At 41.4% G+C, this 71,757-nt stretch overlaps 3 protein-coding genes across 4 annotated transcripts in view; 2 read left to right on the top strand and 1 right to left on the bottom strand.

Moving 5' to 3' along the window:
- LOC113903406 (dihydrodiol dehydrogenase 3-like) overlaps window positions 1-8,175 on the top strand; it is a 22,559-nt gene extending 14,384 nt beyond the window's left edge. Inside the window, exons 7-10 of one of the 2 annotated variants that reach the window (XM_027559488.1) lie at window positions 3,748-3,857; window positions 4,795-4,960; window positions 5,153-5,235; window positions 7,893-8,175. In XM_027559488.1, coding sequence (XP_027415289.1) covers window positions 3,748-3,857; window positions 4,795-4,960; window positions 5,153-5,235; window positions 7,893-7,935 — 402 coding nt within the window. In that variant the 3' untranslated portion in view covers window positions 7,936-8,175. The remainder of the gene's footprint in view (window positions 1-3,747; window positions 3,858-4,794; window positions 4,961-5,152; window positions 5,236-7,892) is intronic. The other variant, XR_003514100.1, reaches the window with a different exon arrangement.
- Window positions 8,176-19,774: 11,599 nt separating this feature from the next.
- LOC113903408 (ATP synthase F(0) complex subunit C3, mitochondrial) lies at window positions 19,775-20,481 on the bottom strand. Its single transcript, XM_027559492.1, has one exon. The coding sequence runs from the start codon at window positions 20,359-20,361 to the stop codon at window positions 19,936-19,938; it is 426 nt and encodes a 141-aa protein (XP_027415293.1). The 5' UTR covers window positions 20,362-20,481; the 3' UTR covers window positions 19,775-19,935.
- Window positions 20,482-31,692: 11,211 nt separating this feature from the next.
- LOC113903404 (dihydrodiol dehydrogenase 3-like) lies at window positions 31,693-55,413 on the top strand. The gene is made up of 9 exons (XM_027559484.1): window positions 31,693-31,842; window positions 34,866-35,033; window positions 36,112-36,228; window positions 38,398-38,475; window positions 38,893-39,015; window positions 50,983-51,092; window positions 52,029-52,194; window positions 52,387-52,469; window positions 55,130-55,413. Exons 1-9 carry the CDS (start codon window positions 31,750-31,752, stop codon window positions 55,170-55,172), a joined length of 981 nt encoding a protein of 326 aa, XP_027415285.1. The 5' UTR covers window positions 31,693-31,749; the 3' UTR covers window positions 55,173-55,413.
- The last annotated feature ends 16,344 nt before the right edge of the window (window positions 55,414-71,757 follow it).

The following is a 71,757-nucleotide window of genomic DNA, read 5'->3' as shown; positions in this document are numbered from 1 at the left end:
CAGGATTATAGTTGTTAGGGGCATGGTAAGGCAAGAGAAGGAGTTGAGCAATTTGTTGAGCTTGAGGAATGACATGGAATTAAAGGGAGAGAGCCATTACTTTAATTTCTCCTGAATAGTCTGGGTCAGTAAGGCCAGGAAGAATTTGGAGGCCCTTAAGGGTAAGGCCACTTCTGCCCAGAATGAGTCTTATGGTCCCTGGTGGCATGGGACCTTGGATCTCAGTAGGGATTGCTATTGGGTGGTGGTGGGGGGTGGGAATCCAATTCATTAATTGAGACAGTTACTCAGGGTGGGAGGTCCAACCCAGCACTTCCACTGGTAGAGACTGAGAGGCTGGAGATAGACTGAAGGGTGTGCTGGAGGTCCTCACAGTGTATGCCCCCACTGTTTGTGGGGCCTAGGGCTGGCCCTGATGGCAATTTCCGGGCTGCAAAGGGGACCCATTCCTATGGAATTTTGATCTGCATTGATTAGCCCAGTGATTGCCTTTTTGGTACCTAGGATACAGTCCTGATGTTTTATTTTCACCAGTAGACGGAGGTATTGTAACATCTGTTTTGGGCCCAGAACAGCAAGCCTTTTTCATATGTCTGGGTTTTCCACATTGAAAGCATTTGACATGGGAAGAGCTAAAATTGTTTTTAAAGGCAGCACAAATTGCTTGGGCTAGCTTGGCTTGTTTGTGAGCCTGTGTACCAACATTTTGACACCTTCGAACAAAATCACCAAGGCTGCCATTTTGACAAATAGTGTTAAGGGCAGCCTTGCAATCTTTATTGGCATTTTCATAGGATAATTGTTTTAATAAAATGTCCTCCACTGTAGGACTATTAATTTGATGGTGGAGAGCAGATGAGATCCAGTCTACAAATTCAGTGAAGTCTTTTTTGGGTCTCTGTAATATTTTAACAAATGAACCAGTAGGCTTGCTGAGTTCTCATACTGTCTGCCCCTGCTTCAGCAGCATTTTGCAATCTGTACATATGCTCCCACCAGTATATCTTCATAAGTCAATTGCGCTATTAAACTGGTATATTGCCCTGTGCCTATGAACATTTCAAAAGTAAGATTATCTCCATTGGCCAAATTAATACAGGCTAGCTATTGACACAATTCAGTATAAGAGGCAAAAATCTGTAAATTTGGGGGACCACTTAAAGCTGTTTTGGCTAGCATTTTAACATTGTAAGGAGAGCATCTCCCATGCAAGCAAATTTCCAACAGCTCCCATGTATGTATATGGAGAATTGACCCCAATCAGTCTAACACTAGAATTAGTTCCTTTAAAACCTGATGTCAAAAGTTTCATGGGTTACAATAACACGAGTGGGATTATTGGGGTTGGGCCTGTAATCATTGGGAAAGGGAGATGGTCCCTAATGTCTAAAGCACCCATAGGAAGGGCAGAGGCCATGCCCGCTGAAACCAGGTCAGCGGCTTATCCTCCCGAGACATTTCTGGACCCAGTGGAGGTGGCGGTGGTGGAAAATTGTCCTTGAGCTTGGGTGGCAAAGGGGTCGAAGGGTTAACAAGACGTTTGAGGACACCGTCTTCTCACATTATTTCTGTCTGTATAGGGTATAGGACCAATTGCACTAGCCCCCAGGTGACAAATACCATCACAGGTATGCAATCCCCTCTCCTGTGTGCTGTTTTCAAATTTTCTCCCACTGGATCCCAATTTTCAATATCTAGAGTGCCTTCCTCCGGAAACCAAAGATTATATTTAACCACCTCTCTTGGCAATTGTGTCAATGGCTCCTCTTTCACCTGTGCCCCTGCAGTCTGGGGAAGGTGCCTCAAAAGCTGGAGATGATGTTTCTCAGCTTTACTCAAATCCTTCCCCATTGACACCATGTCTTGGACAACAAGGGACTTCCCACCCTTACAGTTTGAGGGCCTGGTCACGATCCATGTGTCTCACCTACAGCCCAATGTCTTCACTTTCAGTTTCTTCCCTCGGAGGAATCCTTCCTGACTTCAGGTCTCTGTTCAGGGGCCACCTGCCATGTCCAGCACAGAGGGTGAGAAAGACCTGAACCAGGGGCGAGTGCCTAATGAAAAGACAGACACATCTAATTTGCAAGTGGGGGATCAGTAGGCCCTCCTGCTCTCCATGGCAGGAAGCCAAGACATCTCCTTTCAGCCCGCACTTTTATGGGCAGAAGTCATGAGATCACTAGGAAAGAGCTATACTGGGGAGTTTGATCAGCGCTCCATAAAGAGGAAGTAAAGTTGAGGCTCTGCTGTTGATCAGGAACATTTGTTTTGTTTCCACAGGGATGGACGCAGGGGCCAGCAGTGAAGCAGAGCAGAGAGCATGCCCAGCCCCAAGTCTGTCCATTCATCATGCTTACTAGCACAATCATGAGGGCACAGTTTGCCACACCCTTGAGCCATGGGGCAGGTTCTGGTTTCTGCTCTGCCAGGCTGCAACAATATTTTGCTGACCTGGGTCTGATTGTGGTTCACATGTAATTTTGAGTCATTTTAAGCTCTTTTAATGTAAAATGGTCACTCAGTCTTTGTGTTACCAAGATATCCAGGCAAGGTTTGGACAAATACACTGTCTTTATCATTGTTATTTTTTGATGCTAATTAACTTGTTCCTGTAATCCTAGATTATGTAAATTAGTACTTAAATCTGAACTCCTTGCTACATTAAGGTTAAATATTTTGACAAGAAAATGATAGTTGCATGCTTTGTCCCTAAATGAACCCCGGTAGGAAGTGCAAGGTGACAAGTTGTCCCACTGTGAGTGACAGTACTTTTGTTCTTCTGGTAAAGCTATTAGTAGCTGGATATTTTATTTGGAAATGTGTATTTTCCCTCTTGAAATTATCTAGTCATCTGTTGAATGATAACCATCATCAGGGGAAGTTTGATTTCCCCCAAGTTTTCATGTAATGGTTGAGAATCCATTGATGACTTTCCACTGAATTAATTATTTCATTGGAACGTTTTTCATTATTTTCCATTTTAAATGCTCTTTTTAATCTTCTGACCTGACATTTTATTGTAAAAGTAAAATTCCCTCATTATTCAGAGTAAAATACATCTATTCTTATAAGACAGGGGAAAACACTGCACTCTTTCACATTAACTGTCAGTTTCTGAGAAAAGATTTAGTATTCTTGCCTGGAAAATCCCATGGACGGAGAAGCCTGGTAGGCTACAATCCACGGGGTCGCAAAGAGTCGTACACGACTGAGCAACTTCACTTACTTACTTACTTGTGGAGAGAAGCATTTTTGCTCTTTCTTCCTCTCTCAGGGATTTTTATTGTTTCTGTTTGGTACATTTGCTTTCACTGGAGGTTTCCTTTGATGCTCAAATCTACTGAAATGTCACCAATGGGAATTCATCAAACTGGTTCTTTTGTCCTTCAGACATTTCTTCATAAGACTGTGCAATTTCTTTCTTTCTGGCATAGTTTGGTGTCCAAAGCTTAGACAGCTCTTTTCCTGTCCCACATCTGGAATTAGGCACATGTCTTGTTCTGTTCAGTCATGTTCAGCAACCAAGATCTGTTCGGTAGAATTACTTATTCTCAGTAATGTCATTATTTTTTACCTTTTCAGGGGACAAAAATATAATTTAAAAAAATTCTTTCCTTGATATTTCCAGTTGTAATTTGATGTGACACAGTTTTTCTTTAGCATATATAATTCTTACTTTTAAGCTTTCTCTGGTGTATTACCTTTTCATATAATCTGACACTCTTTTCTGTTGGTGTTCTACAGGTGGAATGTCACCCTTATCTCAACCAGAGCAAGCTGCTGGAGTTCTGCAAGTCACACGATATTGTCCTGGTTGCCTATGGTGCTCTGGGAGCCCAGCGGACATTACAATGGTAATGAGCAGTACTGATGGTCACAAGGAGTTTATCTAAAACTCCTTTTTTGATGAAAATATTATTGTTCCATACTCAGTGCTTTGGAGACAACTCTCAAAGGGTAGAGGGGAGAGAAGACAGATGGGAGAAATCCTCTTTTGTCTTTCATCACCCAGCTAGATATCTTACATTGCATGTGTCTTGTATATACATTTTAACACAAGTTTCTGCATGAAAATCTCTATATAATCCCCCAGTTGATAACTAAGACATAAGCTTTGTCATAATTTACTTATTTATGGACTAATGAGCACATTACTATAATAGACTTACCAAGCCTCCCTCACTGTATGTCTAAAATCAGGATAATAATACATAATTTCCAGGTTTATCATGATTGAAAAATAAGTACAAATTGAATCATTTTTGTAAACATTTGTAGAGGAACTACACAATGTAAATAATTATGAAATACATTGTCTTCATTTTCAGACTACTCTGCTTTTATCAACAGCTGAGACAAGTGAAAATTAGAAAAGAATGAAAAACAAAATATTTCCCAATATTTCGCATCATATTCTCCTTTCATACCATTGTCTTTACTTTTGAGCATTGATTGGAAAAGAAAAATAACCACAGAGAAGTAATAAAGAAACAAACTCCATGAGTTCGGCAGTCCTGGTCTCAACTCAATAATGCATCTGAATCACCCACAGAGATCTGTAATCACAGAATAGGAGGTGACATATTTGAGGTTCTGTATCAGTTTGTCTTCAGCTAAGCCATGGAATTTTGTGTTTCTAACAAGATCCCAGGTGATGCTGATGATGCTGGTTCATGAACCACACTTTGAGAAGCCCTGGTCTAGAGGTGACATACCTGATATGTTTGGGAAGCCTCTTCATAAACTGAGCACTTAGTCTTAGCTACTCGCCATTTCTGAATTTCCTTTCAGGGTGAACCCAAACCTCCCCTTTCTCTTGGAGGACCCAGTTCTCTCTGCCATTGCCAAAAACCACAAGCAAACCCCAGCTCTGGTTGCCCTTCGCTACCAGATACAACGTGGGGTTGTGGTTCTGGCCAAGAGTTACAACAAAAAGCGGATCAAAGAGAACATACAGGTGATGAGTGGGGCTGTGGTCAGAGGGCTTCTAAAGAATATGCTTCACGAGGGGCATTCTTTGTCTAACTGAGGACAGACATGGCTTCCCTTTCCCCTGTAGTTGTCCCCATCCAGCTGGAAATTCCTCCAGTCCCCAGGGGGAGGCTGGCTCCTTGGGGGAAAGATTAATGTGATTCTTCCTTCTTTTCAGGTGTTTGACTTTGAACTGACTCTGGAAGACATGAAAGCAATTGATGGCCTCAACAGCAATATAAGATACTATGATTTTCAACAGTAAGTGACTTGTATATGTTCCACATGTACTGTTTTCTCTAGCATATAGATCAGCAGAGGAATAAGCTTTCTTAAAGCTTAATTTCAGGGAGACAGCCCTGGTTTCCAGTGTAGGAGTATACCAGGGGCTTCCTTCAGACCTCAGATCAGAGGTTTCCTCTAGGGTTCTGTCTCTGATCAACAGAAATGTGACTGGGACCCAGGACAGACAATCAGTAAAATCCCCAGTGTTGACATTGTGGTGAATTCACTACGTTGTGCCTAATCCCTGTGCTTGGTGTTCCTCCTCTCAGGGCCCAGAGACCCAGAAAACACAGAGGGCACAGTGCCTGTAGCCCATTCTTCTTTCAGAAAGTGATAGTGTTAGTTGCTCAGTCTTGTCTGACTCTATGGACCCCATCAACTGTAGCCTACCAGGCTCCTTCTTTCAAGGACTGATGCAAATCTTTCATCTTTAACTCTTTGTAGAATCAGGAGGAAATGATACATAATGACTATATAGTAAGGAATCCATCCTGAATTACATTTCTGCTTATCCTAACACAATTGTAAATGCATTGTTGATATTTCTGGAGGAGGGGCCTATGAAGGCCAACATGCTTCAGTGTGAGAAGTCACAGTGAGCCTGGCTCCACTTCTTCTCCTAAGTGTCTGGTGGATTTTCTCCCTGATGGACTTTTCTTTACCAAGACACCATCTATTTATTCCAAATTTATCTCTTTATTGATCTTTTCCCTAACACATCTCCCATTTCCTCACCCTTAAAATGTCACCTAATGAATTTTGAGTATATCATGGACTGACCTTCCAGAGAGAGACTTCTGTCCTTAGCTGGACACACCTGATAAGATCATCTGGGTCTCTCTGGTTTCTTGAGTCAAGACTCATCCTAGTGTAGACTTTGACCATCAGGGATCCATCCACTGGGAGCTCCTACCTTCTTGACTTTACTTAGTTAGTACCATGGAATTCCAGCTGCTTAATTACTGCAGGAGGATGTCAGGACTGAAGAGACAGAAGAGTAATCACACAGAGAGATGTTTGGAGAGAGTTTAGAGAAAAGGGAACACACATTAGTGATAAAATGAAGATTTAGTTTCAAATGAAAGATCTCAAAACTCCCCTTGTTTGTAGTGTTCAGTCACTTCAGTTGTGTCTGACTTTGCAACCCTATGGACTATAGCCCGCAACGCTCCTCTGCCCATGAGATTCTCCAGGCAAGAATACTTGAGTGGGTTGCCATGACCATCTTGAGGGGATTGTCCCAACCTGGGGATTGAATCCATGTCTCCTGTGTCTCCTGCATTTCAGGCAGATTCTTTACCCACTGCGACACTGGGAAGCCTCCTTGTTTGTAAAGAAGATATATATATTTATATGTACATTTACATATGGGCTTTCTAGTTGGCACTAATGGTGAGAAAGTCATCTGCCAATGCAGGAGACCTAAGAGGTGCAGGATGGATCTATGGGTTGCAAAGATCCCCTGGAGAAGGAAATGGCAACCCACTCCAGTATTTGCCTGGAGAATCCCATGGACAGAGGAACCTGGTGGGCTACAGCCCATGGAGATGCAAAGAGTCAGACACAACTCAAGTGACTTAGCACACAGTACACATGCACATATATATGGGCTCCCTAGGGGGCGGTAGTGGTAAAGAAGCCACCTGCCAATGCAGGAGACATAAGAGATGCAGGTTTGAACCCTGTGTGGGAAGATCCCCTAGAGGAATGCAGGCAACTCACTCCAGTATTCTTGCCTAGAGAATCCATGGACAGAGAAGCCTGTGGGCTATAGTCCATAGGGTCTTGAAGACTTGGACACAACTGAGCGACTTAGTATGCCTGCATACTTATGTATATGTATATTATGATTCTGAAAAAAGACATGATGAAAAATGAGAAAAGATAGCAAGTTACTTTTCTGTCCTCAAAAGCGTTATGTATATTCTGTGCTCTCCTTCATTATTCTGTGAATGCCTAGACTTACTCATCCTTGTAGGTTTATGTTGATAGCACAGCTCCTGGCACATGGAATGGCTCAGGATGCACTCTTTAATGAATTGAGTTGAAAACAACAAATTTAGAAAGAAAAATCAGGCTATAAAGAAGGAAAACAACAGTAATATTAATTAATAATGAGTGTAGTTATGTAATACAAATTAAGAAAGCAGTAATCACCTTTTATAAGTAAGACTGTTTAGGTGTATGTGGTATTTCTTCAATTTAATAGTAAAACCTTAATGAAAGCACCCTGTATTTGAGGGGTGCTCAATATTTTTTTTTTCTGTTGAATGGATTTATGAAAAACAGCAAAGAATTCCTTGACTGTGATCCTTCTCACCACTTAGGGTCAAAAGTTCCACCTGTGTCTGAAATGACCTCCACAGTTACCCCTAGGTCTGTGCCCTCTTATAAATTGTAACCTGAGTCAAACTACCTGTCATTATGGGGTGAATATTACACGTGAAGGTTGGGATTGGATATGCAGGTGCCGTGTGTACATGGAGCAGACACCTGATGTGTGCTTGTTGGGGGAGAAAATGGATGTGTTTATAGATTTAGAGTTTTAGCCCATCCTGACTGCATCCACAGACTAATGATCTCTGTAACAATATGACAGATTTAATAAATTATTTCCCCTCTTTCTCTTTTAGGGCAGTTGATCACCCTGAGTATCCATATTCTGAAGAATATTGACTGTGAGCTGTCCACCATGCATTCTACCAGAACTTCTTTTCCAGGGTTGTGAAGAACATTTCTGTCCTTGGTGGAGATGTTTAAAAGAAGTGTATGAACTTTTGAAGCTTGTTTATCATTAAAAATTTTTTTATGAAATAAAGAAGACTTAAAATATGAATTCTAGTTTTTTGTGATAACAAAATAATTTGGAAAGCAAAAGAGAAAGGATAGAAAATAAAGATAACCTCCTGGTGCCTTTTCCTTTGTCAAAAATGAATTAGTTGATCTATCGAGAACCCTGTATGTGAGACCACAAAAGAGACACAGGTGTATAGAACAGTCTTTTGGACTCTGTGGGAGAAGGCGAGGGTGGGATGATTTGGGAGAATGGCATTGAGAAATGTATAATATCATATGTGAAACAGAAAAAAAAGAAAAAGAAAAAAATAAAAGAAAGAAATGGAAAATTGTATTCGAGTCAGATTTGAGAACTATAACCCAGGAAGAGCATCTCAGAAAGCCTGAGAACTGTTATGTCCTCTAGAAGTCAAGGCACGGGGATGTAAGTTTTGGAGACAGAGGGCTCTGCGTGAAAAGACGTATTATTGACAGTGTACATAATCCAGATCTAAGCATCATCAAGGTGGGTCATGTGACCCCTTACAAGGTTAAGAAGGAATTTATCTTTTAAGGAGCTGTCTTACTGATGCTAGGAGTTTGTTGCTCTTCAATGTCGAGCAGGTCTTCCCTCTGATGTGGGAGGTCTGGTCCACGCATGTGTCATGCACACAACTTACAGTGAGGAAGAGGAGTACAAAGGTAGAGAAAAGTTTTTCATGTTTAAATTTTTCTTGCCATAAAATATAAATTTAATTTCATACTTTCATGACTCTCCTATATAAATGTATTCGCATGTTTATTTACAATTTGAAATGATCTTCAATATACAGGTTTTACACTTTTTTTTTAACTTGGTGTAAGTATTTTTGTAAGCTATCAATTATTATCTGATGGTTTCCAAGGAGGAAGGGCTTGGGAAAGAGTTGGACTGGGAGGTTGGGGTTAGCAGATGCATACTATTATATACAAATTGGATTAACACAAAATCCAACTGTACAGCACAGGGGACTATATTCAATATTTTATGACAAACCATAATAGAAGAGCATATGAAAAAGTATATATATATATATAACTGAGTCATTTTGCTGTACTGCAGTAATTAACACAACATTGTAATTCAACTATATCTCAATACAAATGAAATAAAATAGTTCCAGTGTTATATTTTGTTTCTTACAATGATTCCCAGGTGGCTCAGTGGTAGGAATTCTAAAGAATGAAAGAGACTCCGGTTCAATCCCTGGATTGGGGACATCTCTTGGAGAAGGGAATGGCAAACTACTCCAGTATTTTTGCCTGGGAAGTCCCATGGATGGAGGCACCTGGTAGGGTGCAGTCCATGGGGTCGCGAAGAGTCGGACACAACTGAGCGACTTCACTTTCCCTTTTCACTTTCATGCATTGGAGAAGGAAATGGCAACCCACTCCAGTGTTCTTACCTGGAGAATCCCAAGGACGGTGGAGCCTACAGTCCATGGTCACGAGAGTTGGACACAACTTAGACACTGAACATGCATGCATATTACAAAGCAGTGCATCTTACCGATTAAATTTTTTAAAACTGTTAGATCAGATCAGATCAGATGAGATCAGTCACTCAGTCATGTCCGACTCTTTGCAACCCCATGAATTGCAGCACGCCAGGCCTCCCTGTCCATCACCATCTCCCAGAGTTCACCCAGACTCACGTCCATCGAGTCAGTGATGCCATCCAGCCATCTCATCCTCTGTCGTCCCCTTCTCCTCCTGCCCCCAATCCCTCCCAGCATCAGAGTCTTTTCCAATGAGTCAGCTCTTCGCATGAGGTGGCCAAAGTACTGGAGTTTCAGCTTTACCATCATTCCTTCCAAAGAACACACAGGGCTGATCTCCTTTAGAATGGACTGGTTGGATCTCCTTGCAATCCAAGGGACTCTCAAGAGTCTTCTCCAACACCACAGTTCAAAAGCATCAATTCTTCGGCACTCAGCTTTCTTCACAGTCCAACTCTCACATCCATACATGACCACTGGAAAAACCATAGCCTTGACTAGATGGACCGTTTTTGGCAAAGTAATGTCTCTGCTTTTCAATGGGCTATCTAGGTTGGTCATAACTTTTCTTCCAAGGAGTTAACTATTGAAATGGATAAGTGCCAGTAGGAGATATTTCTACAAAATCTCTCCCATTTCTGTACATCTGTTAGGCAGAGGCACCAACTACCATCCCTCCCACACAAGTATTTGTCTGTACAAAAAACACCCTTGCAACACAGAGACAGTGGCTCCTTGCAGAGACATGGAGGGCATGTTTGCTGTGCAGTAAAGAAAACATCTCCCTCCTGAGAAAGTGACCCTACTGACATTGATCCGGAATCCTTAGACTCAAGGTTTTTCTCCTATTACTCTACCCCCTGAATATTCCTGGGTTGATATGAGTTCAAATCTTATCAATTAAGAAAATGTTACTATAGTTTGGGGCTGTAGAGGTTGAATAAGTGTGCTTTGCTTAATAGGTGCAGGCTTTGTGTCTTTGACTTTGGAACCCAACAAGTGTTGCAAAATCAGCTTTCTATTAGTTTGCTCAAAGCCGAGTCTGTGTATATGTGACAGTAAATCTGGTGTTTGCTGGTTGGTGAAGAAGGAATGAGCTGTCTCACTGAGATCCTGCTAGAGGGGTTGTGTACCTTAGATGTGCTGTGTATCCAAGAGGTCAGGGTTCTTCCCCAAAAGGGAGACCTAAAGATGTTTTAGAGATGAGGAAGACAGTCTTGATTGAAAACAACTTCAAAAGTTTGGGACGAGTTGAGGAGGAAGCATTGACATATATACACTATCTATTATACATGTGTAAAGCAGATAGATAGTGGGAAGCTGCTGTATAGCACAGGGAGCTCAGCTCTGTGCTCTGTGAGGACCTAGAGGCGTGGGTGGGGGAGAGGGTGGGAGAGAGGCTCAAGGGGGAGGGGGACTATGTATAATTATGGCTGATTCTCAATGTTGTACAGCAGAAACCAACACAACATTGTAAAGTAATTATCCTCCAACTGAAACAAAATAAAACCCCAAAAAAGTTTGTGATTAAATAATAAGATAGTTCAGTTCAGTTCAGTTCGGTCGCTCAGTCATGCCTGACTCTTTGCGACCCCATGAACTGCAGCACGCCAGGCCTCCCTGTCCATCACCAGCTCCCAGAGTTCACCCAGACTCATGTCCATCGAGTCAGTGATGCCATCCAGCCATCTCATCCTCTGTCATCCCCTTCTCCTCCTGCCCCCAATCCCTCCCAGCATCAGAGTCTTTTCCAGTGAGTCAACTCTTCGCATGAGGTGGCCAAAGTACTGGAGTTTCAGCTTTAGCATCATTCCTTCCAAAGAAACCCCAGGGCTGATCTCCTTCAGAATGGACTGGTTGGACCTCCTTCCAGTCCAAGTGACTCTCAAGAGTCTTCTCCAACACCACAGTTCAAAAGCATCAATTCTTTGGCGCTCAGCTTTCTTCACAGTCCAACTCTCACATCCATACATGACCACAGGAAAAACCATAGCCTTGACTAGACAGACCTTTGTTGGCAAAGTAATGTCTCTGCTTTTGAATATGCTATCTAGGTTGGTCATAACTTTCCTTCCAAGGAGTAAGCGTCTTTTAATTTCATGGCTGCAGTCACCATCTGCACTGATTTTGGAGCCCCCAAAAATAAAGTCTGACACTGTTTCCACTGTTTCCCCATCTATTTCCCATAAAGTGATGGGATCAGATGGCATGATCTTCGTTTTCTGAATGTTGAGCTTTAAGCCAACTTTTTCACTCTCCACTTTCACTTTCAGCAAGAGGCTTTTGAGTTCCTCTTCACTTTCTGCCATAAGGGTGGTGTCATCTGCATATCTGAGGTTATTGATATTTCTCTTGGCAATCTTGATTCCAGCTTGTGCTTCTTCCAGTCCAGCGTTTCTCATGATGTACTCTGCATATAAGTTAAATAAGCAGGGTGACAATATATAGCCTTGACGTACTCCTTTTCCTATTTAGAACCAGTCTGTTGTTCCATGTCCAATTCTAACTATTGCTTCCTGACCTGCATAAAGATTTCTCAAGAGGCAGGTCAGGTGGTCTGGTATTCCCATCTCTTTCAGAATTTTCCACAGTTTATTGTGATCCAGATGAAAGGTTGTTGTTGAATCACACGAAGACACTGGGATTCTTGGCCCCCGGAGGAGAAGAATTCAATCTGGAGCCAGAAACGAGGCTTGATAGCTCAGAGCTGTTGTGTAATAAAGTTTTATTAAAGTATAAAGGAGATAGAGAAAGCTTCTGACATAGGCATCAGAAGGGGGCAGAAAGAGTACCCGCTTGCTAGTGTTAACAATGAAGTTATATAATCCAAAGAATGTCTGGAGGTTGTCAAGACCTCATCAAACCTACTCTCATAATTTCCATTTTAAGATAACACTGTCCTCAGGCAGGATACATCCTTGTAAAGACCAGGTCTACTCCCATAATTTACATTTTAAAATAACAGAAGGTTTAATCCAGAGACTGTCCTTAGGCAGGATACATTATTGTTATATAATCTTTAGGAATGTAGAGAAGGAAAAAGTTTGTCCTTTCTTCCTCCTTGAGAATTCCAGACCCCTTTCTCCTTGGGGACCCCTAGACTCCTTATCAACCTGCCTAGGAAATGACTCTCTCACACTCAGTCAAAAGCTTTGGCGTAGTCAATAAAGCAGAAATAGATGCTTTTCCGGAACTCTCTTGATTTTTCCATGATCCAGCAGATGCTGGCAATTTGATCTCTGGTTCCTCTGCCTTTTCTAAAACCAGCTTGAACATCTGGAAGTTCACGGTTCACATATTGCTGAAGCCTGGCTTGGAGAATTTTGACCATTACTTTACTAGCATGTGAGATGAGTGCACTTGTGCAGTAGTTTGAGCATTCTTTGGCATTGCTTTTCTTTGGGATTGGAAGGAAAACTGACTTTTTCCAGTCCTGTGGCCACTGCTGAGTTTTCCAAATTTGCTGGCATATTGAGTGCAGCACTTTCACAGCATCATCTTTCAGAATTTCAAATAGCTCAACTGGAATTCCACCACCTCCGTTAGCTTTGTTCATAGTGATGCTTTCTAAGGCCCACTTGACTTCACATTCCAGGATGTCTGGCTCTAGGTCAGTGATCACATCATCGTGATTATCTTGGTCATGAAGCTCTTTTTTGTCCAGTTCTTCTGTGTATTTTTGCCACCTCTTCTTTATATCTTGTGCTTCTGTTAGGTCCATACCATTTCTGACCTTTATTGAGCCCATCTTTGCATGAAATGTTCCCTTGGTATCTCTCATCTTCTTGAAGAGATCGCTAGTCTTTCCCATTCTGTTGTTTTCCTCTATTTCTTTGCATTGATCGCTGAAGAAGGCTTTCTTATCTCTCCTTGCTATTCTTTGGAACTCTGCATTCAGATGCTTATATCTTTCCTTTTCTCCTTTGCTTTTCACTTCTCTTCTTTTCATAGCTATTTGTAAGGCCTCCTCAGACAGTCATTTTGCTTTTTTGCATTTCTTTTCCATGGGGATGGTCTTGATCCCTGTCTCCTGTATGTCACGAACCTCATTCCATAGTTCATCAGGCACTCTATCTATCAGATCTAGGCCCTTAAATCTATTTCTTACTTCCACTGTATAATCATAAAGGATTTGATTTAGGTCATACCTGAATGGTCTAGTGGTTTTCCCTATTTTCTTCAATTTAAGTCTGCATTTGGTAATAAGGAGTTCATGATCTGCTCCTGGTCTTGTTTTTGTAGACTGTATAGAGCTTCTCCATCTTTGGCTACAAAGAACATAATCAATCTGATTTTGGTGTTGATCATCTGGTAATGTCCATGTGTAGAGTCTTCTCTTGTGTTGTTGGAACAGGGTGTTTGCTATGACCAGTGCATTTTCTTGGCAAAACTCTATTAGTCTTTGCCCTACTTCATTCCATATTCCAAGGCCAAATTTGCCTGTTACTCCAGGTGTTTCTTGACTTCCTGCTTTTGCATTCCAGTTCCCTATAATGAAAAGGAAATCTTTTTTGGGTGTTAGTTCTAAAAGGTCTTGTTGGTCTTCATAGAACCATTCAACTTCAGCTTCTTCAATGTTAACACTGAATTTCTATACTATACATTTGAGCAGATAGTCATTGAAAGCTTTTACTGTGGTTGCCAAAATTCACATGAAACCTTCTAGATACTGTCTGAGTGAGATTCTCTGTGGTCTGGAGAGTAATAAAAAGCTTTTCTGATATGGGGTCTTTTCTCCCAGCACAGTTCCAGCTGTCCTCCATCCTCACACTCATATAGGCAATTATGTAAAGACTTTTTGCTTGTTTCTCTGTTATATCAACATTGAGATGTTGAGACTTTGAAGCCGCAGCCCTGTGTATTTCCTTTGGAGTTGGGCTGACCACCTTTCAGGCAGCTGTACCTGAATGGAACCATGACTTGGGACGAAGCATGTCTCTGTGCAGCTGTTACCAAAACTCTGCCCTTGTTCACTGGTGTCAAATAGAAACACAGAGACAGAATATTGGGTGAAGTAGCAAAGAGTTGCTTTACAGGCAAAGGGAGCCACAGAGGACTAATGCCCTCAAGATCGTGTGACTCTCCCTGGAGCAGTTAGTGAGGAGTTTCATGGTGTTTAAGGATCCAGGCAATACCAGCTCATGCACAGTCCTTGGACTGGTTGGCTTCAAGGTGAAGTTTCAAGCATTATCAGCCTCCTGCTTTCAACAAGTCTAGGGTCTACATTCTTAGACCCTACAGTTCTCATTTGGTGGGGGCTGCTTGCTGTAAAAATAACTTAAGAATGTATGTCAGACCTTTGTCTATAAATTTCAGGGAACTGAGAGTTTGGTGATTCTGCAATGTGGCAGAATTATACTCTAAATTGTTACCAGTTCCCTATACTATAGCTATTCTTTGTTTCTGCATCTTCACATTTCTCAGTCATTGACTCCTGAGTCAGCATTTTACTTCAAAGAACAAAGACACAAAAGCTTGTGCCTGGTTTCAGAGGTAGTCCCCAATGATCAGGGTCACCCTCAAGTATTGACTCCTTACCTAGAATGCAGTATGTTCTTCAGCTATGTTTTCCAAGAATTATCAATTTAAAACAGCCCAAACAAAATCAATTCCAAGAAAAATTTAAAACTCCGATTTCTTCTTGCTTATTAAATTTGTGAATGGAAGTCATGAACATTATGATGAAAGATGTTTCTAGTTATCAGATCAAGAATACTAGCTGTACTTGTGCCAAGACGTGAAAAAACTGTTCTCATTGAAGTTGAGATTAGATTAGCACCCAGCTCATCTAATGCATGTTACATTAGAAGAACTCCTTGAACACTTGTTTGAGAATCGACCTTTTCTCATATATTATTATCAACTCCTTCTATAATAAAGATGCTTATTGATGTAACACTTTATTCCTGTTGTGATATGATCACAATTATTCTGTGACTGTGACTGGTCTTCAAGTTCTCCCAAACTCTGAGATCCAGAGAGTGCAAGAATACAAAGATGAAGAACAGGTGGTGGCTCTGAGATGTGGAGAGGATGGAATAGAAGTAGGACCAGGGACATGACCTGGGCCACTGTCACCAGGAGCTTAGCATCATCTTGTTCACACAGTTGCTTTGGTTTGGGATGCACTGCATAGAAAACTGGAATCAAAAGAAGAACAGAAGAGAGTCAGAGGTGACTACTGGAGGTATGGAAAGAATACACCAGAGTGCTTGTGTGATGATTGTGGAACAATGTGTTTCCATTCCTGAGTGTCAGCTGTTCACATAGAGAATGCAAAAATTTCTACCATATCCATTTCTGGTAGTTTGGAAACACTAGTCCTAGTTCATGGTTAAATCCAAATTCTCTTAGAAAATGCTTTAAATAAGTAAGGAAGACAAATGGTGGTAGTCAAGACAAACTCAGAAGGAGTGAGGAAATATAGAACTGTAAATTTTGCATCAACAGGCAAGGAAAATCAGAAGATTAATTGTGGAAATATTAGCCAAAATAAAGAGTAAAAGTCACCAATTGACCTTGGCAATTGAACCAAGCAATTTCAGATAAAGTTTTAGGATGTTTCCAAGAAGTTCCAGTCAATTTAGCTTTATCAGAAATATTATTTGCAAAGGTTTTTATTCCTGTTCTGTGGATTGATTTTCACTCTCTTGGTAGCTTATTTGATGCAAAAGTATTTTGAGTTTTGAAGAATACTGATTTCCCTATTTTTCTTCTGTTCCTTGTGCTTTGGTCACACTAGTGGCTTCACAGGTGGCATTAGTGGTAAAGAACCCACATGCCAATGCAGGAGCATTAAGAGATGCAGATTCGATCCCTGGGTCAGGAAGAACCCCTGGAGAAGGGCATGGCAATCTACTCCAGTATTCTTGGCTGGAGAATCCCATGGACAGAGGAGCCATGGGTCGCACAGACTCTGACATGACTGAAATATGAAAATTACCACACATGCACGCCTGTACTTTGGTGACATATCCAAATCTAAAGTCATGGAGCTTTCCCTCTAGTTTTTCTTCTGAGAGTTCCATATTTGTATCTGTATGTGAAGGCCTTTGATGCATTTGTTGGTATGTGTGCTTGTTCATAATTCCGTACTTAAAACAACAGCAAATACCCACTCTTTGCAGATTTTGCCATGTCACTGACTGGCCTTCACTGGTTAACTTGGCATATTCCTAGTCCTGGGGTCAGTCCAACAGTTCGGCTAAGGGCAACTCAGTTCATTTCTGAGTCAGCATCTCACCTGGCATACGTGTACCTATTTGATTCTCCAGAACATGTGGCTATTTTTGAATGCCTGGTGTCCACTAAATCTACACCCCTGTTTTACTCAGGGTTTTACAAGTTCTAGTCTATGTCTCCACCCTTAGTCCCTTAGTCCCCTTCTCCTTCTGCATTCAATGTTTCCCAGCATCGGAGTCTTTTCAAATGCATCAGCTCTTTGTATCAGGTGGCCAAAGTATTGGAGCTTCAGCCTCAACATCAGTCCTTCCAATGAACACCCAGGACTGATCTTTTTTAGGATTGACTGGTTGCATCTCCTTTCAGTCCAAGGGACTCTCAAGAGTCTTCTCCAACACCACAGTTCAAAAGCATCAATTCTTCAGCACTCAGCTTTCTTTATACTCCAACTCTCACATCCATACATGACTACTGGGAAAACCATAACCCTAGCTCTAGTAATTTTCTGATACCATCTTTAGGGTTTTCTATGTACAGTATCATGTCATCTGCAAACAGTGAGAGCTGTACTTCTTTTCTGATCTGGATTCCTTTTATATCTTTTTCTTCTCTGATTGTTGTAGGCAGGACTTCCAGAAGTATGCTGAATAATAGTTGAGGAAGTGGACACCCTTGTCTTGGGGATCTTAGAATCAGGGGATCTTAGGGGGAATTCTTTCAGTTTTTCACCACTGAGAATAATGTTTGCTGTAGGCTTATCATTTATGGCCTTTACTATGTTGAGGTAGGTTCCTTCTGTGCCCATTTTTTGAAGAGTTTTAATCATAAATAGGTGCTGAATTTTGCCAAAGGTTTTTTCTGCATCTATTGAGATTATCATATGGTTTTTATCTTTCAACTTGCTAATGTGCTGTTTCACATTGATTTCCATATATTGAAGAATCCTTCCATCCCTGGAATAAACCCAACTTGATCACGGTGTATGAGCTGTTTGATGTGTTGCTGAATTCTGTTTGCTAAAATTTTGTTGAGGATTTTTGCATCTATGTTCATCAGGGATATTGGCTTATAGTTTTCTTTTTCTGTGTTGTCTTTGTCTGGTTTGGGTATTAGGGTGGTGGTGGCCTTGTAGAATGAGTTTGGAAGTGTTCCTTTTTTTTTTTTTTTTGTAGTTGTTTACATACCCATTTTTATTGAATTATAGTTGCTTTACAATCTTCTGTTAGTTTCAGGAATACAGCAAAGTTATTCAGTTATTCTTTCAGATTATATTCCATTATAGGTTATAACAGGATATTGAATACAACTCCCTGTGCTATATAGTAAATCTCTGTTGTTCCTTTCTCTGTAATTTTTTGAAAGAATTTTAGAAGGATAGGAATTAGCTCTTCTCTAAATGTTTGGTAGAATTCTCCTGTGAAGCCATCAGATCCTGGGCTTTTGTTTTACAGGAGACTTTTGATCACAGCTTCAATTTCAGTGCTTGTATTTGGGTTGTTTATAATTTCTATTTCTTCCTGGTTCAGTCTTGGAAGATTGAATTTTTCTAAGAATCTGTCCATTTCTTCTAGGTTATCTATTTTATTGCCTTATAGTTGTTTATAATAGTCTCTTATAATCCTTTGTATTTCTGCATTGTCTGTTCTAACCTCTCCTTCTAATTTTGTTGATTTGGTTCTTCTCTCCTTTCCCCTTGATGAGTCTGGCTAAGGGCTTGTCAATTTTCTTTATCTTCTCAAAAAACCAGCTTTTAGTTTTATTAATCTTTACTATTGTTTCTTTCATCTCTTTTTCATTTATTTCTGCTCAGATCTTTATGATTTTTTTCCTTCTACTAATTTTGGGCTTTTTCTTCTTCTTTTTCCAATTGCTTTAGGTATTAAGTTAGGTTGTCTATTCGATGTTTTTGTTGTTTCTTGAGGTAGGATTGTATTGCTATAAACTTCCCTCTTAGAACTGCTTTTGTTGCATCCCACAGGTATTGAGTTGTCGTGTTTTCATTGTCATTTGTTTCTAGAAAACTTTTGATTTCCCTTTTGATTTCTTCAGTAACCTGTTGGTTATTTAGAGATGTGTTGTTTAATCTCCATGTGTTTGTGTTTCTTGCAGTTTTTTTTTTTTTTTTGTAATTGATATCTAGTCTCATAGCATTGTGGTTGGAAGAGATGCTTGATACAATTTCAATTTTCTTAAGTTTACTGAGATGTGATTTGTGACCCAAGATGTGGTATATCCTGGAGAATGTTCCATGTGCACTTGAAAAGAAGGTGTATTCTATTCTTGAAAAGAAGATGCATTTGGATGGAATGTCCTGAAGATATCAGTGAGATCTATCTCATCCAATGTATCATTTAAGGCTTGTGTTTCCTTGTTAATTTTCCGTCTTGAGGATCTGTCCATTGGTGTGGGTGGGGTGTTAAAGTCTCCTACTATTATTGTGTTATGTTAATATCTCCTTTTATGTCTGTTAGTGTTTGTTTATGTATTGAAGTGCTCCATGTTGGGTGTATATATACTTACAATTGTTATGTCTTTCTCTTGGATTGATTCCTTACTCATTATGTAGAGTCCTTCCTTATCTCTTGTAATCTTTATTTTAAGGTCTATTTTGTCTGATATGAGGATTGCTACTCCAGCTTTCTTTTGCTTCCCATTTGCATGGAATATATTTTTCCATCCTCTCACTTTCAGTCTATATGTGTCTTGAGGTCTGAACTGGATTTCTTGTAGACAGAATATATATGGGTCTTATTTTGTATCCTTTCAGCCAATCTGTATCTTTCGTTTGGAGCATTTAATCCATTTACATTTTAAGTAATTATTGATATATATGTTCCTATTGGCATTTTCTAATTGCTTGAGGTTGATTTTGTAGATCTTTTTTCTTCTTTTATATTCTTTAGTTCTTCTACGTCTTTGTTAATTGATTCTTGCATTTTCTCCATTTTGTTTTCAAGGTTTTTGATCATCTTTACTATCATTATTCTGAATTCTTTTTCAGGTAATTTTCCTATTTCCTCTTTTTTTTTTTTTTTTTTTAAAGTTTTCATCTTTAATGAAATGACTTTGGAAATAACATACATTTCCATGACACCAACACTATAGTTTTCGGAGTCACAGTAAGATACACAGAATTATATCCGTAATTAATATGAATGCCAACATTTTAAGCAGTAATTTGTTACATGGCAAACAAAATCAAGAAAGCAACCATCAAACAAAAGAGACCCATAGCTTCAGACAAGGCAAATCCCAGGATAGCATATGAGAACAGCTGCTGCTTCAGTGAGGGGTTTCTGGCATAACCAATGATGAGACTGCCAAAGACTGTTCCAATACCAGCACCAGAACCAGCCACTCCTACTGTGGCAGCACCCGCACCGATAAATTTGGCTGCAGTATCAATGTCTCTGTTGACCGCAGTGGTCTGAAACTCCCTTTGGATTAACTGAGACACACCATTCTGGGTGCCATTAAATACCGTAGAGCCCTCTCCAGTCCTAGTCTCTGGTCGAGATAACACTGACGCAGAAATTGGTCTGTATGCAACTCTGGATCCAGCTCTGATCAGAGCTGGGGTGCAGGCAAGCTTGGCGCAGGCGAACATCTTGCACTCTTCAGGGCAGCGCAGCTGAAGGACTTGGGTGACAGGAGACGTGGGCTCCTCTCCCACTTCCTCTCTTCCAGGGAGGTGGCAGCGGCCGCTGCGGCAGAGGTCGAAAGAATGGGGCTCCCTATTTCCTCTTGATTTATTTTGGACTTCTATGTTTCTAGTTTGTTCCCTCATTTGTGCAGCTGTTCTCTGCCTTTTCTTTCTTTTTTTTTTGGTTCTCTGACTTTTCATTTTTTTTTAAGGTATATGTTTGAAGTCTCCTTTTCCCAGGCTTCAAGGAAAGTTGAATTCTTTCTTTGAAGAAGGTTGAATTCATTCTTCCTTTTGGTTTCTTCCCTCCTGATGTTGGTCCAGTGATTTGTGTGAGCTTCGTATAGGGTGAGATTTGTGCTGAATTTTTGTTTGTTTGTTTGGTTTTCCTCTGATGGGCAAGGCTGAGTGAAGTGGTACTCCTGTCTGCTGATGACTGGGTTTGTTTTTGCTTTGTTTGTTGTTTAGATGAGGTGTCCTGCCCAGGGTGCTACTGCTGGTTGGGTGATGCCAGGTCTTGTATTCAAGTGGTTTCCTTTTTGTGAGTTCTCACTGTTTGATACTCCCTAGGGTTAGTTCTCTGGTAGTCTAGGGCTTGGAGTCAGTGCTCCCACTGCAAGGCTCAGATTTGAGCTCTGGTCAGAACGAAGATTCCACAGGTGGTTTGTTATGGCATTATGGAAGAGTAAAACAAATATCCAAAAGCAAGAAACCAAAGATGAACCCCAGATAAATGGCAGTTACAAAATCATGCAAATAACAATTAAAATAATGGAATATATACATATACACCCATGAGCAAAGTGAAATCAGTCCAGCAAAAATAAAGTACAGTACATTGATCTGGCTAACAAAGGAAACCAAAAATTGTATTTACCCGTTAAGAACAAAGCTAACTTAAGCACAAACTGGAAAACAAAACTAAAGCAGGGTGCCAAGTGGGAAATAAGGCAATGATAACAACTATCAGATATGTTGAGAAGAAAAGAAAGAAAGAAAAGAAAGAATATGCAAAGTTAAATAGATATAGATGAAGAAGATTTATATACATTAAAGATTACCTGTAAGGGGAAAAGAACAGTAGGAAAGGCAAACAAAGGAATAAATTTAGAAAAAATATAATAGGTTTAAAAAATTTTAAAGTAAAATAATAAAAAAGAGAAAAGAGAAAAAAATGGAAGAAGAAAGAAAAAAGGGGAAAAAAAGGAAAACTCCACAGAACTGAAAAAGCCTAATGCAGAGGCAGAGGTTTATAACAACAATAGAAGATGTGATTGAATATACACATATACATAGACACTCATAAGCAAAATCAAAGCAGTACAACAAAAATTAAGTACAATAGATTGACCTGGTGAACAAAGGAAACACAAAATTATATCTATCAGAACAAAACTAATTAAAGCACAAACTGGAAAACAAAACTAAAGCAAGGTGCCAGTAGGGGAATAAAGCAATGAAAATAAAACTAATATGTTGAGAGGAAAGGAGAGAAAGAAAAGGAAGAAACAATAGACATGCAAAGTTAAATAGAGGTAGATAAAGAAGATTTTTATACATTAAAGATTAACTGCAAGGGGAAAAGAACAGTAGGAAAAGCAAACAAAGGAATAAATGTAGAAAAAATAGTAGTAGGTTAAAAAAATTAACCTTGGCAAAACCAATACAATATTGTAAAGTTAAAAAATAAAAAATAAATGAATTGTTGTAAAAAAAAATTAAACATTAAAATTTAAAAAAGAGAAAAGAAAATAAAAGAGGAAAACTCCACAGAACTGCAAAAGCCCAATGTAGAGGCAGAGGTTTATGACAACAATTAAAAAATGTGACTGAGGAAAAAGGAAAAAAAAGCTCAAAAGTTTAATTAAATTTCTTAGTGCCAATAAAATTGACAAATACAACAGAGGGGGCAAAAAAAGGAAAAAAAAAAAAGAAGAAAATCCGAAAGAATCTACAGAACAAGTAAAAAAATAAGAATAATAAATGCTTTTCTTGAGTCACTGTTGTCAGAATCCTTCCCTTGCTGGAAATCACAGTCCACCTCACCTCCCTAAGATGACCTCCAACACTATACTGATCTCTGGACCTGCTGTGGGGGCTGCTCAGATTTTAATCTGGTCCTACTCCTGTGTGTTCTTGCCTCCAATGTCCACTAGCTATCAGAGCTAGTGTGTTTTCTGTTGTGGGAGCTCTCAATGGCCTTTTATGTATTACATAGACACAGAGTCTGCTTAGTTGATCTTGTGGATTTAATCTGCAGCTTGAACAGCTTGTGGGAAGGTTTTGAGTCTTCTTCCTTAGTCACACTGCCCCTGGGTTTCAATTGTGGTTTTATTTCCCCCCTCTACATATGGGTCTTCCACTGGGGTTTAGCTCCTGAGGCTGCTCTGGAGGGCTTGGATTTGTCCCTGTGAGGGCCAGGTGTGGAGGTGGTGCAGCTGCTTGGGCCGCATGGGTTCTGGCAGCACCAGGTACTCAGGGGAGTTGGTGGCTAGGGTAGCAGAAAATAAAGTGCTCTAGAAGGGTATGACAACTAGTATTGGCCAATACGTTCCATTATTCTTGCCTGGAGAACCCCCTCTCTGACAGAGAAGCCTAGCAGGTCACAGTCCGTGGGGTCACAAAGAGTCAGACAGGACTGAAGCAATCCTATGTGCATAAACACAAGACTTTTTTTTTTTTTTTTTGCCTGTGGCAGCTCTACCACGTGAGGGTTGAGTGTGAAGGTGGTGCAGCTGCTTGGCTTGCGGGGACCCCGGTGGCGCCAAGTGTGCAGGGACACAGACTGCTTCCATGGCAGGAGTTATGGCCCTATCAGAGTCTTTTTTTTGAGTCTCATATAGCTGGTGATCAGAAGACCTCTTTGGCCAGTCTTTGTCCATAGCTCTGTCTGTTCAGACACTTAGAGGGCTCCCTTGCCTGGGGTCCTTCTTTGTTGTTTGGCACATCAGGCACTTAAAGGGGCATCCTGGGTCCTACTCTGTAGTTCAGTGTCCCAGGGGTTTGATGGGCCAGCCTCTCTGCTGTTCATCTGCCAATGCTGGTGTGTAGGGAGAGAGAGGCTATGGTGATGGCTCCACCCCTTATGCATGACTCAGCAGTACCACCTTGCTTCCACGGCTGCCAGGTTTTCCTCCACAGGCATTTCCCACCACAGTCTCCTCCCTCACATCCCCTCGATCTGTCTGTCCACAGTCAACAGCAGCCCTCTCACTGGGATTGCTCCACAATCCCTAAAGTCCAGCTCCCAGCCACTGTCCCTTCCAGGAGACCCATGTTCCTGCCCTGCATATATATGGCTGTGGCAAGGACTGCCTGATTCTCATTGCATTTAGGCTGCCACAGATCAGCTGTTTCACTCTCAGCCTTAAATGTTTCTCCTCTGAGACAATTGCCCTGCTGTGGGGATCAGACTCCTGCTTCAGTTCCCCCACCCACCAAGGGCAGGTCCAGTCCTACTAACACTCCTGTTTTTCCCCCTAGTTCCTTTGTCCTACTGAGTTTTGCATGTTTCTATATATTCTTTTGAAGACAGCAATGGCACCCCACTCCAGTACTCTTGCCTGGAAAATCCCATGGACAGAGAAGCCTGGTGGGCTGCGGTCCATGGGATCGCTAAGAGTTGGACACGACTGAGTGACTTCACTTTCACTTTTCACTTGCATGCACTGGAGAAGGCAATGGCAACCCACTCCAGTGTTCTTGCCTTGGAGAATCCCAGGGACGGGCGAGCCTGGTGGGCTGCCGTCTATGGAGTCGCACAGAGTCAGATATGACTGAAGCGACTTAGCAGCAGCATATATTCTTTTCCACTGGTCAGGTCCTCCTGTCCACTCTCAGCTGGTGTTCTGCATGCACGTCTGTGTCTGAAGGTGTATTCCTGATGTACCTGTGGAGAGAGATGTACCCCATGTCCACCTACTCCTCTACCATCTTGTTCTCTCAAGGTCAGCGTTTTGATGAGTTCTTCATTCATTCATTGCTTTACTCAACAAAACTTTATCAAACACTTTTAATATGATAGTGTTTTGTCAATACATAAAGCAGACAAGAATGAAATGAAAGTAAGAAGTGTCTTGAGGTGACAGTCTAGTGGAGGGTGAGGATGGTGAATGAAATCACAAGTCTTTAGCTGTTAGAAATGGATCAATGCCCTTTGGGAGATGACTGTCCACAGAACCTTGCATTTCTGACACCTGAGATGCAGAGGCAGACTAACCTTCCTACCAGCAGCCTTGCAACATAGAAACAATGGCACGCTCCAGAGAGATGGGGGGTGTGCTTACTGTCCAGTAATATGAAGAAAACATCTCCATCCAGAGAAAGGACAGGCATGCTGAGTGGTTAGTGTAGTTGGTCCAGGGCCCCTAGACTTAAACTTTTCCTCCTATAATCCAATCCATGGCCTGTTTACGTGTCACCTGGTCCCACCACTTCAACCTTTAGAAATAAAGAGTCAAGGATGAGCCTTGCTGTGGTGAACATTTTCACAATATGTATGTACACCAGATCACATGGTAACCTTAAGACTACACACTGAGACATGTCAACTATGTCTCAGAAAAGCTGAAAAACAATATTCTTACATCGGCTATGGCATTTGTTGTGGGTGATAAACATTCTGTCTTTTATCAGCATCCGTGAAACCGGGGCAAGGTGATTTGAAGGCCTGCAAGTCAGGTTAAAATTTTATATTCTTCATGACTTCTAACAGTGATATGGAGAGAAAGAAAGCAGGGAAGGGAATGGGTCATTCTCGGAGGTGGGAGGGTTGGGTGCTCTTACAAGATAGTTAGAAGATATGTCACTGAGATGGATGCACTTGAGCAAAAGTGAAGGCAAACAGTGGACCCGTGGGGCACAGAACAGAAAACCTAAGTCCAGAAAGAGGGCTTCTGTCACATTTAAGGGCCAGCAAGTTGGCTGATGTGGGTGGAGTTTAGTGAGGGAGGGAAAAAGGAGCTGAAGATAAGGTCAGAAAGTCAGAGGGCCTAGGGGGTCTGTGTCCTGTAGGCTTTTGAAATATCTTCAGGCTTAGAGAAACAGACAATGATATTTCAGGTTTCAAGCAGGGTAGTTACATGAGCAGAATTTAAAAAAACAATCACTCCAGCTATTACAGTGCTGCATGCTGCAGTCCATGGGGTTGCAAAGAGTTGGATATGACTGAGCCACTGAAATGAACTGACTGTGCTTCCAAAATCTGTTTTTTTTTTTTTTTTCATCATACTACAAGGCCTCCCAGATGATCGGAGTAAGTTCTATAGCAATGAAAGAGAGTATCTCATTAGCTCTGTCATGCAAATATTCGATAACCCTTAGTGGAACTACTATAGATGGGATTGATAACTAAGATGCCGAATCATCTCTTCCAGTTCTTACGTTCTATGATTTCCTGATTCTATGATGAGCTAGGGAACCTAAGTGGAGGGTCAGTATGTGTGTGTGTGTGTGTGTGTGTGTGTGTGTGTGTGTGTATCTGTGTATCTGTATATATATTTCCTTTTCCTTTTTTATGAATCTAAGGCATATCCACTCTATCTGGACCCTGCTCAGAGTATCTCAACTGGTCTTTTTTTTAAAAAAAGAGGTTCTGCTTTTTTTCCAAACAGCCATAAAATTTGGCACCAAGTCACAATAACCTGACTATTGTCTTTAGTCGTAATGACTTCCCTGAGGGAATAAAAGCATTTGCATTTCATTCCATACTATTCTGGCACATAATACATTCTTGCATGCATTTATAATTCTTACATGCACCTTTCCATAGGTTCTCCAAGGTTAGTGCTATTCCAAAGTATCATTTCTACATTTTATGTTATACTGGGGATACGGAATAATTTCTGTAGGCCTCCCAGGTGGCAGAGTAGTAGAGAATCTGCTTGCCAAAGCAGGACACACAGGAGACGTGGGTTCAATCCCCGAGTCAGGAATATTCCCTGGAGGAGGAAATGGCAATCCACTCTAGTATTCTTGCCTGGAATATCCATGGACTGAGGAGCCTGGCAGGCTACAGTCCATAGGGTGGGAAAGGGTCGGATGCGACTGAGTGAGTGACTATAGGTGTTACATTGTGGGGTAAAAAAGGAGGAAAATAATCCTCTTTTAGGGCTCTACAAAAATTCAGGTGAGAGATGATATTGGCCTAGACCATGGAATAAGCGAGCAGTAAAGGTGATCAGAAGTTATTAGGATAGGGATATCTTTTAAGAGCAGAGTCAACCAGAGTGTACCAATGGACATAAATGAAAGGAAAAGGGGAATCAGTTCCTTGCTGGACGGGTCCTCAGTGGTGGGGAATATGGTTTCCTCCCATTTCTGTCTTCTTCAGTTCAAGTCCACCCTGCAGCCAAATCCACAAACTGGATTTTTACTGACAGTGAGCCAGACCAACTTCCTCTTTGTTTTCTCCTATATTCCCAGGTGGGCCCAGGAATTTGCATTTTTATAAAAATTTCAGAAGTAAGTTGAATGCAGCTATTCTGTAGATGGATATTTAGGAAGATCCTTTTATTTATTTATTTGTTTATTTTACCTTTTTATTTTATATTGGAGTATAGCCAATTGACAATGTTGTGATGATTTCAGGCAGACAGCAAAGGGACTCAGCCATGTATATTCTTGTATCCATTTCCCCCCAAAACTTCTCTTATCCAGGCTGCCACATAATATAGAGAAGAGTTCCCTGTGCTATACAGTAGGTCCTTGTCAGTTATCCCTTTTAAACATTGCAGTGTGTACATGTCCATCCCTAACCCCTAAATATCCCTTCCTCCCATTGGGAAGACCTTTAAGAGTTTGAGTCATTTATGGTTTTTTCTTTGGAGACGTCTAATAACACCTAAGGAGGTGTAGTATGAGTCATTACCTGCTTCTTTCTTCATAAAGAATCTAATATCCCCAATGAAATGCACTATTGTCTAACCATTCTTGTGTTCTAACCTTTGCTCCAGTCATACTGCATTCTGACTGTTCTAATCTCTAAGTAAACATAGAAATGAAGCACAGGTTGATATAAGTTCAAATCTTATCAATTAAGAAAATATAATTATTGCTGAATCGCATTGTTGTATGGCAGCAATCTACACAACATTGTAAAGCAATTTTCCTCCAACTAAAAAAAAAAATTAATACACACAAAAAGAAAATGCTGCATAGTTCTGGGCTATAGGGAATGGATGAGTGAATTTTACTTAATAGGGGCAGGCTTTGTGCCTTTGACCCTGGAACTGAACAAGAATTGCATGAGCAGTTTTGCATCAGTTTGCCAAAGCCATGTCTGTGTACATGTGACAGAGAATCTAGCGTTACCTGGGTGGTGAGTAAAGAGGTGTCCCCTTTGGATCCACTAGACATGTTGTGTACCTTAAGTGTGTTGTATCCACCAGGTCAGGGTTCTCCCCCAAAAAGGAAACTAAAGATGCATTAGAGATGAGGAACACAGACTTGACTGAAAGCAATTTAAAAAGTTTGTGACCAAATAATAAGATGAATGACCCTGAATTTCTATATATTTGAGGAGTAGTCCTTGATATGTTTCTACTGTGAAAGCCAAAATTCAGACATGAAACCTTCCAGATACTGTCTGAGAGAGACTTTCTGTGACCTGATGTGGGATCTTTTCTCCCAGCATGGTCCGAAGTTGTCCTCTAGCCACACACTGTTAGGTGATTGTATTAAGACTTTTTTCTTGTTTCTGTTTTGTATAAAAATTAGACATGGAGACCTCAAAGCAGTAACCCTCTCTTTTCCTCTGTAGCTGGGCTGACTGCCATGCAGGCAGCTAGACCTGAATGCACGAAGGACTTGGGACAATGGGTGTCTTTGTGAAGCTAGTCCCTGAAGATGGGGGTACTCCCAAGTCTTGGCTCTGTATCTAGAATAGAGAATGTTCTTCAGCTACAATTTTGTACAAAGTTCAATTCAAGGAGAATGAATAACTGTATTTTCTTCTTATTCATCTGAATTTGTGAGTGGAAATCATGAACACTATATTAAGAAGAATTTTCTAGTTATCAGAACAAGAACAATAGGTGTGCTTGCTCCAGGATATGAAGAAATTGTTCTCATTGAAGACATAGTGGATGGACACCCACAGATGTTGAAATGCACATTACCTAAAAAGAGATCCTTGAATGCTTGCTTGCAAATATGAGCATTTCTTGTACACTATTATCAACCCCTTCTATAATAAAGATGTTTATTAATGTAACACTTTATTCCTGTTGTGATCTGATCACACTTATTCTGTGAAGGCACTAGGAGAAGGGGATGACAGAGGATAAGATGGCTGGATGGGATCACTGACTCTATGGACATGAGTTTGAGTAAGCTCCGGGAGTTGGTGATGGACAGGGAAGCCTGGCGGGCTGAAGTCAATGGGGTTGCAAAGAGTCAGACACAACTGAGCAACTGAACTGAACTGAACTGAAGAAGAGCTCCTTGAACACTTCCTTGAGAATCTGAGATTTCTTTTATATTATTATCAGCTCCTTCTATAATAAAGATGCTTAATGGTGTAGTATTTTATTCCTATTGTGATCTGATCACACTTATCCTCTGATTGTGACTGGCTTTCAAGTTTCCTCAAACTCTGAGATCCAGTAAGTGCAAGAATATAAAAATGCAGAAGAACAGGTGGTGGTTCTGACATGGAGGGGAGGGAACAGAAGCAGGAACCAGGGAACGTGACCAAAGCACCTGGGCCACCATCACCTGGAGCTTACCATCATCCTGTCCCCACAGTTACTATGGTTTGGGGGGCACTGTGTAGAAAACTGGAGTCAAAGAGAAACAGAAATGCCTACTGGAGGGTGTGGAGAGAATACACCAGAGTGCTTGGTGTGATGTTTGTGGAACAATGTGTTTCCATTCTTGGGTGTCAGCTGTTCACATAAAGACTGTCACAGTTTCTACCATGTCCGTGTCTGCTGGCTGGGAGACACTAGGACTAGTTCAGTAAGGTGTAAATCCAAATGCTCTTAGAAAATGCTTTGAATTCAGTAGGGAAGAGAAATGGTGGTAGTCATCACAAACTCAGAAAGAGTGAAGAAATATAAAAACTTTACATTTTTCTTCAACAGGTAGGGAAATTCAGAAGGTTAATTATGGAAATAGACAGCAAGGAGATCCAACCAGTCCATCCTAAAGGAAATCAGTCCTGAATATTCATTGGAAGGACTGATGCTGAAGCTGAAACTCCAATGCTTTGGCCACCTGATAAACTCCCTGATGCTGGGAAAGATTGAAGGCAGGAGGAGAAGGGGATGACAGAGTATGAGATGGTTAGATGGCATCACCAACTCTATGGACATGAGATTGAGTAAACTCCAGGAGTTGATGATGGACAGGGAAGACTGGTGTGCTGCAGTCCATGGGGTCACAAAGAATCAGACATGACTGACTGACTGAACTGAACTGAACTGAACTGAAAGTATTAAAGAGTAAAGGTCACCAAGAGAATTGGCAGTTGAGCCAAGCGATTTGAGATAAAGTTTTAGGGTTTTTCCAAGAAGTTCCACTCCATTAAGCTTTATAAAAAATGTGATTTGCAGTTTTTTTCCCTTTCTGTGGATTGACTTTTCACAACCTTTGTATTAAGTTTCCTTCGATGCAAAAACATTTTGAGTTTTGATGAATACTGATTTACCTATTTTTGCTTCTGTTGCCTGTGCTTTGGTGACATATCCAAATCTAGTGTCATGAACTTCCCTTCTAGTTTTCATCTAAGGGTTCCACATTCGTGTCTTGTATGTGTGAATCTTTGCTGCATATTGAGGTCTATGTGTGTGGAGAGCAAGTGTGTTCACAATTGGGCACCTCAAACATGTGCAAAATACCCGCTGTTTGAAGATGTGTGCCATGTCCTGACTGGCCTTCACTAGTTAACTTGGCATGCTTTAGTCCTGGGATTAGCCCAATAGTCAAGCTAAGGGCACTCGGTTCATTTCTGAGTGAGTCAGCATCTTGCCTGGAGGAGGTGTGCCTCTTTGATTCCCCTGAATGTATTGCTGTTTAAAAATGTCCTCTGTCCCCAAAATCCACACCCCAGTTCTACTCAGGGTTTTATATGCTCTAGTCTATGTCTCCACCCTTACATCCTTGTCCCTGGCACCATATATATAGTCTCCCCTGCAACAGTAATGAGCTATTTTGGCTGCTCTTCAGTTTAAGCCTAGGCTTAGGTGAAACAGACACAGTCTTCGGGCAGCCCCAAACAGGTTGGAACATTGCATTAAGGTTTTTGTGATCAGTCTTGTTTGCTGAAGGCAGCTGGGAACAGAGTTGACACCCATTATAGATCAAGACTTCACTGTTCAAGTCAGGGGAGAGGTAAGTGTGAGGAAAAACACAATAAAATGTCCTTCCTCTTAGTTCTGGAATTTTCCTGATTGTGTGTTCAATGTGTTCCTGGAGATTTTGACTGTTTGACTAATTTCAGAGCTCCTGTTAGGTTTTTCATCTGGTTTCTGATTGTTTTCTCACATTTATAAGGGAGAATTCAACACTTCTTAGCTCACCATTTTGCTGACATCACTCCACGTGTTAAATTTTATTTGACTTTACAACATCCCATTGTATCAGTGCATCTTGATCTCCCTAAATCTTCCCTTATTCGTTACAATTTAACTTGTGTACAGGTCTTCATTTATGACTAACTTTTGAGCAAGATAGTAAAGTACATGAACTCGTTATCATTTCCATTATGATATCTTTCTAAAAGTTATGTAACTAAGCCCAAGGATTAACTCCTGTAAGGGTCTGTTTGGAGACTGCCATGGTATCCAAAAACTGTTAATAATTAATCTCCAATAAACACTTTGTCAGAATGTGTGGTTTTGATATTCTTTTCAGGATCTCACCACTGTTGAGTCTGGATAGCAACATAATTATGCTGGTGGGAAAAGTAAAAAGTCAAATTTATTTTGCTTTGGTTTTCTTCATTAAGAAATAAGATTTTATAAAATGTTTATTAATCACTCCCTTAAATTGTGTGGTTCTGTGAATGTGTGTATGTATGTATGGTAAAATAGTTAAATTTTTTCAATTGATGTTTGATAAATATTAAGCTTAATATTGGAAAAATGGAAAAAATATTGTGTGGAAGTTTCTAGTCTAACATATGGTCAATAATTGTTCAATCTCATCATTATATAATTTAAGATTGCATTGATAAAGAAGCAAGCAAGTTAATTGGCTTCAATCCTCTTCTTATGCCCTGGGATTGGTTTCACGTTGCCCCTCCTACAATGTATCTGCTAACATTGGAGAGTGCAGCTGGGGCGTGACCATCCTGGTGTTTATCAATTGTGAAGGCAGAAGGGAAAAATCAGAGTCCGCTTAGTCAGAGAAATGACAATGGATCCCAAATACCAGAAGAAAGTGAAGCTTAATGATGGCCACTTCATTCCTGTTCTGGGATTTGGCACTTTCGCACCTCCAGAGGTAAGAGTAGTGGTTTGGGGTTGAGATATAAATAGCAAGTGGCTGAAACATGAGTGGAAGAGAACTTCGGTTGTCAAGCACTGAGCTCCTGTGTGACTCTGGGAGGATCTCGTGGTTCCACTAACCAGGCTAGAAACATGCCCTGTGAAAGGGGAGAGAGCATCCAGTCTTCACTCTGCATCAGGGCCTGAGGCTGTGCTCACCTGCAGATTACTCTGGGTTCCCCTTCAGTTTCCGTCTCTTTCCCAGCTTATCAGAAGAGGTGAGACGTGGCTGTTGAGAACACTGACTGTCAGCTGTTTGGCTTTGAGGGCGATTGCAATGGTGGGGTTTCTTTGTATATTTCATTCCAGAACTCTTCCCTCCTTCCAAATTAGTATTTCACCCAGAGCAGTATTTGAGGTGGAAGGTCCTGAAGATGAGGTGACTGGAATCTAATGGGAGAGAATTGCTTTTCTACTGCGGGATACCTGCTTGGTCCAGGCGACACACGGCAGCTATGCTTTGCTTTGTGATTCTGTTTGTTCTTGGAAACTTTTTCCAATGGGAACTATAGTATCATTTGAGGGGATAAGCTACAATCTTACAGGTCAGGCTTCGTACTGTATTGTTGGGTTTTGTAGTGTCTTTTTATTAGAGTATTGTTTTTAGTGCTTGGGCATAAGAGAGACTAGTGGACAAGTCTCTAGACTGGAAGCCAGAAACTTTGCTGTCCATCTTTTTTTTAGAGTATGTAGTTGTGACAAGGGACTGGTCTTTAAACTTTGAATCTCACTTTTCTAATTTATAGAACAAAAGAAAATATTCAGAGACATTTTGCAGATAAAAGATCGGGATTATTCACTTTGCAAAATGTGATGAATGGAGAGAAGGGTCCAGCCTAGTACTGAGCTCACTGGTTCATTTCTCAGTACATCCCACAAGGCACGCGATTGTCAGGAAAACCAGGACTAGACTCAACAGAGGGAACTTGGACCAAGCATCTACCTCCTTGAAACATGAAAGATCCTGCTTTGCAGAAACATATTGAAATAGTATTCAGCTTGAAAAGGGAATTTAATTCCACCATTTGCAACCACACAGGTGAACCTGGAGAATAGTAAGCAAAGTGAAATAAGCCAGAAATAGAAAGACAAATACTGCATGTTCTCTTCATAGGTAGAATTTAAAACATTGAACTCATAGAAGCAGAGTGTAGAGGAATGGTGACCAGAAGCTGGGGACAAGAGTGGGAAATAAGGAAAGATGTTGGTCAAAGGTCCAGACCTTTTGTAATGCAATGAAGTCTGGAGACCTGATGTACAGCATGGTGACTATACTTGAATACAATGGGTTATATTTTGAAATGTTATAAGAGAATATATATTAAGTATTCTCACAAACACTCCCCAAAGTTAGCGATGTGAGATGATGGATCTGTTAACTATCTTGATTGTGTTAATCATTAACAATAGATAGTTACATGAGAACATCACTTTGTACTGATTGAATAGACACAGTTTTTCTTTGGCGTTTTCTCTGTAATATATACTGGTAGACACGGATCTTAGAAGCTTTCACCTGGTTTCTTGATGCATTTCAGTTCAGTTTAGTTGCTCAGTCACGTCCAAACTCTTTGTGACCCATGGACTGCAGCACGCCAGTCTTCCCTGTCCATCACCAATCTCCCAGAGCCTGCTCTAATTCATTTCTGTTGAGTCGGTCATGCCATCCAATCATCTCATCCTCTGTCATCCCCTTCTCCTCCTGCCTTCAATCTTTCCCAGCATCAGGGTCTTTTCCGATGAGTCAGTTCTTCACATCAGGTGGCCAAAAGTTGGAGCTTCAGCTTCAGCATCAGTCCTTCCAATGAATATTCGGGACTGATTTCCTTTAGGATTGACTGGTTTGATCTCCTTGCAGTCCAAGGGACCTTCGAGAATCTTCTGCAACACCACAGTTCAAAAGCATCAGTTGTTTGGTGCTCAGCTTTCTTTATGGTCCAATTGTTACATCCGTATGTGATACTGGAAAAATCATAGCTTTGACTAGACAGTCCTTTGTTGGCAAAGTAATGTCTCTGTTTTTTAATAAGCTGTCTAGGTTGTTGGTCCTAGCTTTTCTTCCAAGGAGCAAGCGTCTTTTATGCCTTCATGGCTGCAGTCACCAACTTCAGTGGTCTTGGAGCCCAAGAAAATAAAATCTGTCACTGTTTCAATTGTTTCCTCATCTATTTGCCATAAATGCTTATTGATACCACCTCTAGGTAATAGGATCAGTAGTTTGGTGAATGATGCTTATTGGTACCTCTTTTTTCCTCACATATTTCTATCTTAAATCTAGTACCTGTCTCCTCTCACCATGACCCCCCCCCCAAAGAGAATAATTGTAACTTTCTCATCATTGGTGTGTTCAAATTTTGATTTTAAATTAAAGTTGCTTTAAATCTTTGAACCTAGACCAGAGCAGTGTGATTTAATATGGGCTAATGAATCAGGGCTTCCCTAGTGGCTCAGATGGTAAAGAATCTGCCTGAAATGTGGGAGACCTGAGTTCGATCCCTGAGTTGGGAAGATCCCCTGGAAAGGGAACTAGCAACCCACTCCAGTATTCTTGCCTGGGAACCACATGGATGGAGGAGTCTCATGGGATACAGTCCAGTCTTGATGCTTTTATCATACATAAAAGCATTTTATGCTTTTTGTTGATTTTGCTTCAGACATCTCACAGTATAAATCCTATCCATGACTACAAGTTTATTCTGAGTCCTTTGGATTCTTCCAGCAAATCACTGAAACTGGTGGTGGGCTTGGAGTCCTCTGATGCCTGTGATCAACCACTGATCACATGGGGTTGAAGGGTTCCTGGGTGCCCATTGAATCACTGACCAGGAACGTTCAGGGAAACTGTCATGGGTCCATCACCATACATACAGAGCTAAACAAAGGCATGAAGAAATGTGGGTTCTTAGTCAGATCAAGCTTGTGTCTTAGCAATCTCTTAATGATGTGAATATTCAACAACTACTTTTCTTGCTTACATAGGTTCCTAAGAGTGAAGCTCTGGAGGTCACCAAATTTGCTATAGAGGTTGGATTTCGCCATATTGACAGTGCTCATTTGTACCAAAATGAAGAGCAGGTTGGCCAGGCCATTCGAAGCAAGATTGCAGATGGCACTGTGAAGAGAGAAGACATATTCTACACTTCAAAGGTGCTGTGTGTGTTGTGTGTGTGCACGTGTGTGCAAGTGACTGGGGGCAGATGACAATTACATAACAGGACCAATAGTTTGCTGAACAGTGCTCATTGGTACCCGTTTTTTCACACATACTTGTATCTTAAATCTAGTATCCTTCTCCTCTCACTGTGCCCCCTCAAAGAGAGTAATTATAACTTTCTCATCCTTCGTGTGTTCAAATTTTAATTTTAAATTAATATCACTTTACTTCTTTGAACCTAGAGCAGAGCAATGTGGTTTAGTATGGGCTAATGAATCAAGGCTTCCTTGGTGGCTCAGATGGTTAAGAATCTGTCTGAATTGCAGGAGACATGAGTTCGATCCCTGGGTCGGGAAGATCCACTGGAGAAGGAAATGGCTACCCATTCCAGTATTCTTGCCCGGAATCCGGTGGACAAACGAGCCTTGTGGGCTACACTCCAGGGGTCCCAAAGAGTCGGACACAACTGAGCGGCCAAAACTATACTATATTTACTTAATGAATCAGACCACCTGGGAGCAGATTATAGCTTTTCTTATCATCTGGGAGACTTCTTGAATTTCTTCACATTCTGAATCTCAGTTCTCAGCTCCAAGAGTAAGAGAGCATTTGAGAGGCACTTTGTACATTACACAAAATGCAGCCAAAGTGTCTTGAACTATGTTTTTCTCACATTAATATGTTCAAAGCTCTTTTCCCTACAGTTATGTAAACAAGATAGTAATTAACTTTGAGAAGATGGATTGTTTGATCAAAATAGACTAAGTTTGTGTTTTTACACTCTATCAAGCATAATTCAGTTGATGGGCACGGTAATTATTTGATAAAGTTATTTATATCTTGATTCATTTCATTCCATTGTGAAAGATATACTGATGACAAATTCAATCAAATAATGAAATTTACATGGCTAGGTTAGATACAGAATGGAACTCCAGAAGAAATGAAATGGTTTTTCCCATGGTCATCTCTTTCTAACGGATAATAATGCCTAATTATTAGATGAAAGAAGACAAACACAATTACATATAGCAATCATTTCCCACTGCTTCCTTTGTTTAATCTCTGCAGGTTTGGTCCACTTTCCTTCGACCAGAGTTGGTCCGACCAGCCTTGGAAAAGTCACTGAAAGATCTTCAACTGGACTATGTCGATCTCTATATTATTCATTATCCAGTGCCTCTGGTGGTAGGTGATTAGTGTCATCAGCTCTGTTTTATTTCATGGGTCAGAATGTCTATAACTTGCATGGATGGTTGACAAGATTTTTTTAGTAAGTTTGAAGGTTTACATTAGACTTCAGTTCAGTTCAATTCAGTTCAGTCACTCAGTCATGTCCATCTCTTTGAGACCCCATGAATCACAGCACGCCAGGCCTCCCTGTCCATCACCAGCTGCCAGAGTTCACTAAAACTCATGACCATCGAGTCTGTGATGCCATCCAGCCATCACATCCTCTGTCATCCCCTTCTTCTCCTTCCCCCAATCCCTCCCAGCATCAGAGTCTTTTCCAATGAGTCAACTCTTCGCATGAAGTGCCAAAAGTATTGGAGTTTCAGCTTTAGCATCAGTCCTTCCAATGAACACCCAGGACTGATCTCCTTTAGGATGGACTGGTTGGATCTCCTTGCAATCCAAGGGACTCTCAAGAGTCTTCTCCAACTCCACAGTTCAAAAGCATCAATTCTTCAGCACTCAGGTTTCTTCACAGTCCAACTCTCACATCCAGTATTCTTATATATACATGACCACAGGAAAAACCATAGCCTTGACTAGACGGACCTTTTTTGGCAAAGTAGTACCTCTGCTTTTGAATATGCTGTCTAGTTTGGTCATAACTTTCCTTCCAAGGAGTAAGGGTCTTTTAATTTCATGGCTGCAATCACCATCTGCAGTGATTTGGGAGCTCAAAAAAATAAAGTCTGACACCATTTCCACTGTTTCCCCATCTATCTGTCATAAAGTGATGAGACCATATGCCATGATCTTAGTTTTCTGAATGTTGAGCTTTAAGCCAACTTTTTCACTCCCCTCTTTCACTCTTTCATTCACTTGGCCTTGGAGTACACTAGCATAGAATCCCCTAAATAATCATTTGTGATCATTATTTTGGGGAGGTTCTTTGAATCTCTTACTTGCCTCTAAGAGAAATGTGTTAAGTAATCTGAGTGTCTCTGCCTCAAAATCTTGAGGAAGTGGAAATAGGCAAGTCCTGTGCATGGTGCTGATTAGGACTCAGTGTCTGGGGATCTCACTACAGAGTTTGATGCAGAGTGCTGAGTGCTGACATGGCCTCACACCTGAACAGGATGAGGTCTTCTCATCTCTCACCCTTTCATGTTTCGTGGATTTGGTGATGTCCTTCTGGGTGGGTCTAAACCTCACAGTCTTCTCAGGACTCGGGAGACCTGGCCTCCACTGTCGCCTGTGTTCATGGTGATGTTTGCAGACTGCACTTAGCCATTAAGAACTGTATTATGTAGAGGGGAATTTTCCAGTTTTTCAGTGGTTAAGACTGTGTACTTTCATTGCTGAGTCAGGGTGCTTTGAGGGAGTGGGTTCAATTCCTATTAGGGAACTAAGATACAGCAAACCCATGGCACAGTCAAAACAAAACAGCAAGAACAGCTTCTATTATGCAGAACAATTTTTTAGAATACAGAATCTGCTCAAGCCATCCTTTGCCAAAGAGTTTATTGGACTATGTAGAGGGCAATTCTCATCTACATAGATTTAAGGATTCCTAATACTTAACAGAAATGTCTCTGTTTTTCTATTCCTTATAATGACATCACTCTTGGTTTGTTTTATTTTTATCTCAGCATTTTCCATGGGTGCCAGAATGACCTTGATCTGTTCAAGCCTCAGTCTCCAGAATTGAATATGTCTGCTTCTTCCACATAGCTTATCAACCTAAAGAGAACCTTGCTGGTTCATGTGTATGCCCTGAAGCTATCAGATGTTCAGAGTGAAAGGAATTCTGATATTTAGTCCAGGTCAAGATTGCAATTTTTATGCCAGCAGTAAGGCATAACTTACTGGCACTCCCTGCACAATAGAGGCAGTTTTCAAGAAGAAAGTATAAGGGGCAGAAAAAAATTCACTTTAGGCACTGAGAGTTCCCATGAGAATGTAGGGAAATTATATCTATCAAAACATATAAGAGATTACTGGAAAACTGCCTCCTAAAGACATTGCTGATAACTCCATTTGCAAACCTCTTTGCAAATATTAGTATGCAGAATGTAAAGGAACCTCACAGAAGTTTAGCATCCTGGTCCCAGATGTGCCTGGCAGGCTGGCTAAATGTGGAGAAATTATTTGGTGATATCTCTGAAATGACTGCTTCTATTCCAGCCAGGGGAGACACTTCTCCCAACAGATGAAAATGGAAAACCGATATTTGATTCAGTGGATCTCTGTCTCACGTGGGAGGTGAGTCTGGGGAGGAGAGAACCGGGGGAGGAGCCAGGAGAAGGGGAACCTCCTTCATCTCTTCCACTCATGAGAATTTGCTGTGGACCATCACACTCAGCAATTCATGAATCTAAGGGCTGGGATGCTGGGGTTGAGGGGAGGGAACCATTGCTGAAATGTTCACAGAGAGGAATGAAATGGAGAATTTGGGACAGTGTAGATAGACATCTCTTTCGTTCCATGTGATTGTCTTCTCCAGGGTTTTCTAAGGAGGAGATGCTACTTCTTCTTTTTCTTGTGTTATGACCTTCTTCCCCTTTATCTTCTTGATAAGCAAAGCTAATTCTTGACCAGATACCCTCTTAACGATTTTTCAGCATTTCTTATTGCTATATTGCCCATTCCAAGTGACTGCTCACCACCCCTCCCTCCCAGGCCCTGGAAAAGTGTAAGGACGCAGGGCTGACCAAGTCCATTGGGGTGTCCAACTTCAACCACAAGCAGCTGGAGAAGATCCTGAACAAGCCGGGGCTCAAGTACAAGCCTGTCTGTAACCAGGTGAGCAGCTCGGCTCCTCTCCCTCCTGCTCTTCAGAACCTCCTTACACTGGAGCCTGATGTCTGTCTGTCCTTCCCCCCTGTTCATCCGACTTTTATGGAGTGAGAAGTCTACAGAGCTGAGCCTGTGTCTGGACTGTGTGAACAGAATCTATAACAGTATCTTTGATCAACTCTGGGTGGAAAAGTTGGGGATGGCTTCCTTCTCAATCGTGGTGGGGACTGAGGGAAGGTAACGGAGATGAAGGAGGTGAAATTCCTCCAGAATTTAGAGGAGGGAGGCATTTCCCTGAGCTGAAAGCATGACCAGAAATCAGGTGTGAAAGTTCTTGGATGAAACTGTACACGAAGGAAGAGCATGAAAACATGGAGTGGGAAGTAAATACAGAGAAAATCCAGGTGAGACAGGTGTTAAGGGTTTGTGTGTGGTTTAGATGCCTAAATCCTTAGTCTTGATGTCCCAGCTTCAACAGGGAGCACAGTACACAGAAATGTGCTAGGGAATATGAAAGTCACCCAGGTTAGAGCATGAAGTTAAATGCTTATGTTGATCTAAACCGTTGATAGTGAAAGGTTGTTGTTGAATCACGCGAAGACACTGGGATTCTTGGCCCCCAGAGGAGAAGAATTCAATCCGGGGCCAGAGACAAGGCTTGATCACTCAGACCTTCTGTGTAATAAAGTTTTATTAAAGTATAAAGGAGATAGAGAAAGCTTCTGACATAGGCATCAGAAGGGGGCAGAAAGAGTACCCGCTTGCTAGTGTTAACAATGAAGTTATATAATCCAAAGAATGTCTGGAGGTTGTAAAAGACCTCATCAGACCTACTCCCATAATTTCCATTTTAAGATAACACTGTCCTCAGGCAGGATACAACCTTGTAAAGACCAGGTCTACTCCCATAATTTACATTTTAAGATAACAGAAGGTTTAATCCAGAGACTGTCCTTAGGCAGGATTCGTTATTGTTATATAATCCTAAGGAATGTGGAGAAAGAAAAAAAAGTTTGTCCTTTCTTCCTCCTTGAGAATTCCAGACCCCTCTCTCCTTGGGGACCCCTAGACTCCTTATCAACCTGCCTAGGAACGAACTTTCTCAATAGAAGAGTTACTCAGGAATTAGAGCAGACCTTGTGATTTCAGTTCACTTCAGTTCAGTCGCTTAGTTATGTCTGACTCTTTGCAACCCCATGGACTGCAGCACACCAGGCCTCCCTGTCCATCACCAACTGCCAGAGCTTATTCAAACTCAAGTCCATTCAGTCATTGAGGCCATCCAACAATCTCATCCTCTATTGTCCCCTTTTTCTCCTGCCTTCAATCTCTCCCAGCATCAGGGTCTTTTCCAATCAGTCAGTTCTTTGTATCAGGTGGCCAAAGTATTGGAGTTTCAGCCTCAGCATCAGTCCTTACAGTGATCATTCAGGAAGGATTTCCTTTAAGATTGACTGGTTGGATCTCCTTGCAGTCCAAGGGACTCTCAAGAGTCTTCTCCAACACCACAGTTCAAAAGCATCAATTCTTCAGCACTCTGTTTTCTTTATGGTCCAACTCTCACATCTATACATGACTACTGGAAAAAGGATAGCTTTGACTAGACGGTCCTTTGTCGGCAAAGTAACGTGTCTACTTTTTAATATGCTTTCTAGGTTGGTCATAGTTTTTCTTTCAAGGAGCAATCATCTCTTAATTTCATGGCTTCAGTCACCAACTGCAGTGATTCTGGAGCCCCCATAAATAAAGTTTCTCATTGTTTCCATTGTTTCCCAACTATTTGTCATGAAGTGATGGGACTGGATGTTAGCATCTTCATTTTTTGAATGTAGAATTTTAAACCAACGTTTTCACTCTGTTTCACTTTCAACAAGAGGCTCTTAGTACGTCTTCACTTTCTGCCGTGAGGGTGGTGTCATCTGCATATCTGAGGTTATTGATATTTTTCCCAGCAATCTTGATTCCAGTATGTGCTTCAGACATCCAGGCATTTCACAAGATGTACTCTGCATATAAGTTAAATAAGCAGGGTGAAAACTTAAGCCTTGACTTATTCATTTCCCATTTGGAAACTGTCTGTTGTCCCATGCTTCCCTGATGGCTCAGATGGTAAAGCATCTGCCTGCCATGTAGGAGACCTGGGTTCGATTCCTGGGTCGGGAAGATCCCCTGGAGTTGGAAGTGGCAACCCACTCCAGTACCCTTGCCTGGAAAACCCCATTGAGGGAGGAGCCTGGTAGGCTACAGTCCATGGGGTCACAAAGAGTTGGACACAACTGAGCGGCTTCATTTTCCTTTCCTGTTGTTCCATATCCAGTTCTAACTGTTGCTTCTTGACCTGCATACAGATTTCTCAGGAGGCAGGTAAGGTGGTCTCATATTCTCGTTTCTTGAAGACTTTTCCAGTTTGTTGTGATCCACACAGTCAAAGGCTTTGGCGTACTCAATAAAGTAGAGATAGATGTTTATCTGGAACTCTCTTACTTTTTCAGTGATCCAGCAGATGTTACCAATTTGATCTCTGTTTCCTCTGTCTTTTCTAAATCTAGCTTAAATATCTGGAAGTTCATGGTTCATGTACTGTTGAAGCCTGGCTTGGAGAATTTTGAGCATTACTTTACTATTGTGTGAGATGATTGTAATTGTGTGGTAGTTTGAGCATTCTTTGGCATTGCCTTTCTTTGAGATTGGAATGAAAACTGACGTTTTCCAGTCTTGTGGCCAATGCTGAGTTTTCCCAGTTTGCTGGCATATTGAGTGCAGCACTTTCACAGCATCATCTTTCAGGATTTGAAATAGCTCAACTGGAATTCCATCACCTCCCCTAGCTTTGTTCCTAGTGATACTTCCTAAGGCCCACTTGACTTCCCATTCCAGGATGTCTGGCTTTAGATGAGTAATTACACCATCATGATGATCTGGGTCGTGAAGATCTTTTTTGTATAATTCATCTGTGTATCCTTGCCACCTCTTCTTTATATCTTCTGCTTCTATTAGGTCCATACCATTTCTGTCCTTTATCGAGCCCATCTTTGCATGAAATGTTCCCTTGGTATCTGTAATTTTCATGAAAAGATTTCTAGTCCTTCCCATTCTATGGTTTTCCTCTGTTTCTTTGCATTGATCACTGAGGGAGGCTGTCTTATCTCTCTTTGCTATTCTTTAGAACTCTGCATTCAAAGGGGTATATCTTTCCTTTTCTCCTTTGCCCTTCAGTATTCTTCTTTTCATAGCTATTTGTAAGGCCTCCTCAGACAACCATTTTGCCTTTTTGCATTTCTTTTTCTTAGGGATGGTCTTGATCACTGCCTCCTGTACAATGTCATCAATCTCTGTCTGTAGTTCTTCAGGCACTCTGTCTACCAGATCTAATCCCTTCAATCTATTTCTCACTTCCACTGTATAATCGTAAGGGATTTGATTTGGGTCATATCTAAATGGTCTAGTGGTTTTCCATACTGTCTTCAATTTAAGTCTGAATTTGGCAATAAGGAGTTCATGATCGGAGCCACAGTCAGCTCCCAGTCTTGTTTTTGCTGACTGAATAGAGCTTCTCCATCTTTGACTGCAAAGAATATAATCAGTCTGATTTTGGTATTGATCATCTGATGATGTCCATATGTAGAGTCTTTCCTTGTGTTGTTGGAAGAGGGTGTTTGCTATGACCATTGTGTCTCTTAGTAAAACTCTGTTAGCCTTTGCCCTGCTTCCTTTTGTACTCCAAAGCTAAAGTTGCCTGTTACTCCAGGTGTCTCTTGACTTCCTACTTTTGCATTCCAGTCCCCTATAATGAAAAGGACAAATTTTTTGGGTGTTAGTTCTAGAAGGTCTTGTTGGTCTTCATAGAACCATTCAACTTCAGCTTCTTCAGCATTACTGGTCGTGGCACAGAGTTGGATTACTGTGAGACTGAATCGTTTAGCTTCTAAACAAACAGAGATCATTCTGTTGTTATGGAGATTGCATCCAAGTACTGCATTTTGGACTCTTTTGGTGACTATGATGGCTACTCTATTTCTTCTAAGGGATTCTTGCCCACATATAATTAATGCTTATCTGAGTTAAATTCACCCATTCCAGTCCATCCAGCTCACCCATCCAGTCCAATCATAATCCCTAAAATGTTGATGTTCACTATTACTATCTCCTGTTTGACCACTTCCAATTTGCCTTGATTCATGGACCTAACATTCCAGGTTCGTATGCAATATTGTTCTTTACAGCCACAGACTTTGCCTCCATCACCAGTCACATCCACAACTGGGAGTTGTTTTTGCTTTGGCTCTGTCTTTTCATTTTTTCTGGAGTTATTTCTCCACTGATCTCCAGTAGCATATTGGGCACCTACTGACATGGAGAGTTCATCTTTCGGTGTCCTATCTTTTTGCATTTTCATGGGGTTCTCAAGGCAAGAATATTGAAGTGGTTTTCCATTCCCTTCTCCAGTGGATCATGTTTTGTCAGAACTCTCCACCACGACCTGTCTGTCTTGGGTGGCCCTACATGGCATGGCTCACAGTTTTATTGAGTTATACAAGGCTATGGTCCATGTGATCAGTTTGGTTAGTTTTCTGTTACTGTGGTTTCCGTCTGTCTGTCCTCTGATGGATAAGGATAAGAAGCTTATGGAAACTTCCTGATGGGAGAGACTGACTGAGGGGTATGGCAGGTCATTGCAGACCAGTACCTCTGCAGGAGAAACTCAAACATAGACTCAAACATAGTTCTAGCTCAGTCTCTGTGGGGTCTCTGTGTCCTGGTGTGCACAAGGTTTGTTTGAGCGCTCCGAGGTCCCTGGCAAATATGAGGTTTGATTCTAAATGTGATTTTTCCCCTCCAAAGATGGAGAAGCTCTATACAGTCAGCAAAACCAAGACCAGGAGCTGACTGTGGCTCAGATCATGAACACCTTATTGCCAAATTCATATTTAAATGGAAGAAAGTTGGGAAAACCAAAAGACCATTCAGGTATAGTCTAGTCAAATATAATCAAATCCCTTATGATTATACAGTGGAAGTGAGAAATAGATTTAAGGGCCTAGATCTGATACACAGAGTCCCTGATGAACTATAGACAGAGGTTTGTGACACTGTACAGGAGACAGGGATCAAGACCATCCCCATGGAAAAGAAATGCAAAAAAGCAAAATGGCTGTCTGAGGAGGCCTTACAAATAGCTATGAAAAGAAGAGAAGTGAAAAGCAAAGGAGAAAAGGAAAGATATAAGCATCTAAATGCAGAGCTCCAAAGAATAGCAAGGAGAAATAAGAAAGCCTTCCTCAGTGATCAATACAACAGAATGGGAAAGACTAGAGATCTCTTCAAGAAAATTAGAGATACCGAGGGAACATTTTGTGCAGAGATGGGCTCGATAAGAACAGAAATGGTATGGACCTAACAGAAGCAGAAGATATTAAAAAGAGGTGGCAAGAATACACAGAAGAACTGTACAAAAAAGATCTTTATGACCAAAATAATCACCATGGTGTGATCACTCACCTAGAGCCAGACATCCTGGAAGGTGAAATCAAGTGGGCCTTAGAAAGCATCACTATGAACAAAGCTAGTGGAGGTGATGGAATTCCAGTTGAGCTATTTCAAATCCTGAAAGATGATGCTGTGAAAGTGCTGCACTCAATATGCCAGCAAACTGGGAAAACTCAGCATTGGCCACAAGACTGGAAAACGTCAGTTTTCATTCCAATCTCAAAGAAAGGCAATGCCAAAGAATGTTCAAACTACCGCACAATTGCAATCATCTCACACACTAGTAAAGTAATGCTCAAAATTCTCCAAGCCAGGCTTCAGCAATACGTGAACTGCGAACTTCCAGATATTCAAGCTGGTTTTAGAAAAGGAAAAGGAACCAAACATCAAATTGCCAACATCCACTGGATCATTGAAAAAGCAAAAGAGTTCCAGAAAAACATCTATCTCTGTTTTGTTGACTATGCCAAAGCCTTTGACGGTGTGGATCACAATAAACTGTGGAAAATTGTGAAAGAGATGGGAATACCAGACCACCTGACCTGCCTCTGAGAAACCTGTATGCAGGTCAGAAAGCAACAGTTAGAACTGGACATGGAACAACAGACTGGTTCCAAATAGGAACAGGAGTACATCAAGGCTGTATATTGTCACCCTGCTTATTTAACTTATAGGCAGAGTACATCATGAGAAATGCTGGGCTGGAAGAAGCACAAGCTGGAATCAAGATTGCCAGGAGAATTATCAATAACCTCAGATATGCAGATGACACCACCCTTATGGCAGAAAGTGAAGAGAACTAAAAAACCTCTTAATGAAAGTGAAAGAGGAGAGTGAAAAAGTTGGCTTAAAGCTCATCATTCAGAAAACTAAGATCATAGCATCTGGTCCCATCACTTCTTGGGAACTAGATGGGGAAACAGTGGCAGACTTTATTTTTTGGGGCTCCAAAATCTCTTCAGATGGTGATTGTAGCCATGAAATTAAAAGACGCTTACTCCTTGGAAGGAAAGTTATGACCAACCTAGATAGCATATTGAAAAGCAGAGATATTACTTTGCCAACAAAGGTTTGTCTAGCCAAGGCTATGGTTTTTCCAGTGGTCATGTATGGATGTGAGAGTTGGACTGTGAAGAAAGCTGAGTGCCGAAGAATTGATGTTTTTGGACTGTGGTGTTGAAGAAGACTCTTGAGAGTCCCTTGGACTACAAGGAGATCCAAAAAGTCCATTCTAAAGGAGATCAGTCCTGGGTGTTCATTGGAAGGACTGATGCTAAAGCTGAAACTCCAATACTCTGGGCACCTCATGTGAAGACTTGACTCATTGGAAAAGACTCTGATGCTTGGAGGAATTGGAGGCAGGAGGAGAAGGGGGCGAAAGAGGATGAGATGGCTGGATGACATCGCTGACCCAATATACATGAGTTTGGGTGAACTCCGGGTGTTGGTGATGGACAGGGAGGCCTGGCATTCTGTGATTCATGGGGTCGCAAGGAGTCGGACATGACTGAGCGACTGAACTGAACTGAACTGTCTTGCTGGGGCTTCTCCATTGCCCTTGGACGTGGGGTACCTTTTTTTGGTGGCATCCAATATTCTCCTGTTGAGAGTTGTTCAGAAGCGTGTTGTATTTTGGAGTTCTCACAGGAGAAGATGGGCACATGTCCTTCTGCTTCTCCATCTTGAATGCTTGTAGACTTATCCCCTGAGGCAACTTTTTTCATTGATACTATTTCATGGGGGCTTTTTGGTTAATATGGGTACCAAAAATACGAATTTTTCTTTGCCTTGTGGAGTTAAGGGAATTGTCGAAAACAATCTTTAAGATCCAGAACTATAACTGGCCTATTCTGTGGTATGGCTGAAGGTCCCCATAGTTTGTATTACTGCATTAATAGCTCAAAGCTTATGAAGCAGCCTCCAAATGCCTGATTTTTTATGGACTGTGAAAACTGGAGTATTCCAAGGACTAATACTCTCCTCTATGTGTCCTGCTTGAAACTGTTCTTCTACCAAGTCTTGTAAATGTATAAGTTTCTCCCTTACAAGAGCCCATTGATCCACCCAAACAGGTTTAGATGTAAGCCATGTTAGAGGTATGGCCTGTGGTGGCAGAAACTTTGGTGGTGGTTTAATTACTAAGTCGTGTCTGACACATGTGACCCCCATGGAATGTAGCCTTCCAGGCTCCTCTGTCCATGGGATTTTCCAGGCAAGAATACTGGAGTGGGTTGCCTTTTCCTTCTCAAGGGGATCTTCCTGACCCAGGAATCGAACCCAGATCTCCTGCCCTGCAGTCAGATTCTTTACCAACTGAGCTATGAGGGAAGCCCAGAGAAACTTTAATGGCCCTCAATTAGCCCTTTTCTGTCCACTTTCGGCTGAACAGATAAAGGAGAAGGATCTCCCTCCTTTCCTAGCTCTTTTTCTGGTTGGCACCCCATTCTTGCCATCGTATGATCTGCCTTTTCCTCATTGGAAAGAACTAGGTGCCAATGGGCAAGCAGATCTCTGCCCCATAAATTACAGGGAATGTCTGCAGTAAAAGGTTGGAAGTGAGCAAGCTGTTTGTCGGGCCCTAGGCAAGGAAGAATTGTTGCACTTTGAGCAAATTGTTGAGGTTTCCCCAAGCCTAATTATCTTTTCCTGGGGTTCAGTCAGGGGCCAATCAGCTCACCATTGAGGAGAAGTAACGATGGAAATGTCAGCCCTAGAATCTAAGATTTCAGAGAACAATTTTGCTTGGATTTTAGCCTGACATGTGGGCCGATCTGAGAGTATTTGTTCAGTAAAGCACACTACTTGATCACCTGTGCTCCCAAATCCTTGTTCTCCTCTGGTGACAGGATTATAGTTGTTAGGGGCATGGTAAGGCAAGAGAAGGAGTTGAGCAATTTGTTGAGCTTGAAGAATGACATGGAATTAAAGGGAGATAGCCATTACTTTAATTTCTCCTGAATAGTCTGGGTTAGTAAGGCCAGGAAGAATTTGGAGGCCCTTAAGGGTAAGGCCACTTCTGCCCAGAATGAGTCTTATGGTTCCTGGTGGCATGGGACCTTGGATCCTAGTAGGGATTGCTACTGGATGGTGGTGGTGGGGTATCCAATTCATTAATTCAGACAGATACTCAGGTTGGGAGGTCCAACCCAGCACTTCCACTGGTAGAGACTGAGAGGCTGGAGATAGGCTGAAGGGTGTGCTGGAGGTCCTCACAGTGCCCTGACTGTTTGTGGGGCCTGGGGCTGGCCCTGATGGTGGTTTCCAGGCTGCAAAGGGGAACCGTTCTTCTGGGATTTTGATCTGTATTGATTAACCCAATGATTGCCTTTTTGGTATGTAGGACACCGGTGTTTTATTTTCACCAGTAGGCGGAGGTATTGTAACATCTATTTTGGGCCCAGAACAGCAAACCTTTTTCGTATGTCTGGGTTTTCCACATTGAAAGCATTTGGCATGGGAAGAGCTAAAATTATTTTTAAAGGCAGCACAAATTGCTTGGGCTAGCTTGGTTTGTTTGTGAGCCTGTGTACCAACATTTTGACACTCTCGAACAAAATCGCCAAGGCTGTCATTTTGACGAATAGTGTTAAGGGCGGCCTTGGAATCTTTATTGGCATTTTCATAGGCTAATTGTTTTAACAAAATATCCTTTGCTAGGACTATTAATTTGACAGCGGAGAGCAGATGAGAGCCGGTCTAAAATTCAGTGAAGTCTTTCTGGGTCTCTGTAATATTTTAACAAATGAACCAGTAGGCTCGCTGAGTTCTCATACTGTCTGCCCCTGCTTCAGCAGCATTTTGCAATCTGTACATATGCTCCCACCAGTATACATTAATAAGTCAATTGGGCATTCGGACTGGTAAATTGCCCTGTGCCTATGAGCATTTCAAAAGTAAGATTATCTCCATTGGCCAAATTAATACAGGCTTGTTCTTTGCACAACTCAGTATAAGAGACAAAAATCTGTAAATATTGGGGACCACTTAAAGCTGTTTTGGCTAGCATTTTAACATAATAAGGAGATCATTTCCCACGTAAACAAATTTCCAACAGCTCCCATGTATGTATACAGAGAATTGACCCCAATCAGTCTAACACTAGAATTAGTTCCTTTAAAACCTTGATGTCAAAAGTTTCATGGATTGCAATAACCTGAGTGGGATTATTGGGGTTGGGCCTGTAATCGTTGGGAAAGAAAGATGGTCCTCAACGTCTAATGCACCCAAAGGAAGGGCAGAGGCCATGGCCCGCTGAAACCAGATCAGTGGCTTATCCTCCCAAGACATTTCTGGACCCAGTGGAGGCACCGGTGGTGGAAAACTGTCCTTGAGCTTAGGTGGCAGAGCGGAGGGTTAACAAGATGTCTGAAGACACTGTCTTCTCACATTATTTCTCAGTCTGTATAGGGTATAGGACAAATCGCACTAGCCCCCAGGTGACAAATACCATCACAGGTATGCAATCCCCTCTCCTGTGTGCTGTTTTCAAATTTTCTCCCCCTGGATCCCAATTTTCAATATCTAGAGTGCCTTATTCCAGAAACCAAAGATTATATTTAACCACCTCTCTTGGTAATTGTGTCAATGGCTTCTCTTTCACCTGTGCTCCTGCAGTCCGGAGAAGGTGCCTCAAAAGCTGGAGATGATGTTTCTCAGCTCATGTTTCTCAAATCCTTCCCCATTGACACCCTGACTTAGAAAACAAGGGACTTCCCACCCTTAGATTTTGAGGGCCTGGTCACGATCCATGTGTCTCACCTGCCGCTCAATGTCTTCACTTTGAGTTTTTTCCCTTGAGGGAATCCTTCCTGACTTCAGGTCCCTGTTCAGGAGCCACCTGCCATGTCCAGCACAGAGGGTGAGAAAGACCTGAACCAGGGGCGAGCGTCTAATGAAAAGACAGACACATCTAATTTGCAAGTGGGGAATCAGGGGACCCTCCTGCTCTCCATGGCAGGAAGCCAAGATGTCTCCTTTCAGCCCGCACTTTTATGGGCAGAAGTCATGAGATTACTAGGAAAGAGCTATACTGGGGAGTTTGATCAGTGCACCATAAAGAGGAAGTAAAGTTGAGGCTCTGCTGTTGATCAGGAACATTTGTTTTGTTTCCACGGGGATGGACGCAGGGGCCAGCAGTGAAGCAGAACAGAGAGCATGCCCAGCCCCAAGTCTGTCCATTCAGCATGCTTACTAGCACAATCATGAGGGCACAGTTTGCCGCACCTCCGAGCCATGGGGCAGGTTCTGGTTTCTGCTCTGCCAGGCTGCAACAATATTTTGCTGACCTGGGTCTGATTGTGGTTCACACGTAATTTTGAGTCATCTTAAGCTCTTTTAATGTAAAACGGTCACTCAGTCATTGTGTTACCAAGATATCCAGGCAAGGTTTGGACAAATACACTGTCTTTATCATTGTTATTTTTTGATGCTAATTAACTTGTTCCTGTAATCCTAGATTATGTAAATTAGTACTTAAATCTGAACTCCTTGCTACATTAAGGTTAAATATTTTGACAAGAAAACGTTAGTTGCATGCTTTGTCCCTAAATGAACCCCGGTAGGAAGTGCATGGTGACAAGTTGTCCCACTGTGAGTGACAGTACTTTTGTTCTTCTGGTAAAGCTATTTTAGCTGGATACTTTATTTGGAAATGTGTATTTTCCCTCTTGAAATTATCCAGTCATCTGTTGGATGATAACCATCATCAGGGGAAGTTTGATTTCCCCCAAGTTTTCATGTAATAGTTGAGAATCCATTGAGGACTTTCAATTGAATTAATTATTTCATTGGAATGTTTTTCATTATTTTCCATTTTAAATGCTCTTTTTAATCTTCTGACCTGACATTTTATTGTAAAAGTAAAATTCCCTCATTATTCAGGATAAAATACATCTATTCCTGTAAGACAGGAGAAAACACTGCACTCCTTCACATTAACTGTCAGTTTCTGAGAAAAGATTTATTGAAATAATCACCATCTGTGAAGAGAAGTGTTTTTGCTGTTTCTTCCTCTCTCAGGGATTTTTTTGCCTCTATGTGCTACATTTGCTTTCACTCATGATTCCCTTTGGTGCTCAAATCTACCGAAATGTCACCAATGGGAATTCATGAAGCTGGTTCTTTTGCCTTCAGATGTTTCTTCATAAAACTGTGCAATTTCTTTCTTTCTGGCGTAGTTTGATGTCCAAAGCTTAGACAGCTCTTTTCCTGTCCCAGGTCTGGAATTAGGCACATGTCTTGGTCTGTTCAGTGGTGTTCAGCAACCAAGATCTGGTCAACAGAATTACTTGTTCTCAGTAATGTCATTATTTTTTACCTTTTCAGGGGACAAAAATATAATTTAAAAAAATTCTTTCCTTGATATTTCCAGTTGTAATGTGATGTGACACAGTTTTTCTTTAGCATATATAATTCTTACTTTTAAGCTTTCTCTGATGTATTACCTTTTCATATAACCTGACACTCTTTTCTGTTGGTGTTCTACAGGTGGAATGTCACCCTTATCTCAACCAGAGCAAGCTGCTGGAGTTCTGCAAGTCACACGATATTGTCCTGGTTGCCTATGGTGCTCTGGGAGCCCAGCGGACATTACAATGGTAATGAACAGTATTGATGGTCACAAGGAGTGTATCTAAATCTCATTTCTTGATGAAAATATTATTGTTCCGTACTCAGTGCTTTGGAGATAACTCTCAAAGGGTAGAGGGGAGAGAAAACAGATGGAAGAAATCCTCTTTTTTCCTTTCATCACCCAGCTAGATATCTTACATTGCATGTGTCTTGTATATACATTTTAACACAAGTTTCTGCATTAAAATCTCTATATAATCCCCCAGTTGATAACTAAGACATAAGCTTTCTCATATTTTACTTATTTATGGACTAATGAGCATATTACTATAATAGACTTACCAAGCCTCCCTCACCCTATGTCTAAAATCAGGACAATAATACATATTTCCAGATTTATCATGATTGAGAAATAAGTACAATTTGAACCATTTTTGTAAACATTTGTATAAAAATTGCACAATGTAAATAATTATGAAATGAACAGTCTTCATTTTCAGATTACTCAACTTTTATCAACACCTGAGACAAGTGAAAATTAGAAAAAAATGGAAAACAATATTTCCCAATCTTGTCCATCATGTTCTCCTTTCATACCATTGTCTTTACTTTTGAGCATTGATTAGAAAAGAAAAATAACCACAGAGAAGTAAAAAAGAAAAAAAACTCCATGAGTTCGGCAGTCCTGGTCTCAACTCAATAATGGATCTGAATCACCCACAGAGATCTGTAATCACAGAATAGGAGGTGACATATTTGAGGTTCTGTATCAGTTTGTCTTCAGTGAAGCCATGGAATTTTGTGTTTCTAACAAGATCCCAGGTGATGCTGATGATGCTGGTTCATGGACCACACTTTGAGAAGCGCTGGTCTAGAGGTGACATACCTGATATGTTTGGGAAGACTCTTCATAAACTGAGCACTTAGTCTCAGCTCCTCAGCATTTCTGAATTTCCTTCCAGGATGAACCCAAACTTCCCCTTTCTCTTGGAGGACCCAGTTCTCTCTGCCATTGCCAAAAAGCACAAGCAAACCCCAGCTCTGGTTGCCCTTCGCTACCAGATACAACGTGGGGTTGTGGTTCTGGCCAAGAGTTACAACAAGAAGCGGATCAAAGAGAACATACAGGTGATGAGTGGGGCTGTGGGCAGAGGGCTCCTAAGGAATATCCCTCACAAGGGGCATTCTTTGTCTAACTGAGGACAGACATGGCTTCCCTTTCCCCTGTAGTTGTCCCCATCCAGCTGGAGATTCCTCCAGTCCCCATGGGGAGACTGGCTCCTTGGGGGAAAGATTAATGTGATTCTTCCTTCTTTTCAGGTGTTTGACTTTGAACTGACTCTGGAAGACATGAAAGCAATTGATGGCCTCAACAGCAATATAAGATACTATGATTTTCAACAGTAAGTGACTTGTATATATTACACACACACTGTTTTCTCTAGCATATAGCTCAGCAGAGGAATAAACTTTCTAAAGCTTAATTTCAGGGAGACAGCCCTGGTTTCCAGTATAGGAGTAAACCAGTGGCTTCCTGCAGACCTCAGACCAGAGGTTTCCTTAGGGTTCTGTCTCTGATCAACAGAAATGTGACTGGGACCCAGGACAGACAATCAGTAAAATCCCCAGTGTTGACATTGTGGTGAATTCACTACGTTGTGCCCCTAATCCCTGTGCCTGGTGTTCCTCCTCTCAGGGCCCAGAGACCCAGGAAACACAGAGGGCACAGTGCCTGCAGCCCATTCTTCTTTCAGAAAGTGAAAGCATTAGTTGCTCAGTCTTGTCTGACTCTTTGGACTCCATCAACTGTAGCCCCCAGGCTCCTTCTTTCAGGGACTGATGCAAATGTTTCATCTTTAATTCTTTGTAGAATCAGGAGGAAATGATACATAATGACATGTAATAAGTAATCCATCCTGAATTACATTTCTGCTTATCCTAACACAACTGTAAATGCATTGTTGATATTTCTGGAGGAGGGGCCCATGAAGGCCAACATGCTTCAGTGTGAGAAGTCACAGTGAGCCTGGCTCCACTCTGTCTCCTAAGCATCTGGTGAATTTTCTTCCTGATGGACTTTTCTTTACCAAGACACTATCTATTTCTTCCAAATTTATCCCTTTACTGATCTTTTCCCCAAAACATCTCCCATTTTCCCATCCTTAAAATGTCAGCAAATGAATTTTGAGTATATCATGAACTGACCCTCTGGAGAGAGACTTCCGTCCTTAGCTGGACACACCTGGTAAGATCGTCTGGGTCTCTCTGGTTTCTTGAGTCAAGACTCACTCTAGTGTAGACTTTGTCCATCAGGGATCCATCCACTGGGGAGCTCCTACCTCCTTGACTTTACTTAGTTAGTACCATGGAATTCCAGCTGACGAATACTTCAGGAGGATGTCAGGAATGAAGAGAGAGAAGACTAATCAAACAGAGACATGTTTGGAGGGAGTTTAGAGAAAAGGGAACACAAATTAGTGATAAAATGAAGATATCATTTCAAATGAAAGATCTCAAAACTCCCCTTGTTTGTAGTATTCAGTCGCTTCAGTTGTGTCTGACTCTTTGCAACCCTATGGACTGTAGCCCGCCAGCCTCCTCTGCCCATGGGATTCTCCAGGAGAGAATACTCGAGTGGGTTGCCATGACCATCTTGAGGGGATTGTCCCAACCTGGGGATTGAATCCATGTCTCCTGTGTCTCCTGCATTTCAGGCAGATTCTTTACCCATTGAGACACTGGGAAGCCTCCTTGTTTGTAAAGGAGGTATATATATTTATATGTACATTTACATATGGGCTTCCTAGTTGGCACTAATGGTGACAAACACACCTGCCAATTCAGGAGACCTAAGAGGTGCAGGTTGGATCTCTGGGTTGTGAAGATCCCCTGGAGAAGGAAATGGCAACCCACTCCAGTATTTTCCTGGAGAATCCCATGCACAGAAGAACCTCATGGGCTACAGTCCATGGAGATGCAAAGAGTCAGACGCTTCTGAAGCTACTTAGCACACAGTACACATGCACATATATATGGGCTCCCTAGGGGGCGGTAGTGGTAAAGAAGCCACCTGCCAATGCAGGAGACATAAGAGATGCAGGTTTGAACCCTGGGTGGGAAGATCCCTGGAGGAACGAAGGCAACTCACTCCAGTATTCTTGCCTAGAGAATCCATGGACAGAGAAGCCTGTAGGCTATAGTCCATAGGATCACTAAGACTTGGACACAACTGAGCGACTTAGTATGCCTGCATATTCATGTATATGTATATTATGATTCTGAAGAGACATGATGAAAAATGAGAAAAGATAGCAAGTTACTTTTCTGTCCTCAAAAGCTTTATGTATATTCTGAGCTCTCCCTCATTATTCTGTGAATGCCAAGACTTACTCATCCTTGTAGGTTTATGTCGATAGGACAGCTCCTGGAACATGGAATGGCTCTGATTCACTCTTTAATGAATTGAGTTGAAAACAACAAATTTAGAAAGAAAAATCAGACTATAAGGAAGGAAATCATCAGTAATATTAATTAATAACAAATTTAGTCATACAATACAAATTAAGAAAGCAGTAATCACATTTTATAGGTAAGACTGTTTAGGTGTATGTGGTATTTCTTCAATTTAATAGTAATTCCTTAATGGAAGCACCCTGTATTTGAGGGGTGCTCAATATTCTTTTTCTGTTGAATGGATTTATGAAAAACAGCAAAGAATTCCTTGACTGTGATCCTTCTCACCACTTAGGGTCAAAAGTTCCACCTGTGTCTGAAATGACCTCCACAGTTACCCCTAGGTCTGTGCCCTCTTATAAATTGTAACCTGAGTCAAACTACCTGTCACTGTGGAGTGAATATTACACGTGAAGGTTGGGATTGGATGCAGGTGAATGCAGGTGCTGTGTGCACATGGAGCAAACACCTGAAGTGTGCTAGTTGGGGGAGAAGATGGGATGTGTTTATAGACTTAGAGTTTTAGCCCATCCTGACTGCATCCACAGAGTAATGCTCTCCGTGCCAATATGACAAATTTAATAAATTATTTCTCCTCTTTCTCTTTCAGCGTGGTTGATCACCCTGAGTATCCATATTCTGAAGAATATTGACTGTGAGCTGTCCACCATGCATTCTACCAGAACTTCTTTTCCAGGGTTGTGAAGAGCATTTCTGTCCTTGGTGGAGATGTTTAAGAGAAGTGTATGAACTTTTGAAGCTTGTTTATCATTTAAAAATTTTTATGAAATAAAGATGACTTCAAATGAGAATTCTAGTTTTCTGTGATAACAAAATAATTTGGAAAATAAAAGAGAAAGGATGGAAAATAAAAGAGAAAGGATAGAAAATAAAGATAACCTCTTGGTGCCTTTTCCTTTGTCAAAAATGAATTAGGTGATCTAGTAAAGAAATGGAAAATTTTATTCAAGTCAGATTTGAGCACTATAACCCAGGAAGAGCATCTCAGAAAGCCTGAGAACTTTTCTGTCCTCTAGAAGTCAAGGCACAGGGATGTAAGTTTTGGAGACAGAGGGCTCTGCATGGAAAGACATATTATTGACAGTGTACATAATCCAGATCTAAGCATCATCAAGGTGGGTCATGTGACCCCTTACAAGGTCTAGAAAGAATTTATCTTTTAAGGAGTTGTCTTACTGATGCTAGGAGTCTGTTGCTCTTCAATGTCGAGCACATCTTCCCTCTGATGTGGGAGGTCTGGTCCATGCATCATGCAGACACACAACTTACAGTGAGGAAGAGGAGTGCAAAGGTAGAGAAAAGTTTTTCATGTTTAAATTTTTCTTGCCATAAAATATAAATTTAATTTCATACTTTCATGACTCTCCTATATAAACGTATTTGCGTGTTTATTTACAATTTGAAATAATCTTCAATATACAGGTTTTACACTTTTTTTTTAACTTAGTGTAAGTATTTTTGTAAGCTATCAAGTATTATCTGATGGTTTCCAGGGAGGAAGGGCTTGGGAAAGAGTTGGACTCGGAGGTTGGGGTTAGCAGATGCATACTAGTGTATACAAATTGGATTAACACAAAGTCCAACTGTACAGCACAGGGGACTATATTCAATATTTTATGACAAACCATAATAGAAGAGCATGTGAAAAAGTATATGTATATGTGTATATATATATATATATATGACCGAGTCATTTTGCTGTACTGCAGTAATTAACACAACATTGTAATTCAACTATATCTCAATACAAATGAAATAAAATACTTCCAATATTATATTTTGTTTCTTATAATGCTTCCCAGGTGGCTCAGTGGTAGGAATTCTAAAGAATGAAGGAGACTCCAGTTCAATTCCTGGGTCGGGGACATCCCTTGGCGAAGGAAATGGTGACATACTCCAGTATTTTTGCCTGGGAAGTCCCATGGATAGAGGAGCCTGGTGGGCTACAGTCCATGGTCACAAGAGTTGGACACAACTTAGCCACTGAACATGCATGCATATTACAAAGCAGTGCATCTTATCGATTTAATTTTTTTAAACTGTTAATTCTTTATTTAAAAATTTTTTTATTGAAGTTGTAATACTTCAACTACCATTGTAGTTGGTTTACAATGTTCTGTTAATTTATGCTGTACAGGAAAATGATTTAGATATGTCTGGAAATGGCAACCCACTTCAGTATTCTTGCTGGGTGAATCCCATGGACAGAGAAGCCTGGAAAGCTATAGTCCAAAGGGTCACAAAAAGTCGGATATGACTGAAGCAATTTCATGCCTTTTTATGCGAAGCGTTTTGATTAGTTCTCATATGTTTTGCCATTCATTCCTTGATTTATTCAGCAAAAGTTTATTGAATCCTTTTAGGAAGACATTGTTTCATCAATAAATAAAATAGAGAAGAATAAATTAAAATAAATTCTTGAACTGATAGTCTAGTGGAGGGTAACACTGTGAGTGAAATTAGAATTTAGCTTTAGAAATGGATAAGTGCCAGGAGGAGATATTTCTACAAAATCTCTCTCCCATTTCTGTATATCTGTTAGGTAGAGGCACCAACTACCGTTCATCCCACACAAGTATTTGTCTGTACAACAAATACCCTTGCAACACAGAAACAGTGGCTCCTTGTAGAGACATGGAGGGCATGTTTGGTGTGCAGTAATGTAAAGAAAACATCTCCTTCCTGAGAAAGAGAGGGATCCTGTGTACCTCCTGCCATTGATCCAGGATCCCTAGACTCAAGGTTTTTCTCCCGTTACTCCACGCCCTGAATATTCATGGGGTGATATGAGTTCAAATCTTATCAATTAAGAAAATGTTACTAAAGTTTGGGGCTGTATAGGGTGGATAAGTGTGCTTTGCTTAATAGGTGCAGGCTTTGTGTCTTTGACTTTGGAACCCAACAAGTGTTGCAAAATCAGCTTTCTATTAGTTTGCTCAAAGCCGAGTCTGTGTATATGTGACAGTAAATCTGGTGTTTGCTGGTTGGTGAAGAAGGAAATGAGCTGTCTCACTGGGATCCTGCTAGAGGGGTTGTGTACCTTAGACGTGCTGGGTATCCAAGAGGTCAGGGTTCTTCCCCAAAAGAGAGACCTAAAGATGTTTTAGAGATGAGGAAGACAGGCTTGATTGGAAGCAGTTTCAAAAGTTTGGGACGAGTTGAGGAGGAAGCACTGACATATATACACTATCTATTATACATGTGTAAAGCAGATAGATAGTGGGAAGCTGCTGTATAGCACAGGGAGCTCAGCTCTGTGCTCTGTGAGGACCTAGAGGGGTGGGTGGGGGAGAGGGTGGGAGGGAGGCTCAAGGGGGAGGGGGACTATGTATAATTATGGCTGATTCTCAGTGTTGTACAGCAGAAACCAACACAACATTGTAAAGCAATTATCCTCCAATTAAAACAAAATAAAATCCAAAAAAAGTTTATGATCAAATAATAAGATAAATAACACTGAATTTCTATGCATTTGAGCAAAGAGTCCTTGATAGCTTTTACTGTGATTGCCAAAATTCACATGAAACCTTCTAGATACTGTCTGAGTGAGACTCTCTGTGGTCTGGAGAATAATAAAGGCTCTTCTGATATGGGGTCTTTTCTCCCAGCACGGTTCCAGCTGTCCTCCATCCTCACATTCATATAGGCAATTATGTAAAGCCTTTTTGCTTGTTTCTCTCTTATATCAACATTGAGACATTGAGACTTTGAAGCTGCAGCCCTGTGTATTTCCTTTGGAGTTGGGCTGACCATCATTCAGGCAGCCCTACCTGAATGGAACACATGACTTGGGACAATGCATGTCTCTGTGCAGCTGTTACCAAAACTCTGCCCTTGTTCACTGGTGTCAAATAGAAACACAGAGACAGAATATTGGGTGAAGTAGCAAAGAGTTGCTTTACCAGGTAAAGGGAGCCACAGAGGACTAATGCCCTCAAGATCATGTAACTCTCCCTGGAGCAGTTAGTGAGGAGTTTCATGGTGTTTAAGGATGCAGGCAAGACCAGCTCATGCACAGTCCTTGGACTGGTTGGCTTCAAGGTGAAGTTTCGAGCATTATCAACCTCCTGCTTTCAACAAGTCTAGGGTCTACATGTTTGCTGTCACCAGTTCTCATTTGGTGGGGGTTGCTTACTGTAAAAATAACTTAGGAATGTATGTCAGACCTTTGTCTATAAATTTCAGGGAACCGAGAGCTTGGTGATTCTGCAATGTGGCGGAATTATACTCTAAATTGTTACCAGTTTCCTATACTACAGCTATTCTTTGTTTCTGCATCTTCACATTTACCAATCTTTAACTCCTGAGACAGCATTTTACTTCAAAGAACAAAGACACAGAAGCTTGTGCCTGGTTTCAGAGCTAGTGCCCGATGATCAGGGTCACCCTCAAGTCTTGACTTCTTACCTAGAATGCAGTATGTTCTTCAGCTATGTTTTCCAAGAAAGATCAATTTCAAAACAGCCCAAATAAAACCAATTCCAAGAAAAACTAAGAACTCTGATTTCTTCTTACTCATTAAATTTGTGAATGGAAATCATGAACATTATGATGAAAGATGTTTCTAGTTATCAGATCAAGAATACTAGGTGTACTTCTGCCAAGACGTGAAGTAACTGTTCTCATTGAAGATGAGATTAGATGAACATTTAGCTGATGTTAGGATGCATGTTACATAAGAAGAACTCTTGAATGCTTTTTTGAGAATCGACCTTTTCTTATATATTATTATCAACTCTTTCTATAATAAAGATGCTTCTTGATGTAATACTTCATTCCTGTTGTAATATGATCACAATTATTCTGTGACTGTGACTGGTCTTCAAGTTCCCCCAAACTCTGAGATCCAGTGAGTGCAAGAATACAAAGATGAAGAACAGGTGGTGGCTCTGAGATGTGGAGAGGATGGAATAGAAGTAGGACCAGGGGACATGACCAAAGCACCTGGGCCACTGTCACCAGGAGCTTAGCATCATCCTGTTCACACAGTTACTTTGGTTTGGGATGCACTGCGTAGAAAACTGGAATCAAAAGAAGAACAGAAGAGAATCAGAGGTGACTACTGGAGGTGTGGAGAGAATACACCAGAGTGCTTGTGTGATGTTTGTGGAACAATGTGTTTCCATTCCTGAGTGTCAGCTGTTCACATAGAGAATGCAAAAATTTCTACCATATCCATTTCTGCTAGTTGGGAAACACTAGTTCTAGTTTAAGGTTTAAATCCAAATTCTCTTGGAAATGCTTTAAACCAGTAAGGAAGAGAAGTGGTGATAGTCAAGACAAACTCAGAAGGAGTGAGGAAATATAGAACTGTAAATTTTGCATCAACAGGCAAGGATAATCAGAAGATTAATTGTGGAAATATTAGCCAAAATAAAGAGTAAAAGTCACCAATTGACCTGGTAATTGAACCAAGCAATTTCAGATAAAGTTTTAGGATGTTTCCAGGAAGTTCCAGTCAATTTAGCTTTATCAGAAATATGAGTTGCAAAGGTTTTTCTTCCCGTTCTGTGGATTGATTTTCACTCTCTTGGTAGCTTATTTGATGCAAAAGTATTTTGAGTTTTGAAGAATACTGATTTCCCTATTTTTCTTCTGTTCCTTGTGCTTTGGTCACACTAGTGGTTTCCCAGGTGGCATTAGTGGTAAAGAACCCACATGCCAATGCAGGAGCATTAAGAGATGCAGGTTCGATCCCTGGGTCAGGAAGAACCCCTGGAGAAGGGCATGGCAATCTACTCCAGTATTCTTGCCTGGAGAATCCCATGGACAGAGGAGCCATGGGTTGCACAGACTCTGACATGACTGAAACATGAAAATTACTACACATGCACGCCTGTACTTTGGTGACATATCCAAATCTAAAGTCATGAAGCTTTCCCTCTAGTTTTTCTTCTGAGAGTTCCATATTTGTATCTATATATGAAGGCCTTTGATGCATTTGTTGGTATGTGTGCATGTTCATAATTCCATACTTAAAACAACAGCAAATACCCACTCTTTGCAGATTTTGCCATGTCACTGACGGGCCTTCACTGGTTAACTTGGCATGTTCCTAGTCCTGGGGTCAGTCCAACAGTTCAGCTAAGGGCAACTCAGTTCATTTCTGAGTCAGCATCTCGCCTGGCATACATGTACCTATTTGATTCTCCAGAATATGTGGCTATTTTTGAATGCCCGGTGTCCACTAAATCCACAGCCCAGTTTTACTCAGGGTGTTACAAGTTCTTGTCTCTGTCTCCACCCTTAGTCCCTTGTCCTTGGCATCTGTGCCTATATAGCCCCTGCAGCTGTAACTGCCATTCCTATTTCCCTTGAAGTAATACACACCCCAGTCTTCAGGCAGCCTGCAAATAGCCTGGAACATTGTATATTTTTTGTGATCAGTCTGGTTTAAGGGAGGTAACTGAGAGCTGAACTGTCACCCTTTAGAGATAAAGACTGCCCTGCACTGCCAGGAGAAGGGTACAGGTGAATAAAACCACAATGAAATGTCCATCCACTGTGTTCTGGATTTTTCCTAAGTGTGTGTTCACTTTGTTGCTGTAGATTTTTCCCCAAACTTTAAGTTTTTTATTTTGTATTGGGGTATAGCTGATTAACGATGTTGTGGTAGTTTCAAGTGAAAAGGGAAGAAACTCAGCCGTACATATCCATATATCCATTCTCCCCCAAACTCCCTCCTGTCCAGGCTGCCACATAACACTGAGCAGAGTTCCATGTGCTATACAGTAGGTCCTTGTTGGTTATCCATTTTAAGTATTGTTGTTGTAGATTTTTGATTGAGTGTTTTCCAGAGCTCCTATGAGGTTTCCCATCTGGCTTCTGGTTGCTTTCTTATCTTTCTAAGGAAGGCTTCAATGATTCCTGGCTCACCATTTTGCTGCCTTCACTCCATGTGTTAAATTTTATTTGGCTTCACAACATCCCATTGTATCAGTGCATCATGATTTCCCTAACTCTTCCTAAATTTGTTACAATTTAACTTGTTTACAGGTTCTTCTTTTGAATAACCACTGAGCAAGATAGTAAAGTATGTAATAAGTATCATTTCTGTTATGAAACATTTCTAAAAGTTGCATAATTAAGGTATAAACCCTTTAAGAGTCTGTTTACACACTGGACATGGTATCCAATAGCTATTAATAACTAATCTTCAATAAGGAGATCAAACCAGACAATCCTAAAGGAAATCAACCCTGAATATACATTGGAAATACTGATCTTGAAGCTAAAGCTCCAATACTTTGGCTACCTGATGCAAAGAGCCAACTCATTGGAAAAGACCCTGATGCTGGGAAAGACTCAGGACAGGAGGAGAAGCGGGCAACAGAGGGTGAGATGGTTGGATGGCATCACTGAATCAATGGACATGAGCTTGAGCAAAGTCCTGGAGATAGTGAAGTACGAGAAAGCCTGGTGTGCTACCATCCACGGGGTCACAAACAGTTGGACACAACTTAGTGACTGAACAATAACAAAATGTCTGGTTTTTGTGTCCTATTCAGAATTTAACCACTCTCAAAATAAAACAAAATAATCTTGCCGATGGGAAAAGTTAAAAAGCAAATTTATTTTCATTTGATGTTTTCATGAATTTTTTAGGGATAAGATTTTGAAAAATTCTTATTATAACTCCCTTAAACTGTGTGATTCTGTATGTGTGTGCATTTTTACTGTAACTAAGTTAATTATTTCAGCTGATGTTTGATCAAGATTGGGCTTCATAATCAGAAAAATGCAGAAAGATTGCTATGTGGAAGTTTCTAGTCTAACATACAGTCAATACTTGTTCAGCCATTCTTATCATAATATAACTTAAGATGAAGCTGATTTAAAAAAAAAAAAGCAAACAGGTTAACTGGCTTTGATTCTGTTCTGATTCCATGGGTACTGATTTCATCTTGCCCCTCCTGCAATATAACTGTGTCCAGTATAACACTGGACAATGCAGCTCAGGCATTACATTCCTGTTATTTATAACCCATGAAGGCAGAAGAAGAAGAAGAAAAAAATAAAGTCTGCTTACTCAGAGGAGCAACAGGTAGTGGATCTCAAAAGCCAGAAGGTGAAGCTTAATGATGGCCACTTCATTCCTCTCCTGGTTTATGGAACCTATGCACCTCCAGAGGTAACAGTAGTGATATGGAATTGAGATATAAACAGTAGTGGATGTAATATGAGTGAGAAGGGCTTGGATTGTCAAGCACTGAGTCCCCGTATGACACTAGGAGGGTCACTTGGTTCCACTAAGCAGGCTAGAACCATTCCCTATGAAAGAGGACAGAGCATTCAGTCTTCAGTCTGCATCAGGGTCTGAGGCTGTGCTCACCTGCAGATTACTCTGGGTTCCCCTCCAGTTTCATGATCTTTTTCCCTCAGAAACTTGTGGAAATAAAAATAGGAGAGTTCAGCACAGTCCTGATTATGATGCCTGAGTCTCTTGGGGATTTCCTGAGCCCACAGTTTGGTGCAGTAGTGGGGAGCAGTGACACTTTTTACACTTGAACACGATGACTTTATCTCCTCTTTCACCCTTTCAAGTTGAACAAATTGATGGTGCTTCCTCTGGGTGGGTCTAAACCTAGGACCTTTATAGGAACTTGGAGATCTTGCCTACAATGATGGCTGTTTTCATGATGAGATTTGTAGACTGCACTCAGTCACTAAAAACTGTTTCATGTAGAACTCTTGATTTTAAGTTATAGAAATCTACTCAAGCCATCTGATGCAAAATAGCTTAGAGGACTATGTAGATGGCAGGTCCCAACCATGGAGATCTAAGGATTTGCAGAACTCTTCAGATATGTCTCCTTTTTTTCACCTCTTATTAAGGCATTACTCTTGGTTTTCTTTATTTTTACTGAACATTTTCCATTGCTGTCAAATATGCCTTGGGGCAGCTCAAGGCTCATGATCATGAACATTTGAGGGCCTGTCTTGATCGTCCACATTCCATACCAACCTAAAGAGAACGTTGCTGGTTCATATGACTGCCCTAGGGCTTCTGATGCTCAGAGGGAAAAGGAAGTCTGATTATCTAGACCAGGTCAAGATTGCGATTTTTATTCTGGAAATAAAGCCATGTAACTTACTGCCATTCCAAGCTCAAAAGAGGCATTTCAAAATAGGCAAGTACAGGGAAGAGACAAAATTCACATAAGCCACAATGAACCCCTTTTAGAACCTAGAAAAATTGTATTTATTGCAACATATATTAAGCTCTTCCCTGGTGGCTTAGTATCTGCCTGAAATGCAGGAAACCTGGGTTTGATCCCTGAGTTGGGAAGATTTCCTGGAGAAGCAAATGGCAACCTGCTTCAGTATTCTTGTCTGGATAATCCCATGGGCAGAGGAGCCTGGCAGACTACTGTCCATGGGGTGGCAAAGACTCAGACATGACTGAAGCAACTGTGTGTGCGTGCATGCATGCAAAGAAGGTAAAGGAGGGTTAGACAAGTTACCCAGAACTTAGAGGGAAGAGGCATGTCCTTAACCTGAAAAGGTGACCAGAAATCAGCTCAGGAGAATTGCATACAGAAAAAAGACCATGAAAACATGAAATGGGAAGTCAAAAGAAGAGAAAAATCAGATAATATAGGTTTAAGGGTCTGTGTGGGGTTTGGATGCCTGCATCTTAATCATTGGTGTCTGCATTTATGAGTCTTCAACAGGGAGCACAGTACAGAAAATTTGCCAGACTGTGAAAGTCATTTATGTTAGACAGGTCACGATAAAGGCTCATGGTGATACTAATAGTAGATGGAATAGCCACTCAGGAACATTTACTCAAACGTAGATTTGTGATTTACCTTGTGATTTACTCAATCTTGGACTGGTTCTCCCTTTGGCGTCCATCAGAAAATTAACTGTTTAGACACACTTTTCTCTATTGGCTTCTGTATTCTCATATTTTCTGTTATATTTTCACTGTTTCATGGTTGGTTGTGGTGGTGGTTTAGTTGCTAAGTCATGTCCTACTCTTGCAACCCCGTGGACTGTAGCCCACCAGGCTCCTCTGTCCATGGGATTTTCCAGGCAAGTATACTGGAGTGGATTGCCATTTCCTTTTCCAGGGGATCTTCCCGATCCAGGAATCAAGCCCAGGTCTCCTGCATTGCAGGCAGATTCTTTACCGACTAACCTATGAGGGGTTGCTGCTGCTACTGCTGCTGCTGCTAAGTCGCTTCAGTCGTGTCCGACTCTGTGCGACCCCATAGACGGCAGCCCACCAGGCTCCCCCGTCCCTGGGATTCTCCAGGCAAGAGTACCGGAGTGGGTTGCCATTTCCTTCTCCAATTCATGACAGTGAAAAGTGAAAGTGAAGTCGCTCAGTCGTGTCCGACTCTTCTCGACCCCATGGACTGTAGCCCACCAGGCTCCTCCGTCCATGGGATTTTCCAGGCAAGAGTACCGGAGTGGGGTGCCATTGCCTTCTCCTATGAGGGGTTAGGAAACTTAATATGAGATCCATCCTCATAAAAAAATTTTAAGCATACAATACTCTTCAATACAATGTAGTGTGGTATAATATTATTAACTCTAGGGAAAAAGTTGTACTTCAGATCTCTAAAATTTATTCATCTTGTATAATTGAGACTTAGCAAATCTTGATTTCTCCCTCCTCCAAGCCCCTGGTAACCATTGCTCTCCCATTTAACTCTTTCAGTCTGACCAATTAAGATGTGTCATATAATGTGTATTGACATAAAATTATTCTTTTTCTGACAATCTTATTTCATATAATGTAATGTCCTCAAAGTACAAGCTAAAATCAGTGAGGAGGAGTGTTCTATGAAAAATACAACTTTGTGAATTAAATAATTGTATATATATATATATGCATATGTATATTTATATAAACATAATAAATATTTTCAATTATAAAAGTTAAAAATTAATGTTATTTTAGCATTAATTTTTCCTTAAGTTTTTATTGTGAAAAAATTTCAAATAAAAACAAAGGGTATTATAAAAAAATCACTATTTTCCCTTTTATATGCAAAATTTTTGCCATGTTGCCATATATGTACACATAAGATTTTGCTGACATAGAATTGATTGTGCTTCACATGTCACTTTAAGCCATGTTTCTCAAGCTCTTTTAGCCTAGAATGGTCTTTCTATCATTTTCTGTTTGTTTTTTGTTTTTAAAAATTGAAATATAGTTGACTTTGTCAACTGCTCCAGGAGTTGGTGATGGACAGGGAAGCCTGGCGTGCTGCAGTCCATGGGGTTGCAAAGAGTCGGACACAACTGAGAAACTGAACTGAACTGATAGTTGACTTGTAATGTTTCAGTGGTACGGCAAAGTGATTCAGTTATATATATATATATATATATATATATATAGGAGACCTGGGTTCAATCTCTGGTCAGGAAGATACCCCTAGAGGAGGAGGGCATGGCAACCCACTCCAGCACTCCAGTATTCTTGCCTGGAGAATCCCATGAACAGAGGAGTCTGGTGGACTATAGTCCATAAGGTCACAAAGTGTTGGACATGACTGAGCACAACACAGCACGCTTTTTCAGATTCTGTTATATTAGAGGTTATTGCAAGGTACTGCGTATAGTTCCCTCCGCTATACAGTTAGGTCCTTGTTGTTTACCGATTTGATGAATAGCAGTGTGTATCTGTTAATTCTAGTCTCCTAATTTATCCACACCCCCACTCTGGCCCCTTGTCCTGTTTGGGAACTGAGTGTTGGAGTGGAAGCCCCCAGACCTGGTTCAAAGCTGAGTATGAGGTGGGGGGACTGGGGTGTTCCTGCCAGAAAGCATCCAGTGCATGTCCCTCTCTAAGAACTGTCAGCAGGGCCACTTGCTCTGTGAGGTCACCAGCTGCCCAGAATGCAAAACCCACAAGTAGACAGCTGGCGCTGCACCTGGCTTCACCTCCACTGTGAGAACACTGGAATGGGCTCAGGTTTCAGCCCATGCAAGCGTGTGCACTCACAAAGCCCACTGCTGCTGCTGGGGCCAGACCCACCTCAGCTGCGGGGACATCCACCTGCTTAGCAGTTCCCAGGCACCGGGCTCATGAAGCTGCAGGTGTGCTTCTGCCCAGGTGGCACACTCGCAGGGCTGTGGGGTGCTGGGAATGGCTCAGGTTTCAGCCCCACCTCTTGGGGCAGCTGCTCCCTGGGAGCTCTGCTCCCACAGAGCTCTTAGCAGGGGAGCCCAGCTCCCTGGCTGTGGCCACAACCCTCCCTTGCCCACCCCTTGACAGTGGGGCTCTGAGGGCAGACCTGGGATCTGTCCTGCACACACCCCCAGGTGAGGCCCTGGCCACACTCTCGGCTCTTTCCGGGGGGCTGTCTCCTCACTGGCAAGGAGCATCCTCTCCCCAGTCTGTCCTCTGCAGCCTGAGTTCCAGCACCCAGCCTCTGCATGCACCAGCGGGCATGCCTCTTGGCTGGGAAGGGCAGCGAGGATGCAGGGACTGTCTCTGTTGGTCTTTCTCTGCCCTGCCCGCTGTAAGCCAACAGCTCCACACCCCTCTGGGTCTCAGAAGCTCCTTACCTGTCCCAGAAGCCCTCCCAGCCTGTGAAGAAGGCTCCAAGGGTGAGGGACCCTTTCCTCTTTCATAGTTCCCTCCCTGGGGTGCAGATCACTTGCCCACTCCAGTTATATTCTTTCCTCCTACCTAGTTCCACAGCAATTTTCATGTAGCTTTGGTTGTACGAGATCTTCTGCCAGCATTTGGTAGGTCCTCTGTGAGAACTCTTGGACACGTGGATGTGGATGTCTTTTTGATGTATTCATGGGAAGGTGGGATCTACTCTGCCATCTTGACCTCCACCCTCAAAAATTCTTGCTTTCTGCACAATTGGATGTCCAAGGCCAACAGTTGAGTACTGTCCCACTCTGGAATTAGGCATGTCTCCTGCTAGAGCACAGTGGTCTTAGTAATTAAGATCTGGTCCCTGCTTATTCTCAGACAGGTCATAATGTTTCACCTTTTCAGGAGACAGAGATATAAAATTTCTTTTATTAAAAAGCTCATTACTTGATGTTGATATTTCCAGGTCACATTTAATGTTCCAATATTTCCTTTAGTATTTTTTAAACTTTTGTTCTTTCTCTGTCATATTAATATTATCTTTCCACATAATCTGACACTTTTCTCTGTTGGCATTCTACACATAGAATGTCACCCTTATTTCAGTCAGAGCAAACTGTTGAAGTTCTGTAGGTCACGTGATATTGTTCTTGTTGCCTATGGTTCTCTGGAATCCCAACAACTCAGGGCTCTGGAGATAACTCTCATAGGCAGGGAGGAGAGAAAGGAGGGATGGAGCAAATTCTTTACTTTTGTCTTCTAGCACCCGGCCAGTTTCTCTATTGCAATCCATTGGGACACAAAGAGTTGGAACTGAGGGACTAAACTGAACTGAATTTCTCTACATTGTATTAGTCTCATCAGATCAGATCAGATTAGATCAGTCGCTCAGTCGTGTCCGACTCTTTGCGGCCCCATGAATCGCAGCACACCAGGCCTCCCTGTCCATCACCAACTCCCGGAGTTCACTGAGACTCACGTCTCATAGAAATATCAATAACAATCATCTGCATTAAAATCTATATATGTTCTAAGTTGCTTCAGGTGTGTCTGACTCTTTGCGATCCCATGCACTATAGCCCACCAAGCTCCTCTGTCCATGAGATTCTCCGGGCATGAATACAGGAGTGAGTTGCCATTTCCTTCTCCAAACACATAAGCCATGTCATGATTTTGCTGTTCAGTTGCTCAGTTGTCACTGACTCTTTGTGACCCCATGGATTGCAGCACACCAGGCTTCCATGTCCATCAACCAGCTCCCAAAGCTTGCTCAAACTCATGTTCACTGAGTCGGTGATGCCATCCAACCATCTTGTCCTGTGTTGTCCCCTTCTCTTCCTGCCTTCAATCTTTCCCACCATTAGGGTCTTTTACAATGCGCTGGCTCTACGCATCAGGTGGGCAAAGTATTGGAGCTTCAGCTTCAGCATCAGTCCTTCCAAGGAATATTTCAGGACTGATTTCCTCTAGGATTGACTGGTTTGATCTCCTTGCAGTCCAAGGGACTCTCAAGAGTCTTCTCTGACACCAGAGTTCAAAAGCATCAATTTTTCAGTGCTCAGCCTTCTTTATAGTTCAACTCTCACATCCATACATGACTACTGGAAAAAACATAGGTTTGACTAAACATAACTTGGTTGGCAAAGTAATGTCTCAGTTTTTTGATATGCTGTCTAGGTTTGTCCTAGCTTTTCTTCCAAGGAGTAAGCATCTTTTAACTTCATGGCTGCAGTTACCATCTGCAGTGATTTGGGAGGCCAAGAAAATAAAGTCTGTCACTGTTTTTCATTGTTTTCCCATCTATTTGCCATAAAATGATGGGACTGGATGCCTTGGTTTTAGTTTTTTGAATGTTGAATTTTAAGCCAGGCTTGTCACTCTCTTCTTTCACCTTCATCAAGAGGCTCTTTAGTTCCTCTTTTCCTTCTGCCATAAGGGTGGCATTATCTGCATATCTGAGGCATGTCATGATTTACTTATTTATTAACTAATGAACACATTTCTAAAAATGGACTTTTCAAGCCTCAATTACCTTATGTCTAAAATTGGGAAAATAATATGTAACTCCTAGGTCTCAGTTCAGTTCAGTTCAGTCGCTCAGTTGTGTCCAACTCTTTGCGACCCCATGAATTGCAGCACGCCAGGAAATGGCAACCCACTCCAGTGTTCTTGCCTGGAGAATCCCAGGGACAGGGGAGCCTTGTGGGTTGCTGTCTATGGGGTCGCACAGAGTTGGACACGACTAAAGTGACTTAGCAGCAGCAGCAGGCCTCCCTGTCCATCGTCAACTCCTGGAGTTTACCCAAACTCATGTCCATTGAGTCAGTGATGCCATCCAACCATCTTATCCTCTGTTTTCCACTTCTCCTTCCACCTTCAATCTTTCCCAGCATCAGGGTCTTTTCAAATGAGTCAGTTCTTCGCATCAGGTGGCCAAAGTATTGGAGTTTCAGCTTTAGCAATATTTCCTGCCCTATCTCTAAACAAAGGATGTCTTAATTCTCAGCAACTGCAGCCACCAGCTGAAGAAAATGAGCCGTGAGCCCTGAGGGAACTCAGGAAGGAAACAAAGAATACCTGCCATCTAACACACATCTAGCAGCCATGCTGTTCAAACTGTGGTGCTGGATAAGACTCTTCAGAGTCCCTTGGAGAGCAAGGAGATCAAACCAGTCACTCTTAAAGGAAACCCACCCTGAATATTCATTGGAAGGACTGATGCTGAAGCTGAAGCTCCAGTACTTTGGCCACCTGATGCAAACAGCTGACTCATTGGAAAAGACCTTGATGATAAGAAAGATTGAGGGCAAGAGGAGAAGGGGGCGATAGAGGATGAGATAGTTGGATGGCATCACTGACTCAATGGACATGAATTTGAGCGAACTCTGGGAGATAGTGAAGGACAGGGAAGCCTGATGTGCTGTAGTCCATGGGATCACTGGGAATGGGACACGACTTAGTGACTGAACAGCAGCCACGAGACTACATCCATTCCTTAAGGTGAGCCTTGAGGAAACTTAGGATATAAAAACATAGGAAATTGGCCCCATGCAGCTGAGATGCATATCAAAGGAATGATTTTGGTGAGCTCAGGCTCTTGCATCCTCCCATACATAGTGTGTGTATGTTAGTTGCTCAGTCATGTCCGACTCTTTGCAACCCCATGGACTGTAGCCCATCTGGCTCCTCTGTCCATGGAATTGTGCAGGCAAGAATACTGGAGTGGGTTGCCATTTCCTACTTGAGGGGATCTTTCTAACCCAGGGACTGAACCCAGATCTCCTGCATTTCAGGCAGATTCTTTACTGTCTGAGCCACCAGGGAAGCCCTCCCATAAGAGGAAAGGCACTAAACTCTTTATCTTGGGATATCTGGTTTTCTTTAATTAACAATAATCATTTTACATTCAGACTACCTGTCCTTTGTTGCAAAACTCCTATATAACCAGGCTCTTTCCTTGGCTCTTCAGAGCATTTCTCTCAGGGTTACTTGAGATGCTGCCTCCCAGACTTGAGGTTGTAAAAATTTCCACTGAATAAAATATAACTTTCAACTTTTAGGCTGTGAATAATTTTTTAGTAATTAAAAAAATTGTTTGAAGAAAGACAAGTATTGGAAGGACAACCATGTTCATGACTTACTATTAAGATGACAATACTAACCAAAATGATCGACACACTCAATTGAATTTTGTATATACCCCAAGGTCATTTTTTGCAGAAGTTGAAAAACTCACCCTAAAATTCATATGGGATCTCAAGACACCCTGAATGTTGCTGACAAAAATTCTTGGCTTTCTCTGCCCACCAAACCCAAATAAAAAATAAGGGGACAGAGTTTGGAGGAAATAGAAAAGTGACCTAAATTCTCAGCTGGCAGAGAAGGGAACACAGTAGACTCAAGCTGCAAGAACTGTGGCCCGTCCCCGCTCCATGAGGGGACTTATATAAGCTGAGAGCTCACAGTCAGGAGTCGGTGAAGAGGAACTGAGGTGATAGGAGCTTCATTTCTTCCTCTTGCACTGTTCCAAAGACAGTCATAGGCTTGCCTCAGTAACCCAGTAATTGAGTCTGGCAGTTTGGTGGCTCTGCAGCCTTCTTTCTGATATATATCTATGAGGGGAAGGCTGTTGTAAGGGTAAACACCAGATACAGGATGAATTTACCATAGAGTCAAAAGAAAATAGGTGTGACGTGTAGCTCCTGCAAAGTTAGGGGGCAGAAAAGCAAACTTAGTTACAGAAATCAGAGTTAGGAGCAGTTAAATTAAAAAAACAAAAATGCTTTCTCACTGTTTTCTCTATATTCTTTGCTCTCAGGAAAGGGAAAGAAAAAACGCATTCTTTTTCTTTTCCCCTTTTCACTGCAACTAAGGGGAAAAAAACAAAAAAACCTCACTCTCTTTGTTTTCCTTTTCACTGCAACATGAGCAAACAAAGCAATCTTGAAAGAAATAAACTTTGGAAAATAAAAAGTAAAGTAAAAAGAGAATAGATTTGAGTTAGATTTTATAACTTACTCCAAGTGCGGAATGGAGTATTTCCTGCCATATCAATAAACAAGGATGTCACAGCCATCAGCTATTCCAGCCTTCCAAATATGAATTTCTGAGCCCAGAGAACACCCAGGAAAAACAAGGCCTGCTATCCAATG

This window comes from Bos indicus x Bos taurus, chromosome 13 (genome assembly GCF_003369695.1).
Source record: "Bos indicus x Bos taurus breed Angus x Brahman F1 hybrid chromosome 13, Bos_hybrid_MaternalHap_v2.0, whole genome shotgun sequence".
Classification (NCBI taxonomy): domain Eukaryota; kingdom Metazoa; phylum Chordata; class Mammalia; order Artiodactyla; family Bovidae; genus Bos; species Bos indicus x Bos taurus.
This window is presented reverse-complemented; position numbering and strand designations above follow the sequence as displayed.

Coding starts and splice junctions, on each gene's coding strand:
- LOC113903408 (XM_027559492.1), bottom strand. CDS start 20,361: ATGTTCGCCTGCGCCAAGCTTGCCTGCACCCCAGCTCTGATCAGAGCT.
- LOC113903404 (XM_027559484.1), top strand. CDS start 31,750: ATGACAATGGATCCCAAATACCAGAAGAAAGTGAAGCTTAATGATGGC. Junction 36,229..38,397: donor ATTATCCAGTGCCTCTGGTG/GTAGGTGATTAG, acceptor CTTCTATTCCAG/CCAGGGGAGACACTTCTCCC. Junction 39,016..50,982: donor ACAAGCCTGTCTGTAACCAG/GTGAGCAGCTCG, acceptor GGTGTTCTACAG/GTGGAATGTCACCCTTATCT.